Source organism: Apodemus sylvaticus, chromosome 21, assembly GCF_947179515.1.
Source record: "Apodemus sylvaticus chromosome 21, mApoSyl1.1, whole genome shotgun sequence".
Classification (NCBI taxonomy): domain Eukaryota; kingdom Metazoa; phylum Chordata; class Mammalia; order Rodentia; family Muridae; genus Apodemus; species Apodemus sylvaticus.
In genome coordinates, this window is record NC_067492.1 from 25,175,049 (window position 1) to 25,246,718 (window position 71,670).

A 71,670-nucleotide genomic window follows, 5' to 3' on the forward strand; every position below is an offset into this window, starting at 1 on the left:
GGATGTTCCTTACTGGCTTGCTTCCCCTGGCTTACTCAGCCTGTTCTCTTATAGAACCAAAGAACACCAGCCCAGAGGTGGTACCACCCACAAGGGGGCCTCCCCACTTGATCGCTAATTGAGAAAATGCCCCACAGCTGGATCTCATGGAGGCACTTCCCCAACTGAAGCTCCTTTCTCTGTGATAACTCCAGCCTGTGTCAAGCTGACACACAAAACCAGCCAGTACAATAACTTATTTCATATTCCCTTTAAACTACCATAGCAGAAAGTTGATAGTGCAAGTCGCTGATAGTGCTTGCCTTTTTGCTCCCATTACAGGATGTGTTCCACAATATAGGATTCCAAGACGGACAGACGGCTGCCACGGACAGCTTACATTTACAGGTGGCAGTTAATGCTAGGATTTTCAGCTCTGCCAGCCCCACTCGGAAAGATATTTTGTCTCTCATGGGGAAAGGAACATATGTAGTTTTGTCCCCCCTCGCCCCCCCCAAGAAAGCTTTTGATGTGACTATTTTAAGAGTAGCAAATTTCAAGAGCTGGGCATGTTGCTTCATGATAGATTCTGCCTTAAGTCCCATCCCCAGGACCAAAGAGGTGTGCAGAACAATAATCAGCTAGTTTTCTTATTTATGTTCTCTTAGTTTTCCTAGTAACGTTTGCACTTGACCTTATTGGTCTGAAGAGTAAATTGAGTAAAACCTGTAAGGATTGTGTGTCCTGTTATGTAAAAATTATCTCACACACACCCGCCCCGTGAGAACAGGGTAAAACATTTTACAATCTCATTATTAATGATAATTTTTGTAGCCACATAACTACTGAAAATATTTCATAATTGCTTGATTTGACATGGGAAGTGAGCTATTTTTAATTTTAAGTATAATTTTATAATTATTTAACCTTTTGAAAATTACAGCTGGCCCTTTACTACAGATATTTATTTTAATGACATCTATTTGTGTGTATGTATGGGTTAGTACATGTGTAGTTAGAAGTTAGTACATGTGTAGTTAGAAGTTAACCAATGAGAGTCTGATTTTGCTTACTATGTGGTCCCAGGGTTGTCCCTCCTGTGTTTGTGAGGGTTTTTGTATGTTTGCTTGTTTGTTTTGAGACAGTCTTTTATCTCCACCCCCTTCTTTTCTGGAACTTTAAATGTAGTTCAGAATGGCTTCACACTCACGACCCTTCTTCCATTCCCTTTCCTGCCTGAAGATCACAGACATGCACCGTCTTGCCCTGAATAGTTCATTCTTTAATTTTTTTTAAACGTGGACTGCTTCATGGATTTGTGTCTTATTCATGTGAAGGAGCTGTGCTGATCTTCTCTGTATCATTGCTATTTTAGTATATGTGCTGCTGAAGCAGGCATCTGGTCCGGAATATTTCTTAGAAGCTGATCTAACTTAAAATGCCCTAAGTTATAGATGAATAGAAGGGGAAAGAACAAGCATGGAAAGTGAGAATCCAAAGAAAACACAAGGTGAGAAATATGAGTCATGTAGTTACATCAGTTTTACATATTTTATTGTTGTATAATTGTAGGTATATTCATTTGTGTGTGTGGTGTGTATATGTGTGTGTGTGTCTAATATCTCAGTAGCATCTAGAAAACAAAAGACTCATTCATCAACTTATATATGTTCTATGATATTATTCTGAGAGGACACGAACAAACATCTACTTAGTCCAGATAGGGATTTGCTAACAGACCAAAAGCAAGGATACCACCAAATCCAACTTGGTAAGCCAGTGAGCTTCCTGGGGCTACATACAAAGTGTATGAATGAGGAGTTATTTACAGACGCAGAAATGACTCAAAGGAAGCTGTATCATCAGAAGCCTACCCCAGCTCGTGAGAGCGAGGGAACTGGAACACTGCAGACACTTAACAGATTGGAAAGTATCTCTTTCAGGCAGCTCAGTTGATCTCTGTCCCTTCCCGGCACTTTAGTTGGTCTGAGCCTTTTCAAAGCAATTCTTTTGGTCTGAGAGTGTTTCTCAGCAGTCCCTACCTCTTGTATATGAGGAGGGAGGGGGCCTAGCCCATCCGATTAGTTTCTGGGACTTTCTTAAGTTTCGAAGTTGTCTACTTCCTAACTATTAATGATCCTTGTCCTGGTTTTGTTTTGTTTGAGATAGGGTCTCTCAGTAGATAGGGACTCTCAATATAGTTTTGTCTGATCTTGAACTCACTATGTAAACCAAGCTGGCTTTGAATACACAGAGGCCCTCCTGCCTTTGCCTCCCTAATGCTGGGATTAAAGGTATGCACCACCATCCTGGGTCTTAATGAGCTTCCTTGCAAGATGATATATATTAACTTAAAGGAAAATAATATACCACAGCATACATATTAAACACCTGCTTTGTGCCTGCCCTAGGGTTTTACTGCTGCGAACAGACACCATGACCAAGGCAACTCTTATAAGGACAACATTTAATTGGGCCTGGCTCATGGGTTCATGGGTTCAGAGGTTCAGTCCAGTATCATCAAAGTGGGAACCTGGCAGCATCCAGGAAATCATGGTGCAAGAGGAGCTAAGGGTTCTCAAGGCAAACATGAGAAAACTCTTCCAAGCAGCTAGTATAAGGGTGTTAAAATGTATACTCACAGTGACATCTACTCCAACAAGGCCACACCTCCTAATAGTGCTACTCCCTGGACCAAACCATCACAGTGCCTATAATTTATGACAGCAGAAATTAGGGGAAAGTCCTGCTGATACTTAGAGTGCTGTATAAACTGGGCATGGTAGCTCATGCCTTTCACTCCAGCACTCATGATGCAGAGACAGGCAGAAGATCTCTGGAGACAAGGCCTGCCTAGTTTACATATTTCTAGGCCAGCCAGGACTACGTAGTGAGACTCTATTTGAAATAATAATAAAAATCCATATGATAGTAGATTTATTGGCAGAATATAAAAGACGTCCCTAGACATGGTGGCTCATTGTTGCAAGGGTACTGTCAGAAATGTAGATGAATATGTTTGTGTCTGTCTACAATATCAAAATTTTTTTTTTATTATTTTGTATTAGGCTTTCGCTTAGACTAGGCTGGTCTCAAGCTCAATAGGTGGCACAGGATGACCTTGAACTTGTGATCTTCCTGTTCCCAAGTCCCCAGTGCCGGGATTATAGGTATTTGTAGTAATGCCTGGTTTGTGTGGTGCAGGAGATTGAAACTGGAGCTTTTGTTGTTGGTGCTATGCAAGCACTTTACCAATTGAACTGTATACTACATCAACAACCGTAAGTTTACAAGGTACAATGACTTCATTGGTGTTGATTTGCCACTTAGTGTCACTTTAATTAATTAATAGCCGGTCCAGGCAAAAACAGGTTCCTTTATCCCAGTTTCAACTACTATTAATTAACTCTCAGATCACACCTCACTCATCACACAGTGAATTTGTTTTCTGTCTGTCTGGCTGATAACAAAGGGTCAAAGAGGCCTCATCAGAGTTCAAGTTTGTTTTGTTGTTGTTTTGTTTTTTATTTTTTTGTTTGCTGCCACCCCCACCCCCTCACTGGTTTCTCTATGCAGCCCTCACTGTCCTAGAACTCACTTTGTAGACCAGGCTGGCCTGAACTCAGCCTGCCTTCCAGGTGCTGGCATTAAAGGCATGCACCTCTACACCAGGCTTGAAGAAGTTTTAAAGAAGGCTGAAACCTGGGAAGCTATCTGGGGAGGCAAAGATAATGAGTGTGGCTGGAGGGGTGCACTACTACAGACAGACCACTCCCAGGTTCAGGCTTAAGGGAAACTAGAGGTGAAGAGAGAGGCAGAAGGAAGAGTTCAAAGTCATCAGTAGCTATGTAGCAAGATTGAGACCAGCCTGGGCCATACTGAGGCCATGTCTTTAATAAATAAAAAGCAGAGTAAATACATGTGGAGGCTGGTGAGGTAGTTCAGTGGGTAGAGATCATTAAACCTGACAACATGAGGTTGATCTCCAGGATCCAATGTAGTAGGAGAGAATCAACTCCGGCCAGTTGTCTTCTGACCCTCCCTTCCCCCATACATACTAATTTAAAAATTTCTATGTATATGGGTATTTTGCTTGCATGTATATTTGAACCACTTGCATACCTAGTGTCTACAGAGGTTAGAAGACTGCATCAGATCCCCTGAAATTATCGGTGCTGACAGCTGTGAGCTGCTTAACAGTTCTGGGTTTGATCCCAGGGGATGAAAATGAAATTGAATATCTGATTTGAAAATATTTCCTTCTTGGGATACATGATGTGAAACTCACAAAGGACCAAAAAGGTTTTTTTTGTTTGTTTGTTTGGTTGGTTGGTTGGTTTTGGTTTTTTGGATTTGTTTTTTTTCGAGACAGGGTTTCTCTGTATAGCCCTGGCTGTCCTGGAACTCACTCTGTAAACCAGGCTGGCCTTGAACTCAGAAATCTGCCTGCCTCGGCCTCCCAGAATGCTGGGATCACAGCCACCACCGCCCGGCTGTTTCTGACATTTCTACATGAACTTGCACAGAACTTCCTGTCCGTCTGGCTCTTACAAGCTTCCCTGCCAGATTTCCCAGAAATCCGCCTCCCAGAGTGCTGGGATTACAGGCCTGCACCACCACCACCCGGCTCAAAAAGTTTTTAAAAATAGAAAAAATATTTTCTTCTAGATTGAGCTGCTTTTGCTTTCTGCATAGTATCTTGAAACTTAAAAGTTTTAAATGTTAAGCCAGGCATTGTGATGCCTTTTAAGACATGCCTTTGAGACAGAGGCAGACAGATCTCTGTGGGTTAAGGTCTGGCCTGCTCTACATAGTGAGTTCCAGGACAGCCAGAGAGCTACATACTGAGACCCTGCCTCAAAATAAATAAACATCCAAACAAAACAATTAAAATTTAGGTTTATTCAGTCACGTTTTCTTTTATGGCTTGTAGCTTTTGGTATTGTGTGCATTTCCTTCAGGAATTGAATCAACTTGTTTACTCAGTCCAAAAAAAGTTTAAATGAAGAGGAAATGTGATAATTGTATAGTTACGGAAGTGCTTTGGCTAAGAGGAAAAGAATGTGATAGGAAATCTTACCTGCTGAAGGGAATGGAGGAGAACACACCTTAAAATGTGCCCAGAACTGAAAAGCACTATGGCTTACTTGAAATTTTCTTTGGCATGTTATCAATGTGACATTGATAGCCAGATGATGTTAATATAGCCAATAATTATGAATAAATGTTGGATGTTGCCCAAAGTCAACTCAACAATAACCTTTGTACTATATATTGTTCTGACAGATTACATAATAAATTGTTTACACTTGATCTTAGCCAAAAGACCGAGAAGCGATCACAAATTGTTTAATTGAAACAAATTGCTAGATGATTTTTTTTTATAAACAGAAGGCTAAAGATTGATGTATCCTAGATTTCTGTAGTATGTGTCTTTTTATTTTTAAGTTTGCCCCTTGTAAATGTTAGTTCAAGATTTATGTCAAAGATAGCGAGATGGCTCAGCATATGCTGCCATGTTTGACAACCTCATCTGATCTCCAGGACCCACATGGTAGAAGAAAACCGATTCTTCCGTATTACCCTCTGACCTCACATGTGCCTCTTCATAAATAAACGAACAAACAAATAAGTGAATGAATAAAAAAATCATAAAATACTGTTAGCAAAACAAAAGAAATAAAAACTTTAAAAAACAAAACAAGCCAGGCAGTAGTGGCGCATACCTTTAATCCCAGCACTCAAGAGGCAGAGGCAAGCAGACCTCTGAGTTCGAGTTCTTCGAGGCCAACCTGATCTACATAGGGAGTTCCAGGCCAGATAGGACTACACAGATAAACCCTGTCTCCCTAATCCTAAACAACAACAAAAAACAAAACAACAAAACAACAACTACAAAGTTATTACAACCTATATGTCATTTACAAAATAAAGAGGATTTGATTTTAATTTGTTATGTTATCTTGACTGATTTTCGTTCAGATATGAAATCCACCCTAACTTGGTCATGATGCATTGTTCATACATTGTTGTATTCAGCTTACTAAAACATCTTACTAGATGTTTTATATGTGCTTGTCTATAGTTTTCTGTTCTTTCTAAAGGTTTTAGTTTTGATACAAGGATATTGCCAACCTCAGAATAAGTTGGGAAGCAGGCATCGTGGTGTGCCCTGGTTACTGAAGAGGCTAAGGCATGAGGATTTTAAGATCAAGATCAGCATAGAGTATATATAGTGAGACCTATTTTTTTTAAATTGGGAAATAACCTTTTAGATACTATTTCTTCTTTAAATCTTTGGCAGAGTTGTCAAATGTAAACACCTTAAACTAGAGTTTTTGTTGTGGGAAACTTTGTAACTATGATCTCAGCTTCTTTCATAAGTGAAGTTTTATTCATGTAATTTGTTCTTGGGTGAGTTTGGATGATTTATATCTTTGAAAGCAATTTTTCTATTTTATCTAAGTCATTGAATCTGTATGAAGTTGTACAAAATGTTATCTTCAGAATCTGAGGTGGTTGTTTAATTATAACGTCTCTTTCTATAGCTTAGGCTGGCCTAGAACTTACTATGTAGTCCTTGAATTTGTGGACATCCTTCTGCCTCAGCCTCCTAAGTGCTAGGATAATGGGTGTTAGCCATTATATCTGACTCTTGTCTCATCTGTAGTAATTTGTGTCTGTACTCATTTATCCAGATTTGTCTGGCTAGAGAATTATCAGTGTTATTGATCTTTTTAAAGAACGTTCTCTGTTTAATTTTTAAGTTTACTTTTATGTGTATTGAAGTTTTGCTTGCATGTGTATCTGTGCATGCCTGATGCCCGAGTGAGGCCAGAAGAGGGCATTGGATCCCCTGGACTTGAGTTACAAACAGTTGTGAACTGTCACATGAGTGCTAGATCCCGGGCTCTTTGGAGGGCAGCCAGCGCTCTGCCCCACTGAGCATCCCGGGCGCCATTCCCTTCCATTTCTCTGCTTCACTGACATCAGCTTCTTTCTTTACAGGTTTTTCGTTGCTTGCTTTGGGCTGAGTTTACTCTTTTTCTAGTTTCTTAAGGTAGAGCCTAAGGTCATTGTTTTGAGAGCCATTTTTTTTCTTTTTCTTTTTCTTTCCTTCCCTCTCCCCCCCCCCCCCCCCCCAGTTTTTTGGCTTTCAGTTTTTTGAGACAGGGTTTCTCTGTATAGCCCTGGCTGTCCTGGAACTCACTCTGTAGACCGGGCCTGCCTCTGCCTCCCAGAGTGCTGGGATTACAGGCATGCACCACCACTGCCCAGCCATTTTTTTTTTCTTACATAGGTATTTAGTACTATAAATTTCCTCATAAATACTTCTTCGTTAGCATCCTCTAAGTTCTAATGTATTTTCATCCAGTTCATTTAAAATACTTTTTGAGGATATCTTTATTAGATTATAAAGCAAAAAAGTTTATAAATTATAAAAAAGCTTTTTTTTAAAGCAAGCATTTCAAAGATGTGTAATTATCAAATAGAATTTGAATAATTGTTCTTTGAAAGAAAACTTTGTCTTTAAAATAATAAATTTTTCTCCAGTAGAAATGAAGACTGACCTGAAGTTACTGTTGGAATGTCTGAAGTATCACATGGGCAACCCATTGTCTCAAAAGGAAATTTTGATCACTATTCGTTCAGTTTGTAAACAAGACAGTAAGGCATAATAATTAACTTTATTCATGATTCTTTCTTTTCTCCTTTTTTCCCTTTTCCTTTCTCTTTCCCTCCTCTCCCTCTTCTCAGTGATGATGCTTGCCCCTCCCCTCATTCCCTCCCTCATTCCCTCTCTTTCTCTCTTTCTCTCTCCCCCTCCCTCCCTCCTTCCTTCTCTCTCTTTCCCTCTCCCCTCCCTCCTTTTCTCTCTTTCCTTCTCCCCTCCCTCCTTCCCTCCCTATCTCTCCCCCTCCCTCCCTCTCTCCCTCTTTCCTCCCTCTCTCCCCCTCTCTCCCTCTCTCCCCCTCCCTTCCTCCCTCTCTCCCTCTCTCCCTCTCTCCCTCCCTCCCTCCCTCCCTCCCTCTCTCTTTCTCTCTCTTTCTTTCTTTCTCTCTCTCTTTCTTTCTTTCTCTCTTTCTCTCTTTCTTTCTCTCTTTCTCTCTTTCTTTCTCTCTTTCTTTCTTTCTCTCTCTCTTTCTTTCTCTCTCTCTCTCTGTCTGTCTTTCTTTCTTTCTTTCTCTCTCTCTTTTTCTCTTTCTTTCTTTCTTTTTTTCTCTTTCTTTCTCTCTTTCTTTCTTTCTCTCTTTCTTTCTTTCTTTCTTTCTCTCTCTCTCTCTCTCTCTCTCTCTCTTTCTTTCTTTCCTTTCTTTCCTTTCTTTCCTTTCTTTCCTTTCTTTCCTCTCATTCCATCAAGTAGCCCAGGCTGGTGTGAAACTCTTAATCTTCCTGAGGGTCCTCACCATCCTGGGACTGCATGCTGTGACACTGCAGCCAACAGCCTGCAGCCAGCTCTGATTCTGTAGTAAAGTATCAATATGCATGACGGTTTCTCCTCCACTCTGTGTGTGTGATATATTCTTTCATTTGATTCTTTTATCCTTAACAGAGTAAATGAAGTAAATATAATTTCTTGTTTTATTTGTAAATCTTATAGGTGATGCCAGTATTTTTTTCCGGGAAATTGGTGGTTTGATGTTTATAATAGATCTTGCAAAGTCAAGTGAGCATAGCATGGTAAAAGAAGCAGCCTTATACACATTAGGATCTATTGCAGAAGAAAATGGTAAAATATAAAATATTATTTTTATGTTCTTGAAATGATTTTAAATAACTCTTTAATTTTTTTCTCTTTATTTAAAGGTGATCATCCCCACTCCTGGTTGACTCTCATTAGTTGGGATTATTTTTGTTTGTTTCCTGTGGAGGTTTTTTGTTGTTTTTGGATTTGTTTTGCCTTAGTTTGCTATATAGCGCAGAGCGGCCTTCAGTGCACAGTCATCCCGGTTTGCTTCCTGAATACTGCTATCACACTACTCCTCATGTTATTTTTGTGCTTTGAAAAGACTTTTGCATTTCCAAAAACTTTTCAAAAATAATATAAATATTGTTTGTCCGTTTTTTCAAAGCAGATAGCTGAATTTTCTTACGTTTTTTTTCTCTTGCCTTTTTTTTTTTTTAATTTGGTTAGTATTTTATTAGCAATTCTAGAGTATTTTGAATGTTTGGAGCTTAGTCCAAGTCATTTTAACTTTAGTTAAGATACTGCTGGTTTGGGACTGGCTAGGTGGCTCAGTGGGTAAAGGCACTTGCCAACCAGCCTGATGGCCTGAGTTTGGTGCCGGGAACCACATGATGGAAGGAGGAGCCAGCTCCCATAAATTGCCCTCTCATCCACGAGAGTGCTGTGGCATGTCTGCACACAGTGAGCACACACGCGTGTGTTTGCGCATACAAATAAGTAAATAAATAAATGTAATCTTAAAATATTTTTAGATCTGCTACCTAAGTAAGCATGCATCAGGTCTTCATAGATTTGACTGCTTCTAATGCATGCCAGTTAAGTGGCATCTAGTTTAGAAACAGCCTCCATTTGACAACTTTTGTGTTTTGTTCAATATATTTTTGAAATGGTTTGTGCTAATATATTAAAACGAAAATTGTATTTTGTGTTTCAGTTTACTGTCAGCAATCGTTGTGTACTTCAGAATTATTTCAAGATTTAGCCTTGCTCTTAACTAATGATGATTCAAACACAAATTTGAAAAGAATGTCTGTCTATGTTCTTTTGGTTCTGGTTTCAAATAATAGTAAGTACATTCTCATGAATGCTTAAGCATGTTTTAATATATTTTTGGAATAGTTGTTAATACTTTTAATCTAGTCATTTTTATATCAGTGCCTTTATTTCTTTAAAGATTTATTGATTATGTGTTTTATGTATGTAAGTACTTTGTCCACATGTACATCTGCACATCAGAAGACAACGTCAGACAGTTGTGAGCCGCCATGTGGGTGCTGGGAATTGAACTCAAGACCTGAAGATCAATGACTGCTCTTAACCACTGAGCCATCTCTCTCTAGCCATGCCTTTATTCATTTATCTATCTATCTATCTATCTACTTATTTACGTATTTATTTTTTGAGACAGGGTTTCACTATGTAGATGAGAATCTTGGACTCTGCTTCCCAAATATACTAATAACTTATTATTTCATTGACATGTAAGAGATACTAGTTCTTTTTTTGTTTTGTTTTGTTTTGTTTTGTTGTTTTGGTTTATTTGAATTTGGATTTTTTCTAGACAGGGTTTCTCTGTGTAGCCCTGGCTGTCCTGGAACTCACTGTATAGACCAGGCTGGCCTTGAACTTAGAAATCCACCTGCCTCTGCCTCCCAGAGTGCTGGGATTACAGGCATGTGCTACCACCGCCCAGTGAGAGATAGTAGTTCTAAGGAAGGAATTAATAGTATATACATTTAATCACAATATTCATTAACTTTAACAAACAGTAAAGTGATATGTACTAAATCTTCAAGAAGAAAAGCAAGTACTCAAGGTTGACTTTTCACTGACTTGATTGCAAGATTTACTGTTGGTCCCCAGTGGTTTTTATTTTGGAATAATTTTAGGTTTATTGAAAACTTAATATAAAGTGTTCATATGTACATATATTTTATAAATGTGTATAAAATATAAAGTGTTTATGTAGTTAAAACTTTGCTTATACATGTGCATGTGTTTGTGCTTGATGCAGAAGCTGGGGGTTGTTGTTGGATACCTTCCTCAATCAATTTCCACTTTATTTGTTTGTTTGTTTGTTTAGAGACAGAGTCATGTACTGACTGAAGTGTTCCAATCTGACTAGACTGACTGCCTGGTGAGCCCCAGGCCCAGACATAAGCTCCCGTGCCCAGGCCCAGACATAAGCTCCCCTGCCCAGGCCCAGGCATAAGCTCCCGTGCCCAGGCCCAGACATAAGCTCCCCTGCCCAGGCCCAGACATAAGCTCCCGTGCCCAGGCCCAGACATAAGCTCCCGTGCCCAGGCCCAGGCATAAGCTCCCGTGCCCAGGCCCAGACATAAGCTCCCCTGCCCAGGCCCAGACATAAGCTCCCCTGCCCAGGCCCAGGCATAAGCTCCCGTGCCCAGGCCCAGGCATAAGCTCCCCTGCCCAGGCCCAGGCATAAGCTCCCGTGCCCAGGCCCAGACATAAGCTCCCGTGCCCAGGCCCAGACATAAGCTCCCGTGCCCAGGCCCAGGCATAAGCTCCCCTGCCCAGGCCCAGGCATAAGCTCCCGTGCCCAGGCCCAGGCATAAGCTCCCGTGCCCAGGCCCAGACATAAGCTCCCGTGCCCAGGCCCAGACATAAGCTCCCGTGCCCAGGCCCAGACATAAGCTCCCGTGCCCAGGCCCAGACATAAGCTCCCGTGCCCAGGCCCAGGCATAAGCTCCCCTGCCCAGGCCCAGACATAAGCTCCCGTGCCCAGGCTCTTATGTATTTTTCACAGAGTGCTGAGGATCAAACTCAAGCCCTTATGCTGCTGCTTTACTGACTGAGTCATCTCCCCAGTACTCCATGTTTTAAAAACTTGCTTTGTTTAATTCTTGAAATTGTTAGCTACTTGAATTGCTTCTAGATTTTGTTTTTTGCAATTTTGAAAACTCTGAAAAAGATACGTAGTTTTTCTAGTTTGGATATTATTTTCATATTGTAACAACTATAATTTAAAATAAGCAGTTTGTAATTTTTAGAGGAACACTGAATACTATAAGTTGCTAAGCACAGTATGTTTTCTATAATAAAGATGGCTAAGGTGTTTTTAAAAGAAATTAAAATTTTATATGTATGTCTGTGCACCATGACCATGCCTGGTACCCACAAAGGCCATAAGAGGGCCTCATGTCTCCCAGAACTAGAATTATAGATGGTTGTAAGTGACCATGTGTCGGTGCCTAACTCGACCAGCGAGGAAAGACGCGACACAACCAGGTTCTCTGCAGTGCTTTATTCAGGACCTTGCTTTTCTTCTCCAACACGGGGCCACCAACTGTCTTTTGCCGCCCTTATATATCCCAGCAGCCCTAGCTTAGGGGCCTGTCGCATTGTGATAGGAGAACTAAGGTGCACCTCATTAGCATACCAGTACTGAGTCACTATGTGGTCCTACTGCGCATGCACCAGAGTTGTTTACCAGGACTAAGATTTTCCTGCCAGCGCTGGATAAAGTGGCTTCCCACAACCATGTGGGTGCTGGGAATTGATCCCAGGTCCTCTCGAAGAACAGAAAAATGCTCGTAACTGCCAACTCATCTCTCCAGCCCCTTGATTATAGGTTTTTTTCCTACTGTAATTCTGTATACTTTGTAATACTTTAAATTTAATTATAATTAAATTTAAAAGCTAATTATAGTACTATTTAAGTGTCTTAAGTTTTATAAAATTATTTTTAAATAAAAGTCATATTCATGTAATATCTGGCTCTTTTTTAAGGGAATGGACAAACTCTTGTGAGAGAAATGGGTTGTATTGAAATTCTGTCACAGATGTTCAGGTAAGTAAATAAAATGTCTTATTATTCATTGCTTAGGACATTTATAAAATGCTTTAGAACATTTATAAAGCTTATTACCTTCTCTTTTTAACCCAATAGGACAGTTCTTTCCAATTATGAGTTGAATTTGTCAGATGATAATATTTTCCAGAGTTATCTGTTATGGGCTTCAGTGTGCAGTACTCTGTGTGTATGTGTCAACAATCCTCAAAATGGTAATTATTTCAACAATTTAAACCCAAATATGAAAACAAATGGTGACTGATATTTTGCAAAAATCAGATTAAAACATGGTGTCCCTCCTTTCAGATGAGAATCAAGTACTTTGTTGTTCACTTTTTCCATATGTTAATGAATGGCTAATGAATTGCATGAAACCTGAGGTAATTCGACCTATATGCTCATTTATTGGACTTACTCTTGCAAATAATAGTAAGTATTCACTATTTTCTAGGTTGTATATTAAGAAATGTATTTAAAAGCATAACAAAAAAACTACAAAATTCAATTAATGAGTTTGATGCTTCTAATTTGGACCATTTGGACATACTTAGACTCTTTTGTTTTGAAAGGGTCTTACTACATAGCCCTGGTTGGCTCGGAACTCATTATGTAGACCAGGCTGGCCTCAAACAGATACTGACTTACCTCTGCCTTAAGTACTTGGCTACTCTCTTAAAGATAAGAGAATCTTGGAAGTCCATATTATTGGGAAGATAGTGGAAAGATGTTGGCAGCAGCGTAGTTGTTTCTTGACAGGTCCTGTGGCCCAAACTGCCTTATATAGCTATGTATGTCTCTGTATAGCTGATGATAACCTTAAACTCAGGTCCTCCTTTCCTCACTTCCCGCATTCTGGAAAGGTAGGTATATACCACTATACCCATCTTGCAATATAATTTTTTCCCCTTCTTAAATACCCTCATGAAATAAAGCAATGAAATCAACCTCTGGGATGTACACTCTAACCAAAATGAAATTAAATTAGAAATGAACACCATGGGCCAGTGAGATGGCTGAGTCTGTAAAGGGACACTAGCCACTCAAAAAGAGTGATGGATCCATGTTTGATCCTGAGACCCTACATAAAAGTACCGGGAGAGAACTGATTGCACAGAGTTGTTCTCTGACCTCCAGAGTGCATGTGCATGCATGTGTTTCCACACACAGCATGCACATACACATATGACTCCTTAATAATAAATACAAATTTTATATTTACATAATAATTATACTTTGAAAATTTTAAAATATGAGAAAATAAAATACATAAGAGAAAACAAAAACTATCACATCAGAGTTGGGCAAAACAAAGAAACAGAAGGAAATGAGCCCAGAGAAGCCACAAGAATCAGACACTCATTTGTTTGCTTACTCAGGAATTCCATAAATATGCTAATCTGTAAGCCATAATGTTCATGCAGAGGATCTGATGCAGACCTGGGCAGGTCCTGTGCATGCTGCCTCAGTTTCTGTGAGTTCATGCATGCTTTGCTCATGTTGATTTAGAGGGCTTACTTAGTGTCCTCTATCTCCTCTGGGTCTTATCCTGAGCTCTGAGGAGGGAGGGATTTGGTAATGGCATCCTATTTAGGGCTAAGTGTTCCAAGGTCTTTCCCTTTCTGCATAACATCTGGCTGCAGGTCTCTGTATTTGTTGTTGTCTGCCACAGGAGGAAGCTTTGATGCTGATGGCTGAGCACTGTTTCCCCAGTCAGAACATAAATGCAATTTTTTTCCGATGTATTTTTATTTTATTCGATATATTTTTTATTTACATTTCAAATGCTTTTCCCTTTTCTGGTTCCCCACTCCCTGAAAGTCCCATAAGCCCCCTTCCCTCCCCCTGTTCTCCCACCCACCCCTTCCCACTTCCCTGTTCTGGTTTTGCCTTATACTGCTACACTGAGTCTTTCTAGAACCAGGAGCCACTCCTCCGTTCTTCTTGTACCTCATTTGATGTCTGGATTATGTTTTAGGTATTCCAGTTTTTCAGGCTAATATCCACTTATTAGTGAGTGCATACCATGGTTGATCTTTTGAGACTGGGTTACCTCACTTAGTATGATGTTCTCCAGCTCCATCCATTTGCCTAAGAATTTCATGAATTCATTGTTTGTAATGGCTGAATAGTACTCCATTGTGTAAATATACCACATTTTTTTGCATCCATTCTTCTGTTGAGGGATACCTGGGTTCTTTCCAGCCTCTGGCTATTATAAATAGGGCTGCTATGAACATAGTGGAGCATATATCCTTATTACATGCTGGGGAATCCTCTGGGTATATGCCCAGGAGTGGTATAGCAGGATCTTTTGGAAGTGACGTGCTCAATTTTCTGAGGAACCGCCAAACTGATTTCCAGAGTGGTTGTACCAATTTGCAACCCCACCAGCAGTGGAGGGGTGTTCCTATTTCTCCACATCCTCGCCAACACCGGCTGTCTCCTGAGTTTTTAATCTTAGCCATTCTGACTGTTGTAAGGTGAAATCTCAGGGTTGTTTTGATTTGCATTTCCCTGATGACTAGTGAAGTTGAGCATTTTTTAAGATGTTTCTCTGCCATCCGAAGTTCTTCAGGTGAGAATTCTTTGTTTAACTCTGTACCCCATTTTTAATAGGGTTATTTAGTTTTCTGGGGTCTAACTTCTTGAGTTCTTTGTATATACTGGATATTAGCCCTCTATCTGATGTAGGGTTGGTGAAGATCTTTTCCCAATTTGTTGGTTGCCGATTTGTCCTTTTGATGGTGTCCTTTGCTTTACAGAAACTTTGTAATTTTATGAGGTCCCATTTGTCAATTCTTGATCTTAGAGCATACGCTATTGGTGTTCTGTTCAGGAACTTTCCCCCTGTGCTGATGTCCTCAAGGGTCTTCCCCAGTGTCTTTTCTATTAGCTTCAGAGTGTCTGGCTTTATGTGGAGGTCTTTGATCCATTTGGATTTGAGCTTAGTACAAGGAGACAAGGATGGATCAATTCGCATTCTTCTGCATGCTGACCTCCAGTTGAACCAGCACCATTTGTTGAAAAGGCTATCTTTTTCCATTGGATGTTTTCAGCCCCTTTGTCAAGGATCAAGTGGCCACATGTATGTGGGTTCATTTCTGGATCTTCAATCCTGTTCCATTGATCCTCCTGCCTGTCACTGTACCAATACCATGCAGTTTTTAACACTATTGCTCTGTAATATTGCATGAGGTCAGGGATACTGGTTCCCCTAGAATTTCTTTTGTTGTTGAGAATAGTTTTAGCTATCCTGGGTTTTTTGTTATTCCAGACGAATTTGAATTGAAGTTTCTAACTCTATGAAGAATTGAGTTGGGATTTTGATGGGTATTGCATTGAATTTGTATATTGCTTTTGGCAAAATAGCCATTTTAACTATATTAATCCTGCCGATCCATGAGCATGGGAGGTTTTCCCATTTTTTGAGGTCTTCTTCCATTTCCTTCTTCAGACTCTTGAAGTTCTTGTCATTCAGATCTTTCACATGTTTGGTAAGAGTCACCCCAAGGTACTTTATACTGTTTGTGGCTATTGTGAAGGGTGTCATTTCCCTAATTTCTTTCTCAGCCTGCTTATCCTTTGAGCATAGGAAGGCTACTGATTTGCTTGAGTTGATTTTATAACCAGCCACTTTGCTAAAGTTGTTTATCAGCTGTAGGAGTTCTCTAGTGGAGTTTTGGGTCACTTAGGTAGACTATCATATCATCTGCAAACAATGATAGTTTGACTTCTTCCTTTCCAATTTGTATCCCAATAAATGTACAAAAAAAATCTTGAAAAGATGACAACGAAGTATGTGGTTATTAAAGACTTAGATTTCTGGACGTTGGGGAAATCCGAGAGATAAGGGTTGTTGAAAGTTCAAGGCTAGCCTGGGGTACATATATAGTGACTTTCTGACCAGACTGGGCTATAGTGTAATGTTCTTATCTTCCACCTTCCCAAAATACTCCCTGTCAAAGATCTAAATTACCAACCTAAATTATTATGAGAAGCAACATCACTCTAGATTTTGTTTCCTAGCTTTTATTTGATGTATATGAATGCTTGTCTACATGTGTGCCAGTGGAGCAGAAGAGGGTGTGGATTCTTTGGGATTGGAGTTACAGTTATGAGCTGCCTCTTGAGTGCTGGGAATCAAACTCAGGTCTGCTGGAAGGACAACCAGTTCTTCATTCCTCACTCATGATGTTATCAGAGCTATTTATTTGTTTGTATAATGTATATGGGTGCTCTGCTCATGTACATCTGCATGCCAGAAGAGGGCATCAGATGCTGTTATAGATGGCCATGAGCACCATGTGGGTGCTGGGAATTGAACTCAGGAGCTCTGTAAGAGCAGCCAGTGCTCTTATCTGCTGAGCTGTCTCTCCAGCCTCATTATCATAGCTTAGTAAAGTAATAGTAGAAACAGTTGTTACATCATGCAATTAGAAAATTCTTGATTGGACAGATTCTTTAAAATATAGAAATTACTAGAACTTATTCAAAAAGTAGATAATTTGAATATTCTTCTATTTGGACTATTTATTTGTTCTGTTTTTCTTTATTTTTTGAAGGATTTTTTTTTTTTAGTAAGTGTGAGTATTTGCCTGTATGTTTATGTGTACAGTGCCTTTGACGACCAGAGGGTATAAATGCCTTTGGAATTAGAATCACAGGCTATTGTGACCCACCATGTAGGTTCTTGAAACTGAACCAATGTCCCCGTCTTCAAGAGCAGACAGGGTTCTTAACCACTGAGCCATCTCCCTAGTCCCATAATAAGAACAGCTATTGGCTGTTGGCATCTTTATTTCGATCACAATTAACTGGGGGCAGGGTTACTCAGTATCTTATATGTGGACTGTTTCATCTCTGAGGCACCAGTCTTGGGGTCCCAAAATTAGCATTAGAATATAAGCAGCATTAGGCCAACTGTAAACAGTATTACTACAATTACATACAAAATAAATAGTATTTCTATATGCCCCAACAAATTATTGGAAACATAAAACTATCATTTGTGTCTCTTTGGCGTGTACACATGCACGTGTAGCTGCAGATATACTTCCCCGTGCATTCCAATGTGGAGGGCAAGGAATAGCTTTGGGTATTTTCCTGTTACTCTCTACCATACTTTTTGAGACAAGGTCTCTTACTGAAAAGGCTTGCTGTTTTAGACTTGCTGGTCAGCAAACTCCTGAAATCTGCCTTTGTTTCCCCAGCACTAGGGCTATAGGCACACATCTTAAGTATGTTGTCACTGTGATCCAGTTGACTAACACAGCAAAATATTGCAATGTTGCAGAAATGATATGAAAATCGTGAGATGTATAATGTTTGTGGATAGGTTTTTAACATTTAGTTTATGTATATGTGTATGCCCACTTGTCTGTATGTGCACTGTGTCCATGCAGGCACCCCTAGAGTCCAGAAGGGATTAGGCTACATGAGACCTCATCTCAAAAAATAAAAACTAAACTTTAAAAAAAAAACACAAACAAGATCAAAACCTTCCTTTTTGAAAAAAAAAATTAAAAATACTTTGTAGTGAAGATGTTTTATAGTCACCATGATGTTGAAAATGTTTGCTTGACCTTAAAACTAAGATGGCAAAATGGCTCAACAAGTGAAGATTCTTACAATCATGGCTGACTAGCGGGGTTTGATGACCAGGATTTATATCATGCAAATTGAAAACCATCTTTCAAAAGTTACCCTTTGACCTCCACATGTGTGTTGTATGCACTTGCACATGAATAAATAAATGTAAAAAATTTTAAATATATAAGTGAAGTTTTCTTTTTTTTATTTTTTTGAAGATTATTATGGAAATTTTTATATAGATATAATAATGGTAGCCATAAAAGTATTCCTAAGTTGATTGAAAGTAGAATTATAAACATTTTCTGATAAACTTGAAGATTTACATATCTCTGATATTTAAATATTTCTGATAAAATTGAAGAAATATATAGAAAAACATGTTAAAATTAAAGATTATCATGGAAATTATACAGATAAAATGATAGACATAAAGATAATTCTAAGTTGATTGATGGTGGAATTATAAACATTTTCAGATAAAATTGAAGATTTACATGGCAAATATTTCTGGTAAAAGTCAAGAAATATATAGACATACACGTTAAAATTGACTAATTCATGGAAAATTTTACATATGAAATGGTAGATATAAAAACTCTAAATTAATTGAGGGTGGAATTAGAAACATTTGTGATAAAATCAAAGATTTGCATTGAAAACATTTCTGATAAAATAGAGGAAATATATAGAAAGACATTAAAATTGAATATTATCATGAAAAATAATGCAGATAAAATAGTAGACATAAAATATTACTAAATTAATTACAAGGGGAATTACAAATATTTTCTGATAAAATTGAAGATTTATATGAGAAATATTTTGATAGTCTGTGTCTTTTTATTGGGAGTCCATTGTTGTTAAGAGATATTAAGGAATAGTGATTATTGCTTCCTGTTATTTTTTTATGTTTGTGTGGGTATCTTCTTTTGGGTTTGTTCATGGGCATCTCTTTCTCTAGGTTAGGGAAGTTTTTCTTCTACAATTTTGTTGAAGATATTTACTGGGCCTTTAAGATGTAAATCCTCGCTCTCATCTATACCTAAAATCCTTAGGTTTGGTCTTCTCATTGTGTCCTGGAGTTCCTGGATGTTTTAGGTTACCAGCTTTATGCATTTTGCATTTTCTTTGACTGTTGAGTCAATGTTTTCTATGGTATCTTGAGCACCTGAGGTTCTCTCTTCTATCTCTTGTGTTCTGTTGTTGATGCTTGCATCTATGACTCCTGAATTCTTTCCAAGGTTTTCTATCTCCAGAGATGTCTCACTTTGTTATTTCTTTATTGTTTCTACTTCCACTTTTAGATCCTGGGTGGTTTTGTTCAGTTCCTTCACTTGATTGTTTGTGTTTTCCTGTAATTCTTTAAGGGATTTTTGTGTTTCTTCTTTAAGGGCTTCTGCCTGTTGACCGATGTTCTCCTGTATTTCTTTAAGGGAGTTACTTAAGTCTTTTTTGAAGCCCTCTATCAGCATCATGAGATATGATTTTAAATCCAACTTTTGCTTTTCCAGTGTGTTAAGAGTATCCGTGACTTGCTATGGTGGGAGAACTGGGTTCTGATGTTGCCATGTGGCCTTGGTTTCTGTTAGTAGGGTTCTTGTGCTTGCCTTTTGCCATCTGCTTATCTCTGGTGCTAGTTGGTATTGTCTCTGGCTGGAGTTTATTCCTCCTGTAGGCCTGTAAGCCTGTGTCCTTACTCCTCTAAGTTCAAAAGTGAAAGCACTGCTGGGACATCTCTCTCTCTCTCCTGACGGGCTATGAACAGAAGGCTGTGGAGTTTCCCGGCTCCCTGGTGCAAATGGCGGCAGGAAGACTTCCGTCCCAGCTGCTCCACTACTAAATGAAGTTTTCAAGAGCTATGAAATCAGGGGGTAAAGGTGCTTGCTGAGAACTGACTTCACAATTTTTCTCTGACTTGCATATGCACTCCACAGCATACAGTTTCCACTCTTTCCACAAGAATAATAAAAACATTCCCATATAAATAAAAATTATCATTTTTATTACCTTGAATAATTTTTAGTCTCTTTCTCAGATAGTGGCACAAACCTGTAATTTTAGCACTGGTAGAAGCAGAGAAATCAGGAGTCAAAGGTCAACCTTAGCAAGATAAGGAGTTCAGGGTACCCTGGGCTGCATGAAATTGTCTCAAAAAACAAAGATAATTTAAATTTATATTTATAATTAATATAAACACAAAATATGTTTTTGGAAAGGGGTAGCAGCTAGAGATGTAATGGAGAAATGCTGATGTTGTGTGTATACGTTTCTGATTTCAGTCCCTACCACCAAATAAGTAAGTAAGCTCTGTTAAATTCTGGAATAATATTATTTTAGGTAAATACCTCTTTTATTTACAATACAAAAACTAATTTTTGTTTTTAATCATCTTGGAATTGAAATTATCATCCTCAGAACTGCAGTAACCTAGGAAAAAGTTTTGTGGCAGGATTTTAACTACTAGCCTCATATCTCTTGTTTATGAGCCTATTTCTAGGGTTTCAGGGGACCCTTTCTTAGCAACATTATTTTCAAGCTGGGGCATGGTGACACATGGCTATGACATCACCTGGGAAGAAGCAGCAAGAAAATCTTGTGTGAAGCCAGCTAGGGTAAATAGTGAGACTTTGTCTCAAAAATAATATACATGATATATAAACATTTTTATTTATAAGCTATATAAAAATGTTTGTGTATATCTGTTATTGAATCTTTGCTCAATGATAGAATTTTGTGCTCCAAGAAGCAAAATAATTAGGTATAAATAAAAGGCATTCATGGCAGGGCATGATGGCATGCTCCTCTAATCCCAGCACTCGGGAGGCAGAGGCAAGGCAGCTGGTTATAAGTTCAAGGCCAGCCAGGTATGTACAGTGAGTTTCAGGGTAGCTAGCCAGAAATACATAAAAGAAACCCTATTTCTCAAAAAACAAACAAAACTATATGTGTTTTTGAAACAATGAGACACATTGTTATTTGTAGAGCAAAACAGTCTGAGATGTGAGTTATGCTAGAATTTAGAAAATAGGCAACTTGCTGATTATAATACCAGGATAAATGAATGAATGAATCTGTTTTTTCATTGTTATTATGTTGAGTCAGGGTCCTGCTGTAAGCCCAGACTGCGCTCACTGTCTTTTGCCCCAGTCCTAAGATGATAGGGCTAGACCATTTTTCCATTCCCCATCCCTGCTGAATTTATTCTTTATAGTCCTCCTGAAATACTTGTTTAATAGTTATGAAGGGCACTTTATTCATATTACAGAACAGGCCAGCTCTCAGAAATGAAATGAAAGATTTCCTACATAAAACACTGTCCTACTATACATATCATTGTACTGTGTCAGGGGAGTGTTACCGTGTCACTATGTATGCATATGTGCACATAAATAGACAAACTGAACTTTTAATCCCTGAATTCTGGAGAGTTTCAGTATCTGAAAAGCCAAATAAATGTATCTAATGTAAAATGATTTAATAAAAAAAATATACTTTTTGTTTTTGAATACTAATAGTTTTGCTACTTTATTTCTTAAGCACATGTTCAGAACTGCTTTGTATCTTCGGGTGGACTGGACGTTTTGTCTCAAGTTCTTGTGCAACTGGAGTCTGATTCACACAATACTGTTTCCAGTGCTAAGCTTGGAGTGGTAGTGACAAAGACCATGGATGCATGTATTACTGATAACTGTGAGTGAAAATGCTTAGTCAATTTTCTATAATTGAACTTTGTTTGAGCTGAACATGATGAATGTTGAAATGCTACACTAACTACTATTAACAGAATTTCAGCTTCTTACAAATGGAAAGGAAAATTACCTATTCCAGCCTGGCAGTGGTGGTGCCTGCCTGTAATCCCAGCACTCTGGGAGGCAGAGGCAGGCAGATTTCTGAGTTCGAGGCCAGCCTGGTCTACAGAGTGAGTTCCAGGACAGCCAGAGCTATTCAGAGAAACTCTGTCTCAAAAAAAAAAAAAATAGGAAATTACCTATTCCAATTCCTTGTTTTCCCATCAAACATTACAACTTCTTTAAGGATGCATATCTGTGTCTGACTTTAGATCTAATGAGAGGATCAAAATAAGATCCTCTTATTCTTAAATTATTATTTCACTTAAAGAGTTGTGTTATCTAGATGTGGTGGTGTATGCAGTGCATCTTCTGTGTCCCAGCCAGCCAGGATAACACAGTGAGACCTTGTCTTTAAAAAGAAAAAGCAACTCTAATAAAAAAATTTAGATGACAAATCAAAAGACATTGATATAGCAGAAATGGAAAATAATTAGATTCAGCAGTTAAAAGCTTTGGCTACTTTTCCAGAGGACCTAAATTTTGTACCCAGAACCTAAGTTGAACCGCTCACAACCACAGCTGGAGTACTCTAGCTCCAGGGATCCAACTCCTTCTTCTGGCTTCTGCAAGCACCTGCATACATTTGGCATCTACTTATATAGAGACATATCATATACATAAAATTTAAAGAATTAATCATGCCTTTATGTGACAAGGGTGATGTCTGACATACCTGGAGTATGAATGAGCATCAGAACCAGAACCATGGATACATCTGCTTCTCATTCATTTAAACACTTAGAATGGTGGTCTGTAAATTCTTGTACTGAGGAAGTCTTTATATTCACAAACAGCCCAAAAAGTAGATGGCTGGGTTTTTAAAGATGTATTTTATATATTTGAGTATTTTACCCTAATGTTTTTATGTATAGCATGTGTATGCCTAGTGGTCATAGAAACCACAAGAACGCATTGGCTCTCCTGGAACTGGAGGTACAGGTGACTGAGCTATGATGTCAGTGCTAGGAACTGAGCCTGAGTCTCCTTCTATAGGACCAGCGAGTTCTCTTAACTGCTGAGCCATCTCTCCACCCCCTAGAAGCCTACATAATAAGCAGTCACTGAATACCTGAGTCCTGAAGACATAAAAATTGTTGAAATGTAGTTCCTTCAACCGTGAGATGTATCAGCAGGTAGAGGTGCCTGCAGCCAAGCCTGACAACCTGTGTTCAATCCTGGGACCCATGTGGTGAAATAAGAAAACTGACTCATGGATAAAGTTGTCCTCTGACCTGTATGTGTGCACCATGGCACATGTGCAAGAGCACACACAAACACAATAAGTACATGTAAAAAAAATTAATCATATATTGAGTAATTCCTTAAGTTCCTTGAGTAATTCATAGTCTGGCTATTGTTCATACCAGTATTATTAGACTCTGGATGAACTCTTTTGAAAACCCTATGAAGGCCATGCAGGGTAGTGCATACCTATGAACCCAGCATTTAGAAAGTAGAGGTAGAAGAATCAGTGTTCAGAGTTAGCCTCTACTTAATAATAAGTTTTAAAGTCAACCTAAGTTGTGTAAGGCCCTGTCTCAAACTATCAAAATAAAATAAATATATAGCTTATGAGGAAAAGCATAGCTTAGCATAGTAGACTTCTTGAATCTTATCACAGTGTATCATAGGTTTATATATGCCTTATTAATATTAGTAGCATCATAGCCAGATAAGACAACATTTCAACCTCAAGCATGGTTTGATTATCTAGTAATGTCCTTACTGTCCAGTGTAGATACCAGTAGATATATAAGGAAAGAATATATATATTTGGCTTTTAGGACTATAGTATTAGTTCATATTTGCAGCATCATGCAGAGCAACTAATAAAACATTCTTTTAAAAAGCACATAAAGTCATGATGGCACACCTTTAATCTCAGCACTGGGGAAGCAGAGGCAGGTGGATTTCTGTGAGTTTAAGGCTAGCCTGATTACATAGAGAGTTCCAGGTCAGCCAGAACTACATGGAGAAACCTTGTCCCAAAATAACAGCAAAAAGAATATATAATAAGGACTATAATAAGTCATCATCTTACAGTATAGTTATTTAAATTACTATAATATGTTGAATGACACATGGCATTCAACATATTAGATATTATATAGGCCTATTATATTCTTCTTGAATAAGCTCTGAAAACATAGTACAGGTATAATTAGAAATTTTAAATTTGTACTTATTTTTTCCTATATTAAACTAGCAGCTGCTTTTGCATTGGTATTATCCAAATACCACATTGTTTCTACACTTCTGGCACTACTCCTTCATGAAAGTCTTGATTCAAGAGAAAAATTTAGCATCATACTTACCATTGGTCACTGCACAGAGGATTGTGGTGAGTATTCAATTAACTCAGTGTGTATATTAACACAGAGGGGTTGAAACATGGTTTTACCCCTCTTAAAATCCAGCTCTCCTTCCAGTCAGTTAAGCTCCTTATTTTCTTTCTTATATTCCATTCGGTTAGTCACTGAAGCTCCTGTCCCTCTCCATTTTCAATCTTCTCATCATGTCAGTATACAAATCGAATCCTGTTATCTCTCACCAAAAACCTTGAAAAGTCAGCTCTTCTAACCTTCAGTGAAATCCACTCCTTCCAGCATCTCCACTCCGCTCTACCAGCCCCCTCCTTGTCTCCCTTTCCCTCTTCTGGCCTTCTCCCTTCCCTCTCCTTTCTCCTCTCTTCCCTCAGCTTCTGCTTCCTTTAGCAGTTTCTCTATTCTTTCTCTTAACCTTTATGAATGTAATTGTTTGTGTGTATGTCATGTGTCTCTCTGGGGACCCACAGAAGCCAAAAGAGGAGGGACTGGAAGCCATCAGAGCCACTGGAACCTGAGTTACAGATGGTTGTGAACCATTTGATGTGGGTGTTGGAAACCAAACTTGGGTCCTTTGCAAGAGCAGCAAGTGCTCTTAATCACTGAGTCATCTCTCCAGGCCCACTCTTGATCTTTTAAAAGTTATTTGTTTACTGGTATGAGGTATGGTCCATTGTGGCTAAGTTTTAGAAATCATTTTATTTAGAATGTGGCTACATGTTAGACATTATTTATGACTAATGTAGTCCAAGCAGATTATCACCTAAATTAAAAATAATTTTAAAATTATTTATTTTCAAGTTTGAATTATGTTCATAATTATCATAGTGCTGAATCATGACTTCATACTTATACTTTATGAAAAATAATAACCATTTTAATGTTTGATATTTTTACAGAGAAAAATCAGTATGAACTTTTAAAAAACAATGGGCTTCCACTGATGATACAAGCCTTAACGGAATTTAGGGATGAAGACCTAAACAAAGCTGCCACTTATGTGCTTCACAACTGCAAAAACATTAGTAAGTTTACCATTACTTTAGAACAATATCAACTGGCTGGGTGTGGTGAGCCACACCTTTATCCTAGCCCTGGGATGCAGAGGCAGGCAGATCCCTACATAGGGAGTTCCACATCGGCCCATGCTACATATTAAGACTTTTATCTAAAACAAACAAGTCCAAAATTTCAGCTGTCAGGTATAGTGACACAGGTCTTGATTTCAGGACCAGAGGCAGATCCCTGTGAGTTACATAGTAAGAACTTGTACAAAAGAAAAAGGAAAGAAAATAACCAACATTGCTAAAGAGAAATTTGTATGTGCTTCAATGAGCTAGGCTTTTTTAGCTTCTAGGTTATTTTTTTAGGCTTGAAAAGAGCATGTATGAGCCAGGCAGTGTTGGTACACACCTTTAATCTCAGCACTTGGGAAGCAGAGGCAGGAGGATTTCTGAGTTCAAAGCTAGCCTGGATTACAGAGTGAGTTCCAGGATAGCCAGGGCTATACAGAGAAACCCTGCCTTGAAAGGAAGGAAGGAAGGAAGGAAGGAAGGAAGGAAGGAAGGAAGGAAGGAAGGAAGGAAGAAAATGAAAAGAAAAGAGAAAAGAAAAGAAAAAAGGAAAAAGGAAAAAAAGAGCATGTATAATTTGGAAATGACTATTAGGCTGTTTCAGCATACTCAAGCCTATGTTGAAGAGAATATCCAGCCAGATAGCAGCAGCTGAGAGAATTCACTATTCTGTGCCTTGTGATTTATTTCTAAATCAGAAAGTACCTTTGCTCATTTACTTAAATATTGAAATTTTTGTTATATGCTAAGCATCATGTAAGGCATTGGGATTGAGATACAGTTTAGTCTAAGTAAAGAAATAGTAATTTTAAAAACTGAGACTTGATATTATTAAAAATTGACATAAAGATTGTGAGGTAGTAGATTGTGAATATATGTAAACCTGTAAGCAAAGCTATCTGGTCCAGATTTAAAGTAGTAAAGGTTTTGGGAGAGAGGGCCCAAAATCATAGAATGAATCATAGAATGAATCTTGAGAGATCTGAATTGCTATGGGCAAATATCTTAGGGCTAGGCAACAGGTCCTAGCTTACAAGAGAGCCTGGCATATTTAAAGAATTGATGAGCAGTCTAGCTGAGCCAAGAGAGCTATAAAATGTCTTTGTGAACAACAACAACAAAAAACTATGAACATAATAAATTTTTAGAAGGATGGGGTTTTAAGCATGCCTGTGCTCCCTAGTTTGCATTCTACTGTTGTAATAAGCACTATGATGAAAAGCAACTTGGGGAGAAAATAATTTATTTCAGTTTACACCTTACAGTCCATCACGAAGGGAAGTAAGTCAGGTACTCAAGGCAGGAACCTTGAATCAGGTTCAATGACAGGACCTGAATCAGACCATGGGGGTACTACTTATACGGCTCTGCTTGCTTTGTATCCAACCCAGGACCACCTGCCCAGGGATGACCTCTCCTCCAGTGGTCTTGGCCTTCCTACATCATTCATTAATCCAGAAAATTAATGAGACAAGACTCACAGGCTTGTCTATAGGCAGTCTAATAGGGGCATTTTCTCAGTTGAGGTTCCCTTTTCCCAGATAACTCTAATTTGTGTCAAGTAGATGATAAGCTAACCAAAACAGTCTACTTTGGGTCTAGAGAGACAGCTGAGTAATAGAGTATATGCTTAGCATGTGATTGACCCTGACTTTTAATTCTTTCATTCCAAACAAACAACTTTAAAGCCAATAACCTTGTATCTGGAATAACATTTTCCTATAACTATGCAAAAGTAGAACCTGATTTGTGCCTAAGTCCTGAGTTTCTGCTATGCACTCTTTCCACTTATTTTCAACATCAGTTATTGTATATGGATATAGTTTAAAGATGGGATAGGTGGAATATGTAAGTTGTTATTAAAGTGTGACAATAACATTTCTAATAATGATAAACTCATTATCTCCTTTCCCCTCCCTGCCCTGTGCCATTCCATATTACAAAGCTGGGAAATTATCTCTAAGTCTAGGACAGAATTCTTGTAGTGAAAATGAAACAGAACTAAAGGGCATAAGTGAGAAAGAGACTCTTGGAGAGCACTGGAAGGCAGCAAAGGAAATTCTGTGCAGAATAAAACAATTTGAAAAAGGGAGAAAAGAGGTGAGTTTCTCATTTCACAAAATATAGAACTGTGTGCAAATATTTTAAAATAATATAAAAATGTATTTCTCCAGTGTATTTAAATCTGTTTAATGTAAGCCGAGTGGTGTAAATCTTAAGAGTAATACTTAAGGACTGAAGTTTGGACATATAACAGATTTTTTACATTTATTTTTATCTTTATCACTAAAAAGATTCTATTTTTATTTGTGTGTGTGTGTGTGTGTGTGAGAGAGAGAGAGAGAGAGAGAGACAGACAGACAGATAGACAGACAGACAGACAGACAGACAGACTGACTGACTGACTGACTTCTTATGCCTAAAGGGGTCAGGAGGACATTGGATCCCCTGGAGCTAGAGTTATAGGTATTTGTGAGCTGCCTGATATGGGTGCTGGAATTTGAACTCATATCCTCTAGAAGAGCAGTAATACTTCTTAATTACTGAGCTGACTTTCCATGACCTATTTATGTGTATATGTATGTGTGTGTGCATGCCACAGATTTAAAGGGAGCCCTAAAATAATGAAAGGGTGTTGTATCCCTTTGAGTTAGACTGATATGTAGTTAAGAGCCATTTGATGTGGGTGCCAGGAACTGAACCCAGGTCCTCTGCAAGAGTAATGCGCTCTTTTATCCACTGAGATGTCTCTTCAGCTTCAGTTTTGATTTAATATGCATGTGTGTTTTACCTGCACTTATGGCCATGTACATTCCTGGTATTTAAGAAGGCCAGAAGAGAAGAGAGTATCAGATCCCTTGGAACTGGAGTTACAGATAGTTGTGAACCATGTGGATGGTAGGAATCAAACCTGGGTCATGTGGAAGAGCAGTTAATGCTCTTAACCTTTTGGCCATTTCTCTATAGATTCCTCACATGATTTTTAAATCTCTATGTGGTGCGTGTGTGTGTGTGTGTGTGTGTGTGTGTGTGTGTGTGTGTATGTGTGTGTACCTTGGAGGCTAGACTTAAGTGATGAATTCTCCCCTGGATCTAGAGCTACAGATGACTATGAGCTGCCCAATGTGTATGCTGGGAAGTGAACTCAGGTTCTCTGGAAGAACAACAAACTTTCTTTAGCAGGGAGTCATGTTTCTAGTCCCCCACCCCAAAATGATTTTTTTAGAAAGTAGAAATGGTTGCAGAAAAAACAAGCTTCATAAAAGATAAAACCAAGAGATCTAACATCTGAATAATAGTTCAACAAAATTAGAAGAAATAATGTAATTTTGATCCCTCTGCCCCACCCCTAGAAACAGGCACAGACTCTTATGTCTAAATTGCAGGGTTATGGTCTGACCAGTGCATCAGTAGATAATTCCATCATTGTACTAGCATCAAAGAGTAATTGCACAAGATTACTTAGGTGGTAAAGGTCAAGAGGGGACATAAATTTAAGAGTTATGAGGGCCTGGAAGATGGCTAGTGGTTAAAAGCACTTGCTGCTCATGCAAAGGACCTGCATGGGTTCATTTCTTAGCATATATGTGATAGCTCCACAATCATCTGTAACTCCAGTTCCAGGGGATCCAACACTCTTGTGATCTTCACAGGTTCCAGATATGCATGTAGTAAATACTCATACTTGGACCAGAAGAAGGCCTTACTGATTCCTCTGAGCCTCCCCAAGGGAAGGCTCTGCCACTCCCATGTGGTCTTCTGAACTTGATGCAAAATATCTATTTACAAGACTGATTCCACAGCTAAACTGCCAGCTGTTTAGAAACCTCTTTCCATATCATTCTACTGAGCTACTCTACTCTTCTCTTGAGTTCTTCCTAATTCAGGAGGTCTCCTTAGCTCCCTTTCCTATAATTCTGTTTTACCTATGTCCTGCTAGCTGCTTCTCTGATGTTCCTGCAAGCCCAAAAAGAGAATCTCTTATCTTTTACCTGGAGTTCCTTACATAAAATCTCTTCCAAGCCAAAAAACAAAACAAAACAAAACAAAAAAACAACAACAACAAAAAAGGAGAGCTTTCAGAGGGCCAGTAGCTATAAAAGAAGTCTCTAGCTCCTCCCCTACACCCTTGGCTGACTGAACCACATCACCATCTTGGTGGGGGTGCTCCACTTCAGGTCAGTAGAGGCTGAACCTTTATGGTGGGGTAGCTCTAGACCATCCAATTGACTTTGCCTTGGGTCATAGAGCAAAGACCACAAGACTTCTCCCAAGCAATGCCTTAAAATAGGCAGGAACTTTCCATATTTTAGTATTCTTATCTGTGGAGGCTCTTAGAGGTACACCCAAACCGCATCTCTTCAGGATGCACCTAACTGTACTGACAAATGCAGTATCTATTTAGGCTTCCATGATTTGCTAACAGTTAGGTTTTCTGTGTATCATAAAATATCCTGTAACAATTCTGTGCCCATTAAATAACTCCTGACTCTTCAGTCTGCTCACCCTGGTAGCCATTCTCCTACTTTCTGTCCCTACAGTTATTTTATGTATATGACATTTAAAGGTATATTATTACATAGTTTTTTGAAGTTTTGAGGATTAAACCCAGGTCTTTGTATGCCAGTGCTGCTCTGCTACACTACCACTGTGCTACAGCCTCAGCTTTCAAACACACACACACAAGCATGCACATACCTCAAAAACTTGTTTGAGACTTGCACCTTTTATGAAGTAGAAATGCTGGGCCATGGTGTAATTCTGTGTGTAGTTTTTTGAGGAACTACCACTTCGGTCTCCATAACATATGCACCACTTACACTCCCAGAAACATTGCACATGAGTTCTTTTATATCCAGCCACAACTTATTTTTCATTTTTAAAATTATCATTTTAGTAGAGGTAAATTATTATGTTTTGCATTTCTATAAAGGTGCTCAGCACATGCAGTTTGGAGAAATGTGCCTTTTTGTTTGTTTGGGTTTTTTTTGGTTTTTTGGATTTGGTTTTTTCGAGACAGGGTTTAGCCAGGGTAGCCCTGGCTGTCCTGGAACTCACTCTGTAGACCAGGCTGGCCTGGAACTCAGAAATCTGCCTGTCCCTGCCTCCCAGAGTGCTAGGATTACAGGTGTGCCCCACCACCCTGCCCGGCACTTTTTGTCTTTTTGAGTTCCTGTGAGATACTTCTTTAACATAATCTGGTAAATTCATTTGTATCCTTCATAGTTTAATTCTTCTTTTTGTTTTCTTTTCTTTTGATCTAGTACATTCTTCTACATCTTTTTGAGGAAGAGCAATTTGGATGTGACTTTTTTTAAAAGATTTATTTATTTATTATATGTAAGTACACTGTAGCTGTCTTCAGACAGATGGTTGTGAACCACCATGTGGTTGCTGGGATTTGAACTCAGGACCTTTGGAAGAGCAGTCAGTGCTCTTAGCCTCTGAGCCATCTCTCCAGTCCCAGATGTGACTTTTTTTTAAGAACACATAAATCTAAAAATATTTTTTATTTTTATAATTAAATGGTAATTTGGGGGTATGATAGTCTACATTTTTTTTTAAATCCTCTTCCCTCAGTCTATTGAAGGGGGAGCTGCAGTAGTAGTAGTAGAGCCTAGCTCTGCTCTCAGTAATATGGACAGCATTCCTTGTTCTTAGTAATCTTCATACAGGTAAAGTTGCATTCTTGACTAAGCCACAGAAAAAAATTTCAGAGTCGGACTGAAGCAGGATTAGCTGTCTTATTAAGTATTTACTACAGGAAGAGATACTTAGAAGAGGACAGTATACATTGAAGACATATTGGCTTCTCAAGATAAACATATGGCTTTCTAATTTACAATGTTCAAAGGACAACATTTGTAACAAAATATAAACATTAAGGAAAGCTTACAATTTAAATAAAAATATGAACTGGTTTATGTAGTTCTCTTTTTAAAAAAAGATTTATTTTTATTTTATGTAAATAAGTACACTGTAGCTGTCTTCAGACACACCAGAAGATTGCGTCAGATCTTATTACAAATGGTTGTGAGCCACCATGCTGCTGGGATCTGAACTCAGGACCGCTAGAAGAGCAGTTGGTGCTCTTAACCATTGAGCCATCTCTTCAATCTTATGTAGTTCTCTTATCATAAAGAATCTCCCATAAGGCCTGGTGGCATATACCTGTAATCCCAGCATTGAGGTGGAGGCAGGAGACCAGAAGTTCAAGGCTAATGTTGGCTATATAGCAAATTTAAGGCTAGCCTGGGTTATGTGAGATCTGTGATATATTTACAGGCATAAGAGGTGAGTAACCATACCCATGTTAGAGTCCTATGGTGTATGTGTGGTGGTCAGAAGACAGCTTTGTGAGCTGGTTCTTTTCTTCTACCTTTATATGGATTCTGGGGACTGGAGCTCAGCTCATCAGATTTGCTTGGCAAGCTCTCTTTACCCACTAAGCTATCTCGTTGGCCTGTATTGGAGTTTCTTCATTCACAGCCACCAGGAAAAACAAATTAGAGCTGGAGAGATGGCTCAGCAGTTGAGAGCACTGACTGCTCTTCCAAAGTTCCTGAGTTCAAATCCCAGCAACCTCATAGATTGTGAGATGGCTCACAATCATCTGTAATGAGATCTGACGCCCTCTTCTGGGGTGTCTGAAGACAGCTAGTGTACTCACATAAATAAAATAAATCTTTTTTTTTCTTTTTTTTTCCTTTTTTTTTAATTTATTGATATATTTATTTACATTTCAAATGATTTCCCCTTTTCTGGACCCCTACTCCCCGAAAGTCCCATCAAAATAAAATAAATCTTAAAAAAAAAAAACCTAGATTCTAGAGGAAAGGATTTTCCACCCGTTTTCATGTCCTTAATTTCTTTTACCCTGTTTCATTGCTCCACTGTGTTACAGCCTTTGATGTTATTCTAATCCTTGGTGACCTACTTTCTCTAATTAGAAGCTTGTATAACCCTTATCCCTAGTATTTTATACTTTATTTTGATTCTCCTTTCATATATTACATTTTGACCACAGTTTCCCCTCCCTTCACTGATCCCAGTTCCTTCCTTCTCCAACATTTAAAATTTCATGTTGATGTGCCTTTTAAGGGTTTATATCTTAGATAGTCAGTTTTGGACTTAACTTTACCAAACCTGCATAGGTGATTAATGACATGTCTTTTTAGTTTTGACATTTTGTTTAGCCCTTTAATTTTTGTTCCATTGCTGCCTGTTGTTGTGGGTTTACTCCTTTTAGAAAACTGATCTTTATCCAGTTGGTGATGGTGCATACCTTTAATCCCAGTACTGAGGAGGCAGAGGCAAGTGGATCTCTGAGGTAAAGGCTAGCCTGGTCTACAAAGCAACTTCCAGGACACCCAGAGTTACACAGAGAAAGTCTGTTTAAGAAACAGAACAATGAAACATCCAATGGAAAAAAGATAGCCTTTTCAACAAATGGTGCTGGTTCAACTGGAGGTCAGCATGCAGAAGAATGCGAATTGATCCATCCTTGTCTCCTTGTACTAAGCTCAAATCCAAATGGATCAAGGACCTCCACATAAAGCCAGGCACTCTGAAGCTAATAGAAAAGAAACTGGGGAAGACCCTTGAGGACATCGGTACAGGGAGAAAGTTTCTGAACAGAACACCAATAGCGTATGCTCTAAGAGTAAGAATTGACAAATGGGACCTCATAAAATTACAAAGTTTCTGTAAGGCAAAGGACACCATCAAGAGGACAAATCGGCAACCAACAAATTGGGAAAAGATCTTCACCAATCCTACATCAGATAGAGGGCTAATATCCAATATATATAAAGAACTCAAGAAGTTAGACTCCAGAAAACCGAACAACCCTATTAAAAAATGGGGTACAGAGTTAAAGAATTCTCACCTGAAGAACTTCGGATGGCGGAGAAGCATCTTAAAAAATGCTCAACTTCATTAGTCATTAGGGAAATGCAAATCAAAACAACCCTGAGATTTCATCTTACACCAGTCAGAATGGCTAAGATTAAAAATTCAGGAGACAGCAGGTGTTGGAGAGGGTGTGGAGAAAGAGGAACACTCCTCCACTGCTGGTGGGGTTGCAAATTGGTACAACCACTCTGGAAATCAGTCTGGCGGTTCCTCCGAAAACTGGGCACCTCACTTCCAGAAGATCCTGCTATACCACTCCTGGGCATATACCCAGAGGATTCCCCACCATGTAATAAGGATACATGCTCTACTATGTTCATAGCAGCCCTATTTATAATTGCCAGATGCTGGAAAGAACCCAGGTATCCCTCAACAGAAGAGTGGATGCAAAAAATGTGGTATATCTACACAATGGAGTACTATTCAGCCATTAGAAACAATGAATTCATGAAATTCTTAGGCAAATGGATGGAGCTAGAGAACATCATACTAAGTGAGGTAACCCAGACTCAAAAGGTGAATCATGGTATGCACTCACTAATAAGTGGATATTAACCTAGAAACCTGGAATACCCAAAACATAATCCACACATCAAATGAGGTACAAGAAGAAAGGAGGAGTGGCCCCTGGTTCTGGAAAGACTCAGTGAAGCAGTATAGGGCAAAACCAGAACGGGGAAGTGGGAAGGGGTGGGTGGGAGGACAGGGGAAGAGAAGGGGGCTTACGGGACTTTCGGGGAGTGGGGGGCTAGAAAAGGGGAAATCATTTGAAATGTAAATAAATTATATCGAATAAAAAAATTAAAAAAAAAGAAACAGAACAATGATAGTAGTACTAGAAACTACTAGTAGTAGAAGAAGTAGTAGTAGTAGTAGTAGGAGGAGGAGGAGGAGGAGTTGTTGTTGTTGTAGTAATAAGTCAAAAGGAAGAAAGAAAACTGATCTTCAATAAGTTTTGTAGAGGACCAAAGTAAAATATAAGTGTTTAATACATTTTTACTGGAAACTTCTCTGTAGTGTTCTTTAAGATGAATTTATTGACAAATATTATGTACAACTATTAGATATTACAATACCACAGTTAAGAACATTGACATGTAAAAGTAATTTATAGGATGTTCTTATACATACAGATTTTATCATAAAATGTATACAGAGATAAATAAAACAAAAACTTAAAGGCTGGGAATGGTAGTGCTCATCTTTAACTCCACTCTGGAGGCAGAAGCAGGGGAATCTCTGTGTGTTTGCAGTCAGCTTGATGTATGATGTATATATCAAGTTGTAAACTAGCCAGGGCTACACAATGAGAGCCTGTCTCAAATAAATAAATACATAAATAAATAAGTAAATAAGTAAATAAATAAGTCACTGCCAAGTTATGTAGTCATGCATACCTGTGGACACTGTAGCCAGGGACATTCATCTGTCTGTTCTTCAGATGCTTCCTGTCCAATGAACTGTTTGTCTCCTTTGCTTAGCTGCCCATACCATTGTTGAATTTTTCCTTAGGTAGATTTTTTTCCAGGGCATTTTAAGAGTTACTCTACAGTCTAGTATGTGGTTTATATGATTCCTGTGTGGGGGTTGCCATTGGCTTAGATTCTTGCTCTTTTCCCCTCTAAGTCCTTTCTCCTTCATTGTCCTTGGACTCTAGGAGATCTTTCAAAGATATTTATGTGACCAAGCACACTTGTTTTTCCTTTTGTGGTGTATTAGTGTATACTATTTGGAAAGGACTTCTACCCCTTGAGAGTACTTTCTTTTATAATGGATATACTTTCTTTTTTAGTGTGTGTGTGTACGCGCGCGTGTGCATGTGTAAGTGTAAACTAGTCTTCTTCTACCATGTGTGTCTGGGGAGCAAGCACCTTTACCAACCTGCCTATCTCCCTGAGCCTATATAATTTTATTTAACATTTTTAAAATATTTGGCTCATTTTTACTTTACTGTTGTGAAACTATCATGTGGCCACATTATTTTTCCCACATAGCTTCTCAGGAATCCCAATATCATTAAATAAATAATTTTTCCTCCTAATGTAAATTATATCTCACTATAAGTGTTACATTATCAATCAAAGTTTTTATATTTGGAAATTAAGGCATATTAAGGAAATGATTGTATTGAAATTATTTACTTGCTATTTCTTATATTGTAGGAGAAACAACAAAATGGACAATATAAGGATACTACCCCATCTATGAAAGTAAACATACAGAGCAATCTGAAACGTCTCTGTGCAGATAGCATTGGAGGCACCAGAGCAGAAGACAAGGACACAAACCAGTCTCGAGAGCTTTGCAGCTATGAGCCCAGTGAACTTGTGTCTAAAGCTTGTGCAAATGAAAACCAACTGAAGACTCTGAAAAAGAACACAAATCCAGTTAATCCTTTCTATAGGGAAAAAGGACAGAATAGGATTGTGCATAAAACCACTCCAAGCTGTGCTCAAAACTTAAACGAAGAAAAAACTTTTGACCAAAAGGATTCTGTTTCTCAATCAAGGTATAGTTTAATGATTATAGGGCTTTTTATTCAATGAGTATTTATTGTGTGTCATGTTGTTAAGCTCTGTGAATATAGGAGTGATTAAACATGGTATTGGGAGGAGCCTAAAGTAGAAATCCCCCGTTTCCCTTTTTTCAAATGTATTTATCCTTTTACAATTTCATCCATATAAAATGTACTTTATCATATGATCCCCTCAGAATATTCTTATTCCTCTCCTCCTCCTGTCAGTCCCTTTCTTCTTTCTTATAAGTCCCCTTCCCACTTACATGGCTTTAGTGCTATGTGCTTGTGTGCCTGGCTGCCTTTAATTAGGGTTGCTTGTCATGAGCATGTGTGTGAGAGGAAACAAAACTGAAACAAGATCTCCTACATCCCAAGATGGCTATGTAGCTGTGAGTGACCTTGAAATTTTGATCTTCCTACCTCTGTCTCCCAAGTGCTGATATTTGATAACCATGCCCAGTTTTTTGCAGTGCTGGGGATTGAACCCATGATCTGCTGATATTGGGTAAATTCTCTACCAACTGAGCTATATAGCCCCAGATCTAAAGTTAAAAAAAATGACCGATGAGTTTGGAGGAAGGTGTGTGGATGCTAGTTTATCAAAGGCTTTGCGTGTTCTCAGGTGTTGGGGTTTAATTCACAGGATATGGAGAACCACTAAAGACATTTTTTGTTTTATTTTCTTTTTTTGAAACAAGATCTCATAAATCAAATATAAAAATATAAATATAAAACAATTTAAATATAAATATTAAAAAACAACCAACCAAACAAACAAAAGAATAAGACCAACAACCTTTCAACTACCTGTATAGTCCAGGATGACTTTGAATTTATCCTGTGTGTACTGCTATCCCCCACCCCCCAGTTTAAATGGTGCTGGTGATTAAAACCAGGGCTTCAAGCATGTTATGCAAACAATCTACCAATTGAATTATATCCTAAGCTCCTGAAGACTTTAAATTGAGTGAAATACTTGTGCTTGATAGTTTTATATCAACTTGATACAAGCTAAAGTCATCTGAATGGAGGGAACCTCAGGTAAGGAAATATCTTCATAAGATCAGGCTGTATGAGAGCCTGTAGGGCATTTTTTAATTCGGGATTGATCGGGGAGGGTCCAGCCCATTGTGGGTGGTACCATCCTTGGGCTGGTGGTCCTGGGCTCTATAAGAAAACAGGCTGAGCAAGTAATGTGAAGCAAGCCAGTGTCAGTCAGCACATGGCCTCTGTATCTGCTTCTGCTTCCAGTTACCTGCCCTGTTTGAGTTCCTGTCCTGACTTCCTTCAGTGATGGGCAGCAACATGGAAGTTGAAGCCAAATAAGCCCTTGCCTCCTCAACTTGCTTTTCAGTCCTGGTGTTTCATCACAGCAATAGAAACCCTAAGACAATAACCAGATTTGAATTTTAGAGATGATGCTTACAAAAGAAAACTTAAACTAAATCCCTGTATTTGGAGTAATAATGCAAGCATTGAACCTGTCAGTGATATTGCAAATACTCATTTGAACATTTACTGTGGTGAAGGAAGTAGGGTATGATGAAAATCAATTTGGGTTTGCAAGACAGGGTTTTTCTGTGTAGCCCTGGCTGTCCTGGAACTCTATATAGACCAGGCTGGCCTCAAACTCCTCCTGACTCTGCCTCCCAAGTGCTGGAATTAAAGTTGCATGCCCTCCATTCTGCTGTGTTTCTTAATTCCCCCAATTCTGTTTCCAGCACGGCCCTTTCCCCTTCACAGGTAGCAAGTTGAATGCACACGTGCATCTTTCCCTCTTAAACCTTTGCTGTGTTTGTCTGAGGGCTGCTGTGCTTGAGTTTGTCTGATTGTTGGGGAGACTGAATATCAGGCAGGTGGAGTACATTGTTACTCCTTTCTTCCTTTGCAAGACTTTTTTCTTCAAGTTCTAGGACAATTTTATTAGACTTTGAGAGGAAAACAGGTCAGGCAAGCTGCAAATCTCAGCAGCTGCCAGAATGAGAGATGGGGAAGAAGAAAGGGAAAGCTATGAGGTTTTGAGTTAGGGGCTACAAAGGCTGGCATTCGGATGGAGCAAAGAGAGTCAATAGGAGCTTCGTGGTGGAAGAGGAGGAGGATTTAAGGAGAGAGAAAAAGTCCAGAGTGTCAGAGGAAGCATGCTTAGGCTTTGACCACTGTCTGAAAAGAAAAAAGAAAAAGAAAAGAGAAAGAAAGGAAAGGAAAGAGAGAAAAGAAAAAAGCCAAAGAAAATTTACACTTTTGTCAGAACTCAGATAATTAGGAGGCTTAGGAGTGTGGTATGGAAGTTCTGTCTTCAAGACCATTCTCAGGGGTAATTTTAACCTTACTTCTCATGGGTAGGAGACTACAAAATGCTCAAATGTGTTTTGGGGCCACTTCTTGCCTTTTGCTCCAAGGATTTCTCTCTGTGTGTCCCTCCCTCCCTCCCTCCTGGATTGGCCCTGTTTTTACTTTTTACTTATTTACTTGTTTTATGAGTGTTTTGCCTGCATGTGTATCTATGTGCCATGTGTGTGCTGGTGCCTACAGAGACCAGAAGAGGGCACTGGATCCCCTGGTACTGATTGCAGACAGTTGTGAACTTGACATGTGGGTGCTGAGACTCAAATGTGAGTCCTGTCAGAGAGCTCTTAACTGCAGAGCTATCTCTCTAGCTCTGGGACTGACCATGTTTCTATCCTAGCTAGTAATGTTATTTTAGTGTCTATTGAGTATTTTAAACATTTTTGTCTGTACATCCTACAAATAGATTTACACAGAGCTAGCAATTTACTTCATTTGGTAGGTGCTTGCCTAATGTGCACAAGGCCCTAGGTTTGAGTCCCAATACTATATCAACTGGGCATAGTGGCATCTGCCTATTGAGCCTATCTGTTCTTCTTTTAAATGTTTTTTCCTGTATTTTTTTTTTCAGAACTCTGGCTGTTATCCATTCATCTATTGCCACACACAGATTTTGTCATATTCTAGGAATCAAACTCAAGGCTTCAGTACCACAAAAATTGGGTGTGGTAACACATAGCTTAATCCCACCACTCAGGAGGTAGAGGCAGAAGGATAAAAAAAAATTCAAAGTCACCTTCTAATACAGAACAAGTTTAGCCGGGCAGTGGTGGCGCACACCTTTAATCCCAGCATTTGGGAGGCAGAGGCAGGTGAATTTCTGAGTTCTAGGCCAGACTGTTATACAGATCTACAGAGTGAGTTCCAGGACAGCCAGGGCTACACAGAGAAACCCTGTCTTGAAAACAAAACAAAAACAAAAACAAAAAAACAAAAAAATACAAAAAAAAAAGTTTAAGGCCAGTCTGGGATACAAAAGACTATTAAAAATGAATTAAAAATATTTAAAAGGAGCCCTCTCTGTTAGTGCTACAATATTTCTCTTTTCTTTTGCTCTCTGGAGTCTTGTTTCCTATGACTATTGCAGACCCTACTTTGGCCAAGTTTGTTGAAGGTCAGCCTTACGGCATTATAGCAAACCACTTGAGGCAATTAACTTCTAAAGGGAAAAGGTCTATTTTGTCCCATACTTCTGAAAGTATAAGTCTGTAATGGTGGGCTAGGTACCCTTTGTTTGGGGTCTCTAGCAAGGACAACACAGCATAGCAGGTGCAAACCTCATGGTTTGCTCCAACTATAAGAAACAGAAGAAATAGGACAAGCTCTAGAGTCACACAGTTCCCTTCAAGGGTGTATACCTGGTGACCTTAAACCTTCTACAAGGCGCCACTCCTGAAGATCTCAAAATCTCCCAGTAGTGCCCATGGCTTGAATAATGGGCTTTGGAGAGGGGCATTTGATATTCAGATTATAGCAATAGATTTTGGATCCAGCTCCATCTGCCTCAATTGGACATTGAGAATCATACTACTGTTTAAAATTTCCCCACACCACAGGATCCTTACTTCTGGTAACATAGTATCCATTTTCTTTTAGTGACCATGTCCTTAAACATCTGACTCATACTGTCAAAAATAGAAAGCAGCAGGTACAAGAAACAGGTATGATTTAAACTGTTTGTTTGTTTGTTTGTTTCTAAGAAAATAGGTAGTGGATGGCTAAAACTCAAATGTAAATTGATACATCTGCCTGTATAACTCTGGCACACCCACCTTTATCACTGCTTACCAATATCCAGAATCTTTCTCTTTATCCACTAGTATGACTGGATATGCAGTACTGAGGAAAAATGTATGAAAATCTGAGACTTAATAAAGCTTATACATTTCAGAATGTGTAAGATTCATTCCTAACCTGTTCAATTAAAGAAAGTCTTATGTTTTGGATTTTTTTAGATCCATTTACATTGTGTTTAGAGATAATAGATAAAGAAGTTGGTTTTCAAGCAACTGACAGCTGTTCCAAAATGTTAAAAGATAGGTGCCCAGGTAAATATTTTTTAATTATAATAATTTTATAACTGAATCTGTATCTGCTATTAGTTAACTAGAATTTATAACACTTCTGTCTTAGTGATTTAATTTCATCTCCTTTGAATAAATGATGGTCCAAATTTTGAATGATGTGTTCTCTGTTTTGCATTAGGCTATGCCCACATGAGTAAATATAATTAGTATATCTATTATTTATTGCTTTGTTTTTATCATAATACCACCTATAACATTAAATATGAAAGATAAGTATGTTTTCAGAGAGTAGAGAAATATTTACTCTGTATTATGCCCTAAACAGGTATTAAGTATCCCATAATAGTTTTATATTTATAATTTATTAATGTTCGTAGTGTGTCATGTCACATTACTGATTATTTTCTGTAAGTTCTCATTGCACTGGCTCCAACCTTTCTCTTCAAAAGCTACCACTTTCTCATTTTTCATGTTCACTTTTTAATGCACCCTGCTTTATGAAAAAAACTGGTTACTCCATATTCAGAACATCACTGTTCTGTTGTGGATGAATACATGTATCTGTTACTCTGAGGCTGATGTGTAACCATAATATGAATCCCATGTCCTCTTTCTTCTGTCTCATATAATTGTGAACTCTTTTCTGCAGTCCCTTCCTTAAATCATCACACCTGTGTTCCAGCCACTTCAGAGATTGAGGCAGAGCTAGGAGGTGGTGATGAACACTAAGCCCAGCACTTGGCAGGCAGAGGTAGGCGTGTCTCTGAGTTTGAGGCCAGCCTTGTCTACAGAGTGAGTTCCAGCACACAGAGAAATCTTGTCTCAAAAAAAACTAAGGAAACAGAGTGAAGGGTGGGGAGGAGATTAACACAGGAAGGATCATTAGAGCCTAGGAATTCCAGTCTAGTTAGACAATGTAGTTGTACTGCCACATCTCTCAGACATACAAACATGCAAAGTCAGTGTCTTATTACAGTTCTATTGCTAGAAAAGACACCATGACTAAGGAAACTCCTGTGAAAGAAAGCATTTAATTAGTGGCTTGCTTACAGTTTTGGAGATATTGTCCATTATCATTATGATGGGGAGGAGGGAGCAGGACAGCATGCAGGCAGGTGCTGGAGCAGTAGCTGAGAGGTCTATCCTGATCTGTAGGCCAAAAGAGAAAGAGACTGGGCTTTTGAAACCTCAAAGCCCCCTCCCACCAAGTGGCATACTTTCTCCAATTAGGGTACACCTACTCCAACAAGGCCATGCCTCTTAATCCTGCTCTAGTAGTGCCATTCCCTGTGACTAAGTGTTCAACTATATGAGCTTGTGGGGGCCATTCTTTCCCCCCAACTCCCGAGATAGAGTTTCTCTGTATAGCCCTGACTGTCCTGAAACTCACTCTGTAGACCAGACTGGCCTCGAACTCAGAAATCCACCTGCCCCTGCCTCCCAAGTGCTGAGATTAAAGGCGTGCGGCACCACCGCCCGGCTGTGGGGGCCATTCTTATTCAAACCACCACAGACAGCATTGATATGAAAAATGGTTTAATTTCAAGTTTCTTTTTTTCTGCTTTTGGGACAGGCTATCACACTGTAATCCAAGCTGGCCTAGAGCCCACTATATAGCCTAGGCTAGCCTGAGATTCAGCTATGAGCCACCACTCCTAGGTTAACTTAATATTTCAGTGCTAAAAGTGCTATTTAAGTTGTTGATGTCTAATAGATGTCGATTATTATTGTACTTTCCTTATAAATTCCACAATATTAATAGTACCATCTTAAGCTCATTGCAAAATACCTAGGTAGATAGGTTGGGCTATTACATCCATTTTCCTACCTGAAACATGTTTATTTTTTCTCATCTTAATAAAAAAATACTTGGTACCATTTGCTTTCCCTTTAAATATTCTTCTACTCTACCTTCCTTTTTTTAAGAGGAAGGAAGGAAGGAAGAAGAGAGAGAGAGAGAGGGAGAGAGAGAGAGAGAGAGAGAGAGAGAGAGAGAGAGATTCCTTGCACGTATTCCTATGAATCATTTGTGCCTTACAGAAGATTTTCAGTTTCATGAGGTCCCATTTATCAATTGTTGATCTTAGAGCCTGAACCATTGGTGTTCTGTTCAGGAAATTGTCTCCTGTACCAATGTGTTCAAGGCTATTTTCCACTTTCTCTTCTATTAGATTTAGTGTATCTGGTTTTATGTTGTATTTGATACACTTGGACTTGAGGTTTGTGCAGAGTGATGAGTTTGGATATATTTGAATTCTTCTACTTGCAGACATCAGTTGGACTATCACTATTGAAGATGCTTTCTTTTGTCCATTGTATGTTTTGGGGTTCTTTGTCAAAAATCAAGTGTTCATAGGTTGTGTGAGTTTATTTCTGGGTATTCAATTTGATTCCATTGAACAACCTGTCTGTTACCAATACCATGTAGTTTTTTGTTTTGGGGGTTTTTTGTTTGTTTGTTTTTGGCTTTTTTGTTTTTGTTTTTGTTTTTTATTTGGTTTTTTCGAGACAGGGTTTCTCTGTGTAGCCCTGGCTGTCCTGAAACTCACGCTGTAGCGAACTCAGAAATCTGCCTGCCTCTGCCTCCCAGAGTGCTGGGATTACAGGTGTGCGCCACCACCACCCGGCTGTAGTTTTTATTACTATTGCTCTGTAGTACAGCTTGAAGTCAGATATAGTGGTTCCTCCAGAAGTTCTTTTTATTGTTTAAGATTGTTTTAACTATCCTGGGTTTTTTGTTTTGTTTTGTTTTTCCATATGAAGCTGAGGATTGTTCTTTCAAGGTCTGTAGAGAATTTTGTTGGAATATTGATAGGGATTGCATTGAATCTGTAGATTGCTTTTGATAAAATGGCCATTTTCACTATTGTTAATCCTACCAATCCAGGAGCATGGAAGATCTTTCCATCTTCTAAATCTCCTCACTTTTTTCTTCGGAGACTTGAGGTTTGTGTCATAGAGGTCTTTCACTTGCTTGGTTAGAGTTAAACCAAGATATTTTATATTATTTTTTGCTATTATGAAGGTTATTGTCTCCATAACTTCTTTCTGAGCCCATTTATCACTTTTTATCATGTTATTACTATTAATGTGTGACTTAAGCTTTAGTAGTGTTTCTTTTACAAATGTGGGTCCCCTTGCATTTGGGAGAGATGTTCAGAATCGAGATGTCTTCTTGGTGGATTTTTCCTTTGATGTACATGAAATGTCCTTCCCCAACTCTTTTGATTTTAGTTATGGATATTAGAATGACTACTCTAGCTTGTTTCTTAGGTCTATTTGCTTGGAAAACCAAATAGGAAAAGCTTTTTCTAGCTCTTTATTCTGAAATAATGTCTGAGATGTGTGTCTTGTATATAGCAGAATAATGGATTCTGTATGTGCATCCATTATGTTAGCCTGTATGTTTTTACTGGGGGAATTGAGTCCATTGATGTTGACCAGTGATTGTTATTTCCTGTTATTTTGATGTTGGAGGTAGTAGTGTATGGTACACCATACTTCTAACTCAAGGTAGATCACAGTTTCAACACTGAAGCATTACATTGTACCACATTCATCATATTAATGACACTTGATAAAATTTTGGGTTTTGTTTTTGAAAGCTGAGGTATTTATAAAAAACCTAGGCTGGCCTGGGAATTTATGGGCTTAAGTGATCCTCCTGGCTTAGCTCCCCCTCCCAAGAAGCCAGGACTGTTGGTGTATAACATTGTGCCTTTCCTGATAACATATTCTTTTGTTGTTGTTTTGTTTTGAGATATGGTTTTTCTGTGTAGCACTGACTGTCCAAGAACTGTTTCTGTAGACCAGGCTAGCCTTGAACTCAGAGATCTGTCTGCCTCTGCCTCCTGAGTGTTGAGATTAAAACCACCCAGCTCTGATTCTTATGAAGCTAGGTTTTAGAAATTTTTGTGATTAAAAAGTAAGGACCACATGAAATATTAGTGTGGAAAGGAAATGAGTGTGATAGTATCTAGGCTTATTACAAAATTAAGAATCGTGCTCAGTTGCTGTTATATTTGCTGTGAAGAAATACCATGACCAAGGTACCTCTTATGAAAGAAAGGATTCAATTGAGGACTTATCCATGATCATCATGGCAGGAAGCATGGCGGCCTGCAAGCATGGTGCTGAAGCAATAGCTGAGAACTTTACATTCTTATACATAGCAACTAGGCAGAGAGAAAGAGTCAGACATACCGAGACAGAGAAACAAAGACAAAAGACTGTGCCTGGTTTAAAACCTCAAAAATCCCACTGCCAGTGACACACCTCTTCCAGCAAGGCTACACTTTCTGATCCTTCCCAAACAGCTGACTAACTGGAGACCAGGCAGGCGTTCAAACATATAAACCTATGGAGAACCTTCTCATTTAAACCATTATATGTGTCATTGCTAATAAATGTACACAATGTCTGTCATTTCTTGACTCACTGGTCTATCTGAATATGAGAGACAGGAATGAAGGGAGAGAGGAGAGAGAAGGGAAATAGCTAATTGGTAAAGTACTTGCCTACCAAGCCTGCAGAACTTATTTCTATCTCTGCAGCCATGTAAAAAGCTGACACATACTTGGGGTTTTGTTCTTGTTGTTGTTTAACTTATTTACTTATTCACTTTACATCCTGTTCACTGTCCCCCTCCTGGTCACCCCTTCCCTCAATTCTTCCCTCATCCCCCCTTCTCCTCTGGACAGCTGGGCCCCACCCCCGGGTCCCCCCCCTACCCTAGCACTTCAAGTCTCTTCAAGGTTAGGTGCTTCCTCTCCCACTAAGGCCAGACAAAGCAGCCCAGCTAGAAGAACATATCCCATGTACAGGCAACAGTTTTTGGGGTAGCCCCTGCTCCAGTTATTTGGTACCCACATGAAGACCAAGCTGCACATCTGCTATTTATGTGTGTGGAGGCCTAGGTCTGGCCCATGTATGTTCTTTGGTTGGTGGTTCAGACTCTGAGAGCCCCAAGGGTCCAGGTTAGTTGACTCTGTTGGTCTTCAGTGGAGTTCCTATCCCCTTAGGGGCCGCAGTCCTTCCTCCTAGTCAAGCTCCATTCACTGTTTGGCTATGGCTGTCTGCATCTGTCTGAGTCAGTTGCTGGGTGGAGCCTTTCAGAGGAGAGTTATGTTTGACTCCTATCTGTAAGCATAACAGAGTATCGTTAATAGTGTCAGGGATTGATGCTTTTCCATGGGTTGGGTCTCAAGTTGGCATATATTTGTAATTTCCCCCAGGTCCTAGACTTTTCTTCCAAATAAACAAATGAATAAATGAATGTTGGAAGATGGCTCCTGAGGAATAACAATTCAAGTCGACCTTTTGCTTCCACATGCATATACTCACATACAAGTACATGTTTACCTACCTCAACATGTATGCATTCAAATTCCTATTCAAACTACCACACTGCTGCCTGCTGAGCTAAGGTTGATAATGCTTGGCTGTAATCTCAACACAAATGAGGACTCTTGCCTCCTTCTCCAGCACCATGTCGGCCTGTGTGCTGCCATGCTTCTTACCATGACAATAATGTCATGGACTAAACTTTTGAACCTATAAACCAGCCCCAATTAAATGTTTTCCTTTACAAGAGTTGCTGTGCTCATGGTGTCTCTTCACAGCAATAGAAGCCCCAACCAAGACAGGCACTGTATTTAGATTAAAGTATTATTTTCTTAAGTGGCAGTTTTAAATATTTAAAAAGCAGAGTCCTTACATTAGAGATGTATAATGGCATAATATTTTAATACAAATCCCATTGTCCTCATATATTAGAATGGGAGAGATGTCAATAAAATTTGACTTTCTATGATTTAATAGGTATAAAACTGGGGAAAGTATGCATAGATGTTTGTTGTACTCTGCCCTTTCTTTAGGTTTTTAAAGTGTTCCATAATAATGTCAGAGAAAACAGAAAAAAAATGATTGAGCATAAAGGTTGTGTCTGTATTACTTTTTTGTTGCTGTGATAAAACACCAAGGCAACTTACAGAAGGAATGTCCAGAGCATGAGCTCAGAGCTCACATCTTGAACCACAGGAAGGAAGCAGAGAGCATGCACTGGAAACATTCTCAAAGCTCACTTCCAGTGACACACTTCCCGAACAGTCTCAAAGAGCACTGCTAGCTAGGGACCAAGCATTCAATGGCTCAGTGGCTCAAAACCAGACCAGGGTAGAGGCTTTTGTTTCGTTCTCTTTTCTATCTATTGGAGACAGAGTCTCATGTAGTCCAGACTGGCCTCCAGTTCACTATGTAAGCAAGGATAGCCAAGAACTGACCTTCCTGCCTCTGCTTCCTAAATGCTGGGATTACAACGTGTGCTCAGTTATGTTGTGCTTGGGATTTAATTCAGGGTTTTATGCACTTTAGGCAAATAGTCTACCAACTGAGATAATCCTTAGTTAGCTCTTTCCTTTTCTTTTTTCAGTACTGGGAGTTGAACCCAGGCCTTCGCATGTGCTAGATGAGCACTGTACACTGACGTGGAGCAGCCTTTTTATTTATTTATTTATTTATTTATTTATTTATTTATTTATTTATTTATTTTGAGATAGGTTTCACAAAACTGCCTTGAACTTGCAAACCTCCTGTGTTCCTGCCCTTGCCTTCTAAGTACTTAGGGTTTGTATGTGTTTGTCACCACAGCAGGTTGGATGCTTCTTTTCTGTGTGGCCGTAATTGTTCACACCTCTGCCCCAACACTTCTTTGTATTTATTTTCTTTACTCTCTGGGTTGCCGTTGTGTTTCTTGAAATACTTATAAACTCCTAATTTAGTTTATCATCATATATGTTATCTGATTTCACAATTATTAGTATATACCTTTTGTAACATCTATGTATCAACTTAATTTGTTTTCTTTTAGGTTGCATAAAAAAACGCCTCAACAGCCGAAATTTTAGCAAGCTTTTGCACTCTTGTGCATACCAATGTGATCATCATAAGGTCGTTATGGAAGCTGAAGACAAATATAAAAATGAACTAAGGAAAGCATTTATCTGTGCAAAAAGTAATTCACTCAGCAACTTTAACTGAATTATGGCTATACATTTTGAACTAAAATATTAAGTTTGTTGACTAGGGTATAAAGTAATGTTGAAAGGAAAAACCTAGCTAAAAGATGTTCTAAAGTATATTTAGCTCTGTAGTTGCTTAAAAATTCTTCCTAAACTTACCATGGTAGCACATACCCATATTCTCAGCCTTTGGGTGTAGTGGCACATGCCTTATCTCAGCACTCAGAAGGCAAAAGCAGGCAGGCCAGCCTGGTTTACAGTCTTGGACAGCCAGGGCTAAATTGAGAAACAGTGTCTTGAAAACCAAAAAAACCAACAAAACAAAAAAGAGATGGGGCTAGGGAGATGGCTCAGCAGTTAAAAACACGTGCTGATCTTGCAGATGACCCAGGTTCAATTCCAGTACCTGCATGGTGGCTCACAACCATCTGTTTCAGGTTCAGGGAATCCACCTGTTTCAGGGAAGCCGTCCTCACGCTGCTACACCCACCAGGCACAAATGTGGTATAGATATGGAGGCCAGACAGTCGTATAGAATAAGAAATATGATAAACAACATTATTTATAGTTCAATAAGGATTCCTACTAGAAGAGAGTAATCAGTATCAACTAACAATGGATATGTAATTACTTAAATTACTATTTAAGTATACTAAATGTTTTCTATATTTTTCAGAAATTTTGCTGACTCCCTGTAGAAGAAGACAACTTAGTAAAGAATCTGCTGCCTCTGAAGAACTAAGTAAATATATTTAATTTTAATTTTTTTTTGAGGCAGGGTTTCTCTGTAGCCCTGGCTATTGTGGAACTCTGTAAACCAGACTGGCCTCAAACTCAGAAATCCACCTGCCTCTGCCTCCCAAGTTCTGGGATTAAAGGTGTGTACCACCACTGCCTCGATATTTAATTTTTGATAAGTTTAAAATTTACATATTCCTAAAAAGAAGAGAACAGCTGAATTAACTACTTAAAACAATAACCCTTGGCTTATATGATATTATACCTACTGAAAAGAGACACCCTCTCCCTTCCTTCATGGTGTTTGTTTGCTTACTGCCTGCCACCTTGGGGAAGGAACTCTAGGAAACTGATCTCTCTCTCTCTCTCTCTCTCTCTCTCTCTCTCTCTCTCTCTCTCTCTCTCTCTCTCTCCCTCTCCCTCTCTCCCTCTCTCTCTCCTCCCCCTCCCTCCCTCTCTCCTCTCCTGTCCTCCTCTTCTCTCCTTTCCCTTCCCTTCCCCCACCCCCTCTCAGCTACATGTGTGTGCAATATCTATCGAGGCCAAAAGAGGACATTAGATCATCTGAAATTGGAGTTGTAGACAGTTATAAGCTTCCATGTGTGTGTTGGGTTTGAACCCTAATCCTCTGGTGCTTTTAACAGCTGAGCTAGCGTGCGCTCTCTCTCTCTCTCCCTCCCTCTCTCTCTCCCTCTTTCCCTCCCTCCCTGACATTTATTAAATATCTGCTATATGTATGTTGTTTTATAGCTGTTATTTCCCTTAATTATGTTAACCAGCTGGTAAAATCAGCTGGTTTGAACTTTGATTCAAATGCAAGACATCTAGAAATACTATATCTTCTGGTTCAAGTTTCAAGCCAAGGTATTCTATGTACAAGTACCTCAGACTTTACAGAAGGCTTCTTTCTATTGATATAACTATAGTATTTTAAATTACAAAAGTTGAAGAGTCAAATGGAATACATCTTAATTTCCTGTTTAAAAACAGAAATTTTAATAAGTTAGTTTTTAGAAATGTTTTTTTTTTGTTTCTCTCTGTTCCCTTGGCTGTTCTGGAACTAACTCTGTACATCAGATCCAGTTTATCAAAGAGATTTCAAGAGCATTATTATATTCTTCTTGTCTAGTAAGCTAATACCTTCAGATTAAGAATATGGCAGTGGGGTCCATTACTTGTTATCATCATCTGGAAATTGGTAATATTAGAGGAACTATTCTGTTGTTTATTACAGAATAACAACAGAGTTTTAGACTCGGTATATCTAGCAAGCATTTTTCTCTTACTTGACTGTTTTTGGTTACTTTCACTGTCAAACCTGGAAAGCTACTTAAAATTTACTTTATAGATCTTGAGTCTTTTTCTACATGAAGAGCTCTTCATGGAGTTGGAGAAGTAGCTCAACAGATGAGAGTGCTTACTGCTCTTGCAAAGGACCTAGGTTTCCCAGCAGACATGTGAGATAGCTCATGACCACCTGTAACTCAAGTTCTGGGGAATGTGATGTCCTCTGCCTCAGAAGGCACCTGCACTCATTTGATGCAGAAAAACTTACGTAGGCTCACACATATACATATGCTTGCACAAATATATATACAGATAAGTCTTTTTAAAACATTCTGCATGTAGAACCAGGGGTGGTGCTGTGTGCCCATAATCCCAGTTCCCAAGGAGGCAAAGGCATGAAGTTCAAGACCAGCATGGTCTACATAGCAAGTTCCAAGCTAGCCAGGGCACATAGCAAGATCCTATCTCAAAGTAAGTAAGTAAGTAAGTAAATACATACATACATACATACATAATACATACATAAAATGAACAAAAAATTATTTATGTAAATTAAAATTAAGTACAATGCCACTCTTTTAAATATTGCATACCTCAGTCTCCCAAGTTCTGGGATAACAGTTATGGAGCACTATTGCTGACATGAAACACATATTTTTCCAAGTAACATTTCCAAGTATTATTGCTGTAGTATCTGTTACAAATTGGGAATTTTGTCCCATACAAATGTGTTGCACTTAGAAATTTTGTTCTTAATCTAGGCATGGTGGCGCATGCCTTACACCTCAGCACTTGGGAGGCAGAGGCAGGCAGATCTCTGTGAGTTCAAGGCCAGCCTGGTCTACAAAGTGAGTTTCAGGACAGCCAGGGCTATCATACAGAGAAACTTAGTATTAACCAAAAGAGAAAGAAATTTGTTCTTGGCAAGGACCTGACAGAAAATTAATAGATTTTTTCCTAGCAATGTGTCTTCAAACAAATATATAACAACTAAAAATTAGTCTATAATTAATTTACATTGAAAATAATCAATGAGCCTCATAAAAATGGGCATAATTATGGTTATGCACTAATTATACAGGATGATCCTAAATACTATTAAATGACATTCAGCTTAAATACCAAATACTAATTTTTATAGGTTAGACTTAGTTAACTAAAAATAAGCAGTTGATAATTTGGCCTGCTCTGTTAGAGTTTGCAAGAGTGTTTTGAGGAAGTATAAATTTATCCTTAATATTTTTTAAATCGAGCCTTGTTGCTCATTTTCTTCTGCAACACATAGAATAAGAATAGCGCTGAGCTGGGTGGTGTGACTCATGCCTCTAACCCCAGCACTAGGGAAGCTGTGGCATAAGACTCACCAGCTTGGGGCAAGGGTGAGCAACACAAGGAGACTTTCTGAAAACATAATGGTAATAAAATGATGATATAATAATAACAAAATGTTTTAAAATTACACTCAAAAGGCCATGGAGTGAAGTCTTGAAGTTCAGAGTCTTCCTCAAAGCTACTCAGTCCTCTACTGTAGAATTTGTAAGTCAGGGAAATGGCAGCCTTAGTGAAAATGCGGGGCTTTAATAACAAGTTTATGGCCTCTGCCTTCTAAAAGTTATAGCCTACCCAGTTCTGATTACAAGAAGATTACATTTATCAGCTGAAGTTTCAAAGAAACTTGAATAGTCACAATTTTCCAGCATTCCCCAAATAAGGAGTAATTTCATACACAGATTTTGAGATGGTTTTATCAATAATAACCTCCCTTAATAAATATTGATGGTTGCCTACTATCTTTGAGATACTATTCTGAGCCTGGGGAATACTGTGCTAACTCAGCTACTCAGAAGCCTCTCCCTTTTTGGGAGAGTTTGCATTTTAAATACTAACTACTAAATAATAACACCGACTTCTCAGCTCCTACTGGGAAGGTATTCTCTTTGTTCACATTCACACTTACCTTACTGGGGTGGACAGATAGCTAGCAGTCTTGTCTTGTAATGGTGAAATTTTATAGAACAATTCCTTCTACATCCATCCTCCTAAAGTAAGTAGCAGTCTCAAGCAGAAATGCAAGCGCACTTCTCTCTGCATCCGCCTACAATGCCATACAAGTCATTCATGAACACAGACCTGGAGGAACCTATCTCCTGGGCCTGGAGAACTAGACCAGCAGCAGAAGCACTTGCAGCTAAGCCTCATTGCCTGGGTTTGATCCTCAGAGCCCATATTTACCTGAAGAAAAAACACTGACTCTTCAAGGTTGTCTCAACCTCAACATGCATGCCTATGGCATGGGTATGTCCAGATATAGCGCATATAGACAGTAATAATAAAACTCTTTCCTAGTAATAATCATCAGAAGATAATTGAAATAACTATTTACCAGTGGTGTATTCTTTCCATTATAGAAATTGTTCATCAAAAACCAGATAGTGAAAACCTTCCAGATTTGGAAGCACATGCCTTAAATACCAGCATTCCAGAGGCTAAGGAAAGAAGATCCCCAGTTCCAGGCCATCGTGGACTACATAGTGAGTTCAAGGCAAACCCAGGCTGCATAGGAAAAGCCTGTCTCAAAAAACAAAAAGGAGAAAACCTACAAACTTCTTTTACCATTATGTGACCTGTTTTGTTTTTACATTTTGATAAGCTGAGCAGCCTTACAGATAATATGTGTGGTTTTTTTTTTAGTGAATGACAGAAAACTCTTATTCTTAAAAGCAATGAAAACTGGTATTCAAAATAACATGTTGGTTTTCTTCTCTGTGAAGTTTTGGAGAGTTTGAGAAGACTGTATCTGTAAGATCAGTAAGCCGTGGTCCCCACAGCAGTGCTGCATCAAAATCTAGTGTTTATAAACTTACTTTTTGATTGATATGTGTGGATATTATTTTCAGTGGACTAAGTTATAATATTAAAACAGTCACAGTAGTACCACCTAACAATAGTCTTTTAAATGGAAGTAAATTTCTATTTGATAAAGTCCTGGCATCAAACTGTCTCATTCTGTGGTTTATAACCCTAGAATAAGTTACACATTTATTTGAGTCTTAAGATTTCTTATTTCAGAAAGTATTAATATATCCTATAATTCATTCATTACAGAAAAAAGAAGAACTCGTAAAAACTTTACCAAAGAAGAAGTAAAGTATCTTTTCCATGGAGTTAAAAAAATGGGAAATCACTGGAATTCAATTTTGTGGTCTTTCCCCTTTCAGAAAGGACGGAGGGCTGTAGACCTTGCTCACAAATACCACAAGCTGATCAAAGGCCCCGACTGTACAACCCTGTGACTGAAGAGATTCAGTCCTTTGGACTCTTAAAATAGATTTCTTTTTTTTTTTTCTCCAAGACAGGGTTTCTCTGTGTAGCCCTGGCTATCCTGGAAGACTCTGTAGACCAGTCTGTCCTCGAACTCAGAAATCCACCTGCCTCTGCCTCCCAAGCGCTGGGATTAAAAGCATGTGCCGCCACCCCCCCCCCCCAGCTTAAAATAGATTTTTTAGAAAATACAATATGTTAAAAATTCTCCCTAACTCTTGTGAGACAGGGAATGACGAAACAGAAATAGTTTAAGTTAAATGATTTTTGTGATATAAACTCTTCAAAACAGTACAATAATTTATAAAGCAAGTACATTTTCAGTGTGGAAATTAGAATCCCTCCATTAGGCCAAATATAGTATGTTTTTTTCTTTTCCTTAAGGTCAAAGGCCATAGATCAGAAGAAAAAAGACCAGCCTTTAAACATCACTTGACATTATATTGCCACAAATACTGTAGGAGACATTGCATCTCAGTTTTTTTGTCTAGTGTCAAAGTCTACCTTAGAACTGAAAAAGGTTTCTCAAGCTGTTCAGTTAAGGCTTTCACCCAACAAATAAATGGTTGGCATTTTGTTAATTGAAATGATTCCTCCTCTTTTCTTCCTTCTAGACGGTTTCTCTGTGTAGCTTTGGCTGTTCTGAAACTTGCTCCATAGACCAGGGTGGTCATGAACTCACAAAGATTGGTCCACCTCTGCATCCCTAGTGCTGGGGTTCAAGGTGCTCACTCCCTCGCTCGCTTGTCACCACAGCCTTGCCATGGCTCCCCTTCTGAAGGTTCATTATGAAGTTGTATTAGCACTCAACTCATTCTGTGATCCGATTCTTCTCTCTCTACTATGTTTACTGCTTTACTTATTCATTGCACTGTGTTGATTTATTATGTATATGGGCACAGGAGTGCCACAGGGCACGCGTGACCAGTAAGCATCCTGGTGCCTTTGCTCACCACGCCATCTTTCTGGCCCTTTGCTTTAGGCGGTTGACCACATCTCCCACTTCTCCCTCCTGCTCTTCTGTCTTTCCCCTTTATGCTAATGAGCCTCAGCTGCTTCATGCTTTGGCAAAACAGGGTCATATCCTCTGGTGAGTGTAGTCACTGCTGGATCTATTATTGTCTGTTCGTAATGTATGGCCTGAGAAGGGACTCAAGTTCTCTGCTACATGCACTTTTATGAACCTAATTTTGATGTTTTTTGACATTCTCTGGGACCAACTTTCCAATTATACTTAATATAGTTAAAACGTTTTACATTAGAATTGGGGTAATTTTGAAATAAATCCTATCCTGTTGGGTTTGTTTGTAATACCATCTTATGTAACCCAGGCTGACCTTGCACTCAGCATATAGCTTAGAATGACGTCTGGTTTTACTTACTGATTTATTATGTGTATGGTATACATACACAGATCTGGGGCTTGGCCCTAGAACACTGTGTTTGCTAGTCACCACTGAGTCACAGCACCAGCCTTAGTTTGTTTTTGAGACAGTCTCTCACTATGTAACCCAGGCTGGTTTTGAACTATTATCTTCCTCCCTTAGCGTCACAGGTGTTGGGATTACAGGTTTCTACCACCACACCCAGTTTATGAGATGCAAGAAACAACTGTGTACCACACTCTGTCAAGTGAGTCTCCAGCCCATGGTATGGTCTCATTGTTAATCCCTACTATAGGACTTTAAGAGCTCCTGTTAAATTTCTGATTTAGTTAGATTTAGTCTGTGCTGTTTGTCATCCAGTATTTTTAGAAACACTGCTATTTCTGTGCTGCTGCACTTTCCTAAGTCACAGAAGGTAACTGAATTGGCTGTGGCAGCTCTAGCATCTCTGGTAGCCCTTCTGTCCACCTCAGGCCAGCCTCTTCTTTGTTTTTCAGACATGGTCTCATGCTGACCAGACCGGCCTTGAATTCAAACTCTTCCTCTCTTGATCTGCCCACTGCTAGGGCTATAGACATGTGCCACCACACTGGGCGGTTGGTCTTTAACAAGCTTCAGTGCCATCAGCCAGCCTTTATTTTTACCTTCTTTTGTTATGAATTGTCAGATTCTCTGTTGAGATTTGCATTCCCAATGTCTGCACCATCCTCCCCACTGAGAGTCCTGCAAGAAAAGAAAGCTACAATATGCATTTACATCTGCTGCTGTCTGTCTTCTCCTTTTGGAACTGGTCACATTAGAGAATTTGTGTGTCAACTAGAATCATCAGAGGGGAAGAAACCTCACTTGAGGAAATTCCTCCATGAGATCCAGATGTAAGGTATTTTCTCAATTAGTGATCAATGGGAAAGGGCCCAGCCATCCCTGGGCTGGTGGTCCTGGTGGTGATTTAGCTCACTGGCTGAGTTTTCAACTCTAGTATCCTGTGAAGACTCATATACTGCTTATCCTTTGATGACTTCCAATATTGCCTGCTCTTCATTTCCAGCTTTCTTTTTCCAATTCACATTCAGGTTGATAAACCACATGCCCATTGTCGGATCCTGTAATTTATGCTGCTAATTTTGGGCTGAGCCAGAAACACTGTCCTTTTCAACTGAAACCTACTTAGGTGATTGCACCTCCTGCCATATCACGTTTGCTTATGGTATTTATCAACACCTCATAAAGTTACTCTACTTCTGTCGAGAACAGCAAGAGTTCTTAGGTAGAGACCATGCCTAGTTACCCCTGATAAGCACAAGCCTGTCTTTCTTTTCTCCATTACTTCTACCCCTTTACATCCAGTCTCCCCACTCCCTTCTGCACTGAAGAAAAGCAGTTACAGTTGCTGGTTCTGATGTGAAATATTGACTGTCTCAAAAATAGCATTTAAAAAACCCAGAAAACAAAAACCTTGCAGGACAGTGGTGGCACTCCCAGTACTCCAGAGGCAAAGGCAAGCAGATCTCTGAGTTCAAGGCCAGCCTTGCCTACAAAGTGAGTTCCAGGATAGCAAGGGCTACACAGAGAAACCCTGTGTCAAACAACAACAACAAAATTGGTAAAGCAAATCCAAAAGTATTGTTAACTGTGGAGGTAAGAATTCTCAGTTAAAGTCTAGAAAAGGAAGAGACGAAAAAACAGCATTCTGAAGATTTGTGACCAACTTTCAATGAGCATCCTGAAAATTAAGCCAAGTTCATTATTATATAATAGTTTAAGAATAATGAGCTTGAGAGATGGCTCAGTGGTTAAGAGGACTAATACTCTTCCAAAGGACCTGGGTTCAATTCCCAGTACCCACAGGGTGGCTCACAACCATCTGTAATTCCACTTACAAGAGGTTACATACTTCTGCACTCCACAGCCATTGCATACACATAGTAGACAGATATACATGCAGACAAAGCATCTATACACAATAAAAGCAAGAACTAAAAAGAGTAGGGGCTGGAGAGATGGCTCTGGTTAAGAGCACTGACTGCTCTCCTGAAGGTCCTGAGTTCAAATCCCAGCAACCACACGGTGGCTCACAACCATCTGTAATGAGATCTGATGCTCTCTTCTGGAGTGTCTCAAGACAGCTACAGTGTACTTAGATATAATAAATCTTTGGGCTGGACTGAGCAGAGGTCCTGAATTCAATTCCCAGCAACCACATGATAGCTCACAACCATCAGTACAGCTACAGTGTGCTCATATACATAAAATAAATAAATATTTAAAAAAATAATGATTGGAGGTGGCAGGATAGAACTGGGTCTTGGGGCTGTTTTGAGACAGGGCATCTTAGGGTTATTGCTGTTATGAAATACTATGACCAAAAAAAAAAACAAGTTGGGAAGGAAAGAGCTTATTTCAGCTTACACTTCCAGATCATAATCCATTATTGGAAGAAGTCAGGACAGGATCTCAAGAGAGCTAAAACCTGGGGGCAGGAACTGATGCAGAGGCCACTGAGGGGGTCCTGCTTACTGGCTTGCTTAGCCAGCCCAGGCATGGCACCCTCTCCCACTAATCACTGAGAAAATGCTGGATTCCATGGAGGCATCTCCTCAATTAAGGCTCCTTCTTCTCCCATGACTCAGACACACTAGCCAGCACACAGGGGTCTCATTATGTAGCCCTGGCTACCCTAGAACTTGCTATGTAGACCAGAATGGCTTCAAATTTATAGAGATCCTCCTGCCTCTGCCTCAGAATGCTGGGATTAAAGGCGTGTGACACCACGTCCAATATATATATATTTGGATTTGGTTTTTTCGAGACCGGGTTTCTCTTTATAGTCCTGGCTGTCCTGGAACTCACTCTGTAGACTAGGCTGGCCTCGAACTCAGAAATTCGCCTGCCTCTGCCTCCCAGAGTGCTGGGATTACACTACAGTCATGCGCCACCACTGCCCGGCTATGTCCAACCATGTTTAAGTTAAGCTTTTTGAAGCAGGGTCTCACATAGCTCATGCTCAACTTAAATTTGTCAAGTAGTCTAAGACCTTGAACTTCTGATCCCCGCCCCTCCCTCCCCCCAGCTTCCCATTGCTGGTATGACAGGCAGGCAAATCTATGTCCAGTCATTTTTTTGTGGATCTTCCTTCATGCTTAACTACATCCCAGCCCATTGTCTTTTAAACTTCTGAGCTGTAGTTTCCTCGCCTCACTTATTAAGAATCAAGCAAGATTCAATGAGATCGCTTCTAAGTAAGGTTGTCAGCTTGAGTTCATTCCAAAGCTTGGTCTTGCCGCACCGGGGGCTGCCCTGCAGGGGTCGCCAGCGCGCTCTCGGTCTGTGCGGCTCCACCTCCCGCGTAAGGCTGTCCGGCTGGCTGCCTGACCCAGCAACGTCCCTAGCTGCGCCGACCCCGCGACCCCGAGACGCTCGCGGACACCGGCGGCCCGTCGGGACGCGCTGGATAACGAAGCTTCTGCGGCGTTGCAGGAGGGCAGCACGGCCCGGCCGGGGTCCTTGCGGGTCCTCGGCGGGCCCGGGGGAGGGCCCTCTTTGTGGCTGCAGTTGGCAAGATGGCGCCGGTGGGGGTGGAGAAGAAGCTGCTGCTGGGTCCCAACGGGCCCGCAGTGGCGGCCGCCGGCGACCTGACCAGTGAAGAGGAGGAAGGCCAGAGTCTATGGTGAGGAGCGTGTAGAGCCGCAGATGGCGCGGCCGGAGCGGAAGCGGGCCGGAGCGGGCAGGACCGTGGGCAGACATTGACGGGCATTCGTGGGCCGAGCGAGCGGTCCAAGGCGGTCCCGCGCTGACCACTCTTGTCGTTGTCGCCACAGGTCTTCGATCTTGAGCGAAGTGTCCACCCGTGCCAGGTCCAAGCTGCCGTCCGGCAAGAACATTCTGGTGTTCGGTGAGCAGCGGGGTACTGCCCTAGGGCGCAGGGGTGGGTCCGGCGGCGCCCCTCCTACAGGTTCCAGGCTTCTCCACCCTTACCGCCTGCTTGTGGCTTGCCTGCCTGGGAGGGCACGCCGCACTCTAGCAGGGTAGCCGGAGAGAGAATCTCCAAATCCACACCTCTACTGACCTCCCAGAATGCAGCTCCGTTTGGAGTCCAGTGATGTGTGGGCTTGTGGCACATTCCGTCAGGCATTTGGCTGACCCTTCTTCAGCTTTGACTCGGTTCATCCGTTAGCCTTGTGCTTACCAAGTTGAGATGTGCCGACTGAATGGAGAAGATGAGGGAACTAGGTGACCTGGACTGGGTACTGAGGCAATGTATGAAGCCTTTCTTAAGTCCTCAAGAGCAGGCAGCAGAGCTTGGGAGTCAGCCCCAGGAACTTTCTTGCATTAATCCTGCCCTCACTGCTAGGTTGCCCAGTCAGCCATTTAAGGTCTCTGGCTTCAGTTATCTCACGCAAATGAAAGGGATTATAAGCATTCACCTGCAACGCTGTTTGTGGAGTGGGAGCTCAGGGCTGAGCAGTGGGACAGTGCAGACAATCTTACTGAGAATCCCAGTGGAGCAGAGGCAGATGTGTGCGTGGTTGCATCGCATCTTTCCTGTCAGAGCAGACTGTTGTGGGCGCATCACACTGCTTGATGTGTTGAGAGAGAACTTGTGGAATCAATCAGGTGATTTGAAGGGTAATCGCTTAGGTACAAGATAACAGGGTGACACATTTGGACACTGTTAGAAGCTTTTTTGCAATAGGGGATAAGATGAGGTTAGATTATGAAAGTCTGAAGGACTAATCTTCTTTCCTGGAGACTCCTGATTTTCAGACTGTCTTCCTCTATCCTTCCCTGAGCCTTATGGAAGATAAGGTGATGTCTGTGTGTTTCTCACATCTAAGTGATGGCCCCTGCAGTAGGTTATAGCCAGATATGTGCTTTAGGGAATTAATTCAGGCATCGCTGGGCCAGCTAGATCAGAATGAGCAGGAGCTGAGGTCAGGCTGATAAGCACTCTTCCTTGTCCTGGTGGATTGTGGCCAGCATGGAGGTGAGCTTTGCAGAGGAGAGAGGACCTTGGTGGACTGCCTTCCAGGTCTTATGTTCTTGAACTCCATAGTATTGAATCCCAGGATGCCCAGGGATGTTTGGGAATGGTTCTCGTTCTTGTCTAGAGGAGGGTGTTGGCTATGGATAGTCCTGGGGAGATGAGAAAGCAGTTGCTGCTGAGACTGTACTTAGGAACTTGGCTTAGGTCAGTAATCACCTCCCTCCCCACACCTGTTTCCAAGCCTTTAGGATGTTTGTGAAGTTGATTACAAATGAAATGTGTGTAAATAACATAAGCAGCATGACTTGAGGCAGAACCAGATTTTTATTTCAGTGTTCCTAGACTTGGGGTTTTTTGTGTTTTGAAGAGTTCTCACTTTTACTGTGGCAAAGATTTATTTTGTGAGAAATTAGCCCCATCTCTGACTTTGACCTCTCTGTATGTTTGTCTTAGAAAATGCAGGCAGAGCATATTCTTCCCTTGTGAGGTAAATTGCAGCAGAAGGTGATTTGAGCTCTTGCGTTGGCTGTCTGTGCCAGTCACTCTTAAAAGCAGGTCTCCTTTGTTCGTGAGAGTGGGGAGACCTTAGCAGGCTTGCTTAAGATTCCTGGTTGTTTCTTATTGTGTTGATGTTATGACCAGCTGTCTTTGCATAAAGCAATACACAGTACACTTTTGTCTTCTTGCAAATGTCATTTGTAGGTGAAGATGGTTCTGGTAAAACAACTCTCATGACCAAACTCCAAGGAGCAGAGCACGGCAAAAAAGGAAGAGGCTTGGAGTATCTTTACCTCAGCGTTCATGATGAGGACCGCGACGGTGAGTGACTGTCACTCCTTCAGAAGGTAACATGTAGGGCTCTGACTCCCACATGTCCAGGCACTCTGCATTCTGGTCCACCCAAAGATGGTGGGTGAAATGTATGTCATTTGCAAGACTTCAGTCACTGTTTCTGTTTGTTTTTTGTTTTGGTTTTTTTGAAACAGGGTCTCTTGGGGCCCTGGCTGGCCTGGAACTCACTACAAAGACCAGGCTGGCCCTGAACGCTCAGAGATATTACTCTGTAGTGACTCCTTTATAGTTTTTCAGGTTTTATATGTTCACCAGTTTCCATGACTGTAGAATGGTTATTGGTGCCTGGCTCTTTTTTTCCTGTGAGAAAGTTTATAGTCTCGAGATGAAGTGTATTGGTTAATTTTCATTTTTTTCTGTTTGCTTTTGTCCATTTAAATATAGGTGATGTTAGGGTATTTTTATAACACATTCTCCTACTTCTTTATTGTAAAATTGAAGAAGATAAACTAAAAGCCGCTGTGGCACTTAAGCTCTGCTCTCTAGGAGCCGTGTAGTGGAGGACATAGAGGCTCTTCCTAGAGCTTGGGCACCTCCTCCTGTGCTAATTGAGGTCTCCAGGGATTTTATCCCTGCTGCTTTGACTTTGTCTTGTTGAACATTCCTTAATGGTCCTGAAAAGAAGACAGAATGTCGGCCTGGTGTCAAGGCCTCTGTCAGAAGAATAAGCATCGAGTGTCTTGTCTAGACCCATTGGAGTCTGCTTGTGTACCTGAGGCCCATTGGAGTCTGCTTGTGTACCTGAGGCCCATTGGAGTCTGCTTGTGTACCTGAGGCCCATTGGAGTCTGCTTGTGTACCTGAGACCCATTGGAGTCTGCTTGTGTACCTGAGGCCCATTGGAGTCTGCTTGTGTACCTGAGGCCCATTGGAGTCTGCTTGTGTACCTGAGACCCATTGGAGTCTGCTTGTGTACCTGAGACCCATTGGAGTCTGCTTGTGTACCTGAGGCCCATTGGAGTCTACTTGTGTACCTGAGACCCATTGGAGTCTGCTTGTGTACCTGAAGCCACTAAATCAAGCCTAGAGGACCTCACAAGTTTGCATCTTTTGCTTCCTGCCTTTGCAGGCTACCACGTTTTTTTCCGTGGGAAGACCTTGGTTGAGAGCCAGACAGAACCAGTTCAGAATGCCACACCTGCGTTTAGCAGTAATGTGGCTTCTGGTTACTAACTCAACCACACTTCCATTTCCTCCTGTGAGGAAGAGGGTGCTGGTACATTTTGCAGGTGGACAGAGTGTGGGGGTGTGAGAGGAGCGCTAGGGACATGGTGAAAGCCTTCCTGCCTTTGTGAAAGGGCAGACAGAGCCCCTTTATCCTCTGGTGGTTCCAGACTAAGGCACATTTCAGGACAGAGCGTCCCAGTAACTGCAGTTACATGTCTTTGAGTTGAAGGTTATACTAACATCAAGGTCAGGTTCCTATGAAAGCTTTTCCTTCCTGTATTTATAGGACTTTCTCTGTCGGCTGCTTATTTATGAAAATCCTTGTTTGATGGAAGAGTTGCCCTTATCTGAGGTTAATTATACAGCTTGGAGCCCTAGTCTCTTTAATTGTGGGGTATAGCTAGGTTGTAAGTACACATTTCACAGAAAATCACATGCTAAAGAAGGTCATCTCTGTTGTATCTGGGTTGTGGTAGGATATTATAGTCAAAGAACCACTGCCTCTTGGTCAGATACTCTGTCTCCTACAGAGTATTTGTGACCCCACACACTGGGGGAGTCATATATAGTTGACATTGGACAGAAAAGCTGAAGAAACTGTGCTTGCTGATGGGTAGGCGTATAAACCTCAGATTTACAATACAAAGTATGTTTGGAGTTGAGTCACAGACCCAGACTGAAAACACTAGAATATGCTTACGGGTTTGGGACCAGTGAGGTCAAGTCATTGGCTGCCAAGAGAGCCTGAGTTTGATCCCTGAGACCCACATGATGAAAGGAAAAAATTGACTTCACGGGTTGTCCTCCAACATCACTGGGGAACCTTCACCTGTCCCTACACACAAATAAATGGTATAAAAAACTTTAGGAGCTGAAGAGATGGTTCACTTGCTACTCCTCAGAGGACTCATCCTAGCACCATATCTGGTGGCTCATAGTGGTTCACATAGGTAGGCACACACATAATTAAAAATAATAAAAATAAATTTTAAATTTTTAAAATAATTTAGAGGTTGAAGTACAGCTAGATGTAGATAACTTTATGTTCAAACGCAATAACATGCATTTTATAGATATTAATAATTGGTTATTCAAGGAAGCTAAAGATAGGTAGATTTTAAAAGTCTTATGTTGGAAAAGAAAGTTAATGAAATGATGTTTTGATGTTAGTTCCCTCTACCAAGTACTTTTATAGAAAAGATAATTAAGGAATATGTTTGAAATATTCTAAAAATATCCTATTCATTTAGAGAATTTTCTTCCACATGTGAATTATTACAGTCCCCAGTTTTTGGTATATTTTGTTTCAGCTGTAACTTAAGATCTCCCTTAGTCCACTTGGATTATTCTCAAGCCATTGTCAGACATTAATACCATTTTATTTGTAAGTATTTCTATAAGTATATCTAAAAGGTAAAGATGCTTGGAATGTATAGCTGATTATCCTGCGAACAACTGTAGTCGCTTAGTGTGACACACACAGAAGGGTTTGTTCACTCAGCATGCTCACCAGCTCACAGATAACTGGTATCTTAGGACAGTGGATCATTTAGACTGAGGGGACAGTTCATCAATAAACGTTTGTGTCCTTTGGTTGTTATCAACAGCTAATTATTCTCACTGCTCCTTAGAGTCTGTTGAAACCTTAGTTAGAGAGTTGTCCTATATGTGGTTATCTAAACTTTTAAAAGCTTAGGCAGGTTCTTCTGTTCTAGGCTACTGGTATTTGGCCCTGCTGGGCTGCACTTTCTGTGTGAATTCATTCCCTTCCTAATGCTGCAGTTCTCATAGCTGTGCAGATAGTCACTGTTGGGCAATAATGTAGCTTCATTTCTCTCTCCCCAGATCACACGCGCTGCAATGTATGGATTTTAGATGGAGACCTCTACCACAAAGGTCTGCTGAAATTTGCAGTTTCAGCTGAGTCTTTGCGGGAGACCTTGGTCATTTTTGTTGCAGACATGTCTCGACCTTGGACTATAATGGAGTCTCTGCAGAAGTGGGCTAGTGTTTTACAGGAGCACATTGACAAGATGAAGATTCCACCAGAGGAAATGAGGGATCTGGAACGGAAATGTGAGTAAAACTCACTAGTCTTCTTGATTATTGAGACCACCTTCTTCCTTCTCAGGCAAGGGGGTTTACTGGGGATAGAATTTGCTTTTGTTTTGAAATAACTTGTTTCAGTTATTGAAATTTGGTTATCAATAATAGTTGGGAGGAATCAGGAGTGCTTGCTGCTCTCGCAGAGAACCCGGGTCCAGTTCCTAGTCAGCTCACAACTGCCTGTGACTCCCATTTCCGGAGGATCCAGTCAGCATGCATACAGTGTACATACAGTCAGGCACGCAAGTGCACACACACAAATACAAGTCGGTAAGGAGAAAAAGTAAATAATAAAAAAGAATGCTTTGATCTGATGTGCTGGTGTGTGCCTTCAGTCCCAGTACAGTGGAGGCAGAGGCCGGTGGAGTTTGTATATCAGTAGAAAGGTTTGCTTCATTTTGGCTTATGGTTTCAGAGGTCTCAGTCCATGGTCACTTGACTATTTCTAGACCTGTGATGAGGCCATCCATTATTGCAGGAAGAAGGAAGGCAAAGAAGGGGAAAGGATAGCCTTCAAAGATCTTCCTGCAGGGCTTCTTTCCCTTGGTAGGTCTCCTTCCAATAACCATTGAGCCGGGAGCACATGCGTAGAAACCTACTGAGAGCTTAGTGTGTTTCCCTTGGGTCGTACCTCAGTAGTAATGCCATCAGCTAGGGACAGATTCTTTGAGGACATTGTTCCTCCAACCCCAAGCCTATGTCCCTGGAATCCCATGGAGATCCCGTGCCTCCTCTTTTTGATAGGTTTAACAAAAACCCCAAAGAAGAGAATCTTTCACTTCTGACTAGTTTCTTTTGGAATCTAGCAAATATGATTGCATTCAGGAATAGCAAGATTGTTTTCTGTGAGAGGGGTCATTAAAATACAATAAGTTATTTTAGGTTTAAAGGTCTTCTGAGAACAAAGAACATACAAATTAAGGGAAGTTGGTGAGTTTTCAACTGTGGTTCAGAAGCTTGTTTTTCCTTCCTTTGCTTCTGTGCAGTTACATCAGCTTCTGTCCCCGTGCCAGGGAAATGGGAGGGGCAGGGAGCGGAACTGGCAGCCGCAGCGTCTTGGCCAGCGTGAGCTTGGCTGCCCTGGCTCGGTGCCGGTGCATGACATCACCCCGTTGGTGAATTGCTGAGGGCTCTGGAGCATGGCACACAGTACCTGCACATGAGCTGTCAGGAAAGTTTGATGGCGCTTCTCAACTTGGCTTTACTACTGTGTGTCTCCTGTCGCATACTTCATCTTGCCCCTGTCTGTCATCAGCTCAGCCAGAGCTTAGCACCTGACTCTTCCCTTGGCCGTGTGTGGTGTGTGCCTCCTGGCTGGTCCACATGGGGGGTCAGGACTGCCGGGCCTTCATCTCACCACTCTTCAGCCACTGACCTTTTTAGATAATGCCTCTTTTTCTTTTGAAAACGGAGATGCTAAAGACAGCTCAGCAGAATAGTTCTGAAGCTGAAAAGCTGTTCCTAGACCACTGTGCACAGCTTCACACACCCAGACTGGTGAGCTAAAGTGCCGCAGACTTCAGTTTTGGGAACTCAAGTTTTTTTGGGTCTGACAATCTTGCCCCCCCCCCCCGCCCCCCCAGACAGGGTTTCTCTGTGTAGCACTGCCTCTCCTGGAACTCACTCTGTAGACCAGGCTGGCCTCGAACTCAGAAATCCACCTGTCTCTACCTCCCAGAGTGCTGGGATTACAGGCGTGCGCCACCACCGCCCGGCAAGGATTTGGTTTTTTTGAGACAGGGTTTCTCTGCGTAGCCCTGGCTGTCCTGGAACTCACTCTGTAGACCAGGCTGGCCTCGAACTCAGAAATCCTCCTGCCTCTGCCTCCCAGAGTGCTGGGATTATAGGCACGCACCACCACCGCCGGCGGGTCTGACAATCTTACAAAGGCTTATTAAAATAGAAAAAGCCACATCGGCCAAGGGTACCACTCTTTCTCAGATAAGGAATGTGTTAGGTGCTGGCTGTTGTACTGGGTGCTCTGAGGATACAGCAGTCAGGATACCTATTCTTGGGGAGCTCGGAGGAGGAGACACTGAATTTAATGGTCTTAGTCATTGGCGTCTATGTCACTGATGATTAGATTCAGTGACATATGACAGAAAACTGGAGGGGAAAATGGCTTAAATAAGACTGAGGTTTATTTGTCATGGAAAGGAAATCTAGAGGCAGGCAATTTGTGGGTAGGGCGCAGCCCTGGGAAGACAGCAAGAGAGCCCTGGCTCCCTGGACTCACTTCTTTGTCATTTTGGGGTGTGGTTCTTTTCCCTTTGACTACTAGAACTTTAGCAAAATGTCCTGTGTTCCCAGCAGCAACATGGGGAACAGGAGGCAGGCACTGCTGAGGTACACCTGCCTGTTCTCTTTAAAGAGGTTGAGAGTAGAATCTTTTTGGCTTTTGAAGAGTGTGTGTGCACTTGCACACACATGTGCAACATGAACATGACTTTGAGAAGGTTTTCTCCTCCCGCTACAGGCACTATGGGTTGAACTCGGTGTTTCACAGGAGCACTTTTAGTTGCAACAACCCCACCTCACCCCCCCTTGCTAGTCTAGAAAGTGTCTTAATTCTGTGTTGGGTTAGGGAGAAGAGGGCAGGGCATCTAGCAATTGCTGACCCAAGTCTGCTGACGGATGGAGCATCTCCGCTTTCACTGTCCCTGGTCCTCGGCCTTTGGAATGGCAGCGGTGCCTTCGTGCTTGGTGTTGAAGAAGTGCTTGTGTTTATGCTGGTTTAGCTTACTTTAGGGGAGTAGTTAGTTCTTCAGATGCTTGCTCAGAGGACTGCTGGTTTCAGATTAATTAGACTCTCTAGTATTTTCTTATTAAGATTTATTTTAGTTTTAATTATGGGGGCACAGTATGTGTGCATGTAAATGCAGGTGCTAGCAGACCTCTCGGGGCCTCCTGGGGCTGGAGTTACAGGCAGGTGTTGGGCAGTGAACTCGCTCCTTTGCAGGAGCGGGATGTGTTCTTAACTCCTGAGCACCTCTCCAGCTGCCTTCAGTATTGTTCTCAACAAGTGCACATCGCTTGCAGTCTGTTCATCTCAGCCTGTCTGCTTTGTATTAGCCGCTGTGACCCAGAGCTGGCAGGGGGACAGCAACCCACAGCTGCCAGAAGGTGGTGTTTGTCGCTGCAACAATGTGACAAAGACAGTGTAAAGAAGGTTTGGGTTTCCTTTTCTTGGTTTGGTTTAGTTTTGGCTGTGTAAGAGAATACAGCCCATCATGGCGAGGAAAGCACAGAGGCAGGAACACTGGGCTGCTGTTGGTCGCAGTGCATCTTCAGTCAGTCAGCAGAAATGAATTCTAGTACTCTGTAAGTTTTCCCCTTTTTTTTAAAAAAAAATTTAGTCTAGATTCAGAGACTCTAGGATGGTGTGAATAAACCATAAGCCATTCTGGAAACACCCTTACAGGCACACCTAGGGGTGTGTCTCCTAAGTGATTTATTTATTTATTTATTTATTTATTTGCTTATTTTTTAATGTAGGGTGTGTGTAGCTCTGGCTCACCTGGAATTCACTGTATAGAGTAGGCTGGCTTTACAGAGATCAATCTGTAGCTCTTGACCCCTTTGGGGGTTGAATAACCCTTTCACGGGGTCGTATAGCAAATATTTACATTGTGATATTTACAGCAAAATTACAATTATGAAGTAGCAAAGAAAATAATTGGGTGTCACCACAACCTGAGGAACGGTTTTAAAGAGTTGCAGCATTAGGAAGGTTGAGAACCGCTGATTTAGAGGAACTAGCTTCCCTCAGGACTTGTAAGGTTACTCTCTATAGACGTGTGATGTATACAGAACACGGGCCTGGAGGGCTCCTGGAAAAGTGATCTGGCTGCTCCACCCCTCCCTTCCCGCTGTAGCTTAGCTTACCTCTCTCTTGTTCCTGGCTCTGCCCTGCTCCATGCTGGGGAAGCCCTGGATAAATGCCTTCTTTGTTCTTGGGCAATCAGATGTCACCCCGACAGTTAACTGCTGCATTTTTTATTGACTGTTTTTTTGTTTATTTTATTTTATTTTTTGTCTTTAATTCCTTTAAGCTCCTACAACATCATCAGATATTCTGGCTATGTCTAACATAAAATGGAGAGGACCTTGGTAGATTTCTTTATGTTGACGATGGAGTTTATGCATGTGTTTTAGTCTCTGTCTTTATAAGAGCATACTTGAAGAAACAAAGGAAAGGTGTTGAGAAGACTTAGTCTATAAACTACTGCCTATGAAGCCTGAGGACCAGAGTTTAGTCCTCTTACCCATGTAAGAGCTAGGTGTGGTAGCACACAGTGATAATCCTAGCACTGGGGAAGAGGCAGGGGGATTGCTGAGGTCAGCCAGTCATGCTAAATTGGTGAATTCCAGGTTCGGTGAGAGACCCTATGTCTAAAAGGAAGGTGAAGGGCAATTGAGTAAGGCACCACACTCAAGCACTTATATGTGTACACACACACACACACACACACACACACACACACACACACACACTAGCTATGATTTCAGAGTTTGCAGGCACTGGTGGCTCCCTCTGCTGCTTTGGAAAAAAATTGCTCACTTGTTAGTAGATAGGGAACAGAAAAGAGGGCCTTAGGGTGTAGCTCAGTTAAGAGAGGGCTTGTCAGTGGATAGAGGGCATGCGTGAAGCCCTGCGTTGAGTCTTATATAAACCCGGCATGGTAACTCTGCTTGTAATCCCAGCACTGGGAGGTAGAGGCAGGAAGATCAGAAGTTTAAGGTCATCCTCAGCTATATAGTGAATTTGAGGTTAGCCTAGGCTACATAAGAATACACGCACACACACATGTATGTATGTATGTACGTACGTACATACGTCAGGGGAAAGAGGAAGGGGGAGAGAAGAATGAGAGCGAGCCATCAGAGACCCTCGCAGGCACACCCTTAATGACTTGCATCTTTCATTCAGCTGCAAATTCATGTCTGAATTAATCCAGTGATAAAATTAATGCCTTCTTAATCTAGTCACCTCTCAAAAGTACCACCAGCTGGGAACCTTCAACACATGAATCTTTTGGGGACTCTTCATGTCCAAACTGCGCTTGTTTACCTTTTCCTGTCATGTGAAGGTCTTTGTAAGGCAGCTCACAGCTGTAATCCTAACACTCGGGAGGCAGAGGGAGAGGATGGTAATTGCTGCAAGGTCAAGGCCAGTCTTAGTCTACTTGGTGAATTCCAGGTATCTAGTGAGACCCTTTCCGAATACAAATGACAACACCCATTGTCCTAACCCTGAAGTGCGCACGGACAGGTTCTGGTCTGCGGGCCTTTTGTGTTCACCTGACTTGACTACAGCCAGTGGCTGCTCTATCTAAAAGCCCCTTTGCTTTTTGTAAAAAGTTGTTTTATGAGTGTACTTGCTCATATGTGTGTATACTACATCCATGCCTAGTGCTCATGGAGGCCAGATGAGGGCACTGGATTACCTGAAGCTGGGTTTACAGATGGTTGTGAGTGGGTGCTAGGAACTGAAGTCAGTCCTGCCCGATCAGCCCTTGGAGCCGTCGCTCCAGCCCCCTGAGCGACCCTTTAACCAAGATAACCAAGATATGCACCTAGAAGCAGGCGTGTCATTTCTGCTGTGTTAGGCACAGACTGGACATGCGCACTGTGTGTGTAACGCAAGTGCCCTGAAGACAAAGTCCCAGAGAGTAGAGACAAGGAGGAAGTGGTGACTGCCAGTCACGTGGTCTTTGCTGGCTTTTCCTAAATGGAAGTGTCATGCTCCTGTGGAATTCAGAGTGTAGGCATTTAGTAGCTTTTCTAATGAAGACCCTGACAAGTTGTGTTACTGTGATTTCCAGTGATCACCTAGGAAGGAAGGGTGTGGCTGTCTGGCACTGTGATAAATGTAGGATGCATAAGAAAAGTGTGGGGGAGGGAGGATTATTAGTGGTAGTGTACTTCATTTTGTGTTATTTTTGTTGGGTTTTATAATGGGAACTAATATAAGCTTAAGAACGATAAGAACTTGGGCTGGGGCTCTGTGCTAGGCTGCTTGCCAAGCGCATGAAAGTCTCCTGTTTGAGCCACAGTACTATTTTTTAAAACCAGGGCATTGAAAGCCTGTTTAGGAACTAGAGGACACCGAAGGTGCCAAGGTCTACTGCGCTTGCAACTCACAGCTCAGTGGACGGGAGAGCTGGTGTTTTGCATCACGGTCCCTAAACCCTAACGCTGCAACCTCTGCCATGCATAGGATGGTTTTGTTTTATATTTATTACCTTTTTATCCCCTTAATTTTCTAAGATTAAGGTATGTTTCTATTTGTGTCTGTATAATTTTTCTTTTTCCTCTGTAGTTATGAAAGATTTTCAAGATTATATCGAGCCTGAAGAAGGTTGTCAGGGTTCCCCACAGAGAAGAGGGCCTCTGACCTCAGGCACAGATGAAGACGGTGTTGCCCTCCCCCTGGGTGACAATGTGCTGACTCATAACTTGGGGATCCCAGTGTTGGTGGTGTGCACAAAGGTACGTCCAGGGGATTGTCCAGCTTTGCTGGGTCTGCTCAGTGAACAAGAAAGTTTCAGACACATTGATGGAGTTTCTTCTCAAGGGAGAATTGGGCTTATTCGGGATTCATTAAGGTACACTGATGGGTAGAACATACTATCATTTGATGCTGCTGCAGACTTGACAGTACTTAGTTTAGAAAGCCCCATTGGCTGCATGGGCAAACTCTAGTGAAAGTGGTTTGCTTACGGCTCCAGTTCATCTGGTCAGACTGATGGTGAAATAGAATAATGAAGTAGAAATAGAAATTAAGCTTCATTTTAGAGAAAGTCTGCCTTTTGTTTTTGTTTTTGTTTTGTTTTTTGGATTTTTCAAGACAGAGTTTCTCTGTGTAGCCCTGGCTGTCCTGGAACTCACTCTGTAGGCCAGGCTGGCCTCAAACTCAGAAATCCACCTGCCTCTGCCTCCCAGAGTGCTGGGATTACAGGCGTGCGCCACCACTGCCCGGCTAAGTCTGTCTCTTATGTGAGATGGGGGAAGTAGCTCTAAAAACATCTTGGATTTCAGAGTTGCTTTATTCCTGGTTTTCACCAGGCAACCAGCTACAGGTTCTTCTCGTTTCACACTCTGTTGAGATAGACGAGGTACAGTGCCCCGCAGGTGAAGTGCGGTGCACGGCGGTGACCTCATCTGATGCTGGGAACATGGGGTGGGTGATCAGGCCTCTCGGGTCTGTACTTTGTGTGTACCTGAGGCCCAGGTGAAGGAGAACCCTCTCGTTCTTTCACTCTTCTCTAACACCTGTCTTGAGGCGTTGCATTAGAAATTTGTTTCTAAAGAAGTTCCTTATTCTGGTCCTAGCACGCAGAGAAGCAGAGAGCTGACGTTCCTCTCGGTTCTGTCTCTGCAGTGTGACGCAGTGAGCATCTTGGAGAAGGAGCACGATTACAGGGACGAGCACCTGGACTTCATCCAGGCGCACCTGCGGAGATTCTGCCTCCAGTGTATCCTTGGGAGACTGTATCGGGCCCGGAGCGCAGGCTGTCCTCCAGAGGGGAGTCGGCAAGCCCCTCCTGAACACAGAGTAGTCTTGTCTTTGTCTTTTTCTCGTCTTTTTTTTTTCCATTTCACTTAATTATTTGGGGGTGGGACACATGAGTGGAGATTAAAGGGAAAACTGGGGAGTCAGTTTTCTCCCATCATGTGGGTTCCAATTCAAATTTAGCTTGGTAGCAAGAACCTTTATTCAAGCATTAACACATCTTGCCTGCTTCATGGGGTAGTTTTTGCCATGGGGTGGGAGTGAGTTGAAGGGGAATTGTAATCTTTTTATTAGTTTTATAATTTTGCTATGTTGGAATTTTGAAATTTTATGCACACTAACTTAGGCATGTCTTTTCTCACTTTGGAGGTATTGTTACAGGTTTTTTTTTCTTGTTTTGTTTTTTGACTGTCTCACTGTGTCGTCCAGGCTGGCCTGGAGATTGTGATCTTCTGCCCCAGCTTTCGGAGTGCTTGGATCACAAGCACATGCTGCACACCCAACTTATTATTTTTTTTTAAGGCTGTACTTTTGATAGGCTTCCATATTAAGAAACTGATGCGTGACCATTTTATTACCAAATTGCATTGTGTGTACTTAAAAATCGTATTAAACTTTGCTCTTATTCGGAGAGATATAATTACCAATATGGTTGCTGGTTTAGATGATGCGAGTGTTTCTTGTGTGTTGTGCTGCCCAGGAAAAAGATGCCATGTCAGCAGCCTTTTGAGTTTTCTGTATAAATCCAACAGTAGTTGGTACCTTAGCTCCACACTAGTGAGGGGTGCTTCCTCTGAGCCCTTCATTGGTACCTGTCTCTAAAGGTGTCCTTGATGATAAAATTGTTCCCTTGTGGGCCCCTGCCTGGGAAGAAACCTGTGCATCTCTCTATGCTGAGTGTAGTAGTGTCCCACTGATTTTGCTTCAGGAGTAGGCAGCACTCTGAGTATTAGAAAAGAAAAAAGCTGCGTCCTGCTGCAGCCTCAGCTGGGAGTATTTAAAGATTGCACGCTTTGGTCCTCGCATGCTGAATAACACAACAGATCACCTCGTGCTTCAAAGATTATATTTAAGTGTGGTTGGGTTTTGTCTCACAATGAATTGTTTTTCCTTAAGCAAATTGATTAGATGGAGCTGCCTTGATTTACACCTCAGTGAAGGAAGAGAAA

The 71,670-nt window shown here is 40.6% G+C and overlaps 2 protein-coding genes and 1 non-coding gene across 4 annotated transcripts in view; 2 read left to right on the plus strand and 1 right to left on the minus strand.

Moving 5' to 3' along the window:
• Positions 1-1,271: 1,271 nt before the first annotated feature.
• Positions 1,272-1,374, minus strand: LOC127672230 (U6 spliceosomal RNA). Its single transcript, XR_007974888.1, has one exon. It is a non-coding gene; the product is annotated as a U6 spliceosomal RNA (small nuclear RNA).
• Positions 1,375-1,458: 84 nt separating this feature from the next.
• Terb1 (telomere repeat binding bouquet formation protein 1) lies at positions 1,459-52,464 on the plus strand. Its single transcript, XM_052167108.1, has 18 exons — positions 1,459-1,489; positions 7,537-7,647; positions 8,582-8,710; positions 9,603-9,734; positions 12,419-12,479; positions 12,579-12,694; positions 12,789-12,911; positions 21,612-21,764; positions 24,132-24,266; positions 25,149-25,274; positions 27,268-27,422; positions 35,399-35,745; positions 39,697-39,761; positions 40,056-40,148; positions 46,996-47,139; positions 47,823-47,888; positions 51,580-51,702; positions 52,277-52,464. Exons 1-18 carry the CDS (start codon positions 1,459-1,461, stop codon positions 52,462-52,464), a joined length of 2,298 nt encoding a protein of 765 aa, XP_052023068.1.
• Positions 52,465-57,214: 4,750 nt separating this feature from the next.
• Positions 57,215-71,670, plus strand: part of Dync1li2 (dynein cytoplasmic 1 light intermediate chain 2) — a 24,093-nt gene continuing 9,637 nt past the window's right edge. The window contains exons 1-7 of one of the 2 annotated variants that reach the window (XM_052166391.1): positions 57,215-57,544; positions 57,696-57,769; positions 59,564-59,680; positions 62,725-62,955; positions 69,308-69,477; positions 70,370-70,463; positions 71,630-71,670. The exon at positions 71,630-71,670 is cut by the window's right edge and continues 95 nt beyond it. In XM_052166391.1, the coding sequence (XP_052022351.1) occupies positions 57,438-57,544; positions 57,696-57,769; positions 59,564-59,680; positions 62,725-62,955; positions 69,308-69,477; positions 70,370-70,463; positions 71,630-71,670 (834 nt within the window). In that variant the 5' untranslated portion in view covers positions 57,215-57,437. The remainder of the gene's footprint in view (positions 57,545-57,695; positions 57,770-59,563; positions 59,681-62,724; positions 62,956-69,307; positions 69,478-70,369; positions 70,464-71,629) is intronic. The other variant, XM_052166390.1, reaches the window with a different exon arrangement.

Bases quoted from the DNA above. Each gene is read 5' to 3' on its own strand.
- Terb1 (XM_052167108.1), top strand. From the start codon at position 1,459: ATGGAAAGTGAGAATCCAAAGAAAACACAAG. The intron at 8,711-9,602 runs GTAAAATATAAA...TTTGTGTTTCAG, and splicing joins ATCTATTGCAGAAGAAAATG to TTTACTGTCAGCAATCGTTG. The intron at 40,149-46,995 runs GTAAATATTTTT...GTTTTCTTTTAG, and splicing joins GTTAAAAGATAGGTGCCCAG to GTTGCATAAAAAAACGCCTC.